Here is a 57953-nt window from a genome sequence, read left to right as displayed (position 1 = left end):
TAGCAATGGCTAATGCTTCACTAGCCTTTGCAGATGAATTGGCTGCAGAGGAGAAAGGTTGAGCTGGGCCAAAAGGAGGAGCTTAAACCTGTGTGTAAAATCTGGGAACCTGATTGAACATAGGCTGGGGGCCAGGATGAGGCGGGAAAAGAGACGGGAAAGACTTCCCCCACCTCCCGGTAAGAAGATCCCGTGATCAGCTTCAGCCACTGGCAGGCAGTCCTGGTCATCCTCAGAGTTTACATAAAGGGACTGTTGAAGCCCTAGAGGCCACAGTGCTGATACAGGGCTCCCGGACATCATGCATTGGTCCTTGCACCCCCGGAGTTTAATTCTCTCCATCTACACTCTTTTATTCCTGTCTTCAACATGCCTAGCAGTAAGTATGCTTCTCCACAGACATATTTGTTTTACATGGAAAGCTGAAAAGTAAGAAAATATATGATAAACTAGTGAAATTTCTGTATTTTTCTCCTCTAGTTTGTTCCCCCCACAGACAACTGCTGCATCTCAGATAAAAGATTTGTAAGTAATTTTTATGGTTTGTTTGTTTGTTTGTTTCTGCTGTATGTAGATTGCAGAGAGGCAGAGGAATAAAAGGAATTCTCTTACAAACATTTGGCATTTTAAACTCTGTTGTTTTTGTTTTTTTTTAACATAGTCTAGCTTTTACCTATTTTTATTCATAGATTGTTAAGTGTGGCTTTCATCAAGATTTTAAATCACTCTGTTGTTGTATTTTCAGGGTCGTTACTGCCCGACTACATGTGGCATTGCAGATTTCTTGCTTAATTACCAAACCGAAGTAGACCAGGATCTACAGTCTGTGGAAGAAACCTTACGTAAAATCAAAAACAACACATCAGAAGCCAAAGAACTGATCAGACAAATCCAAACCATCTATAATCCTGATGGCCTACCGAAGTCAGGTGAGGAACTAAATACCACTGACTGAGAAGATAATTTGTAAAGTTCTTTTGCTGTTGTTTCACTGGTTCCATTTGCCTAAACATTTCTGTCTCTGATCTCATATTACAGATAAGATAGAAGCTGCTATTAAGGACTCTCAGAAAATGATGGAAGATATTATGAAATTTGAAGCATTGATTATATCACATGAATCAAGTATTCGGTAAGCATTTTTGTTGTTGTTGTTAATCCTCACCCAAGGATATTTTTTCAATTGTTCTTTAGAGAGAGTGGAAGGAAGGAAGGTGAGGGGAAGAAAGAGAGAAAGAGAGAGAGAGAGAGGAAGAGAGAGAGAGAGAGGGAAACATCAATGTGAGAGAGACACATTGATTAGTTGCCTCCTACACACACCCCAACTGGGACTGGGGATCAAACCTGCAACCCTTCCGTGCGCAGGCTGCCACTGTAACCACTGAGCTACACCAGCCAGGGTGCATTTTCGTTTTAACTTACTCTCCAAGAGTGATTTGGTTTTTACTTAATATTGCAAACTTCAGTGGAATTAACTTTTCCGCCACTTTTGATATTTAATTGTCATTATGCCTGGCCATCTGGAACTCAGTGGAGATAGCATCTTGAGTGCAATATGTGTTGCACTGGGTTATAATTGCTTTTTAATAATCATGTGGGAGAAAGGTGTTCTAGATGTCTTCAAATACTGCTATGGCCCCATTTATGAAAATGATCCCTCATCCCCGTTTGTCTTACACCACAAATTCAAATGGGGATTTGGGTGTGGAAACTAAGAATCTCTTTATAAGATTGTCAACAAATTGGTGGGAGGTGACAGCAAGCAGAGGCATAGGAAGGGTATAAGAAAAGTTAAGAGACTAAGTGTAACAAACATTACAAAGCTATGTGCTGATCACGGCACAGTGACTGTGCCATTATGTTCTCTCCTCCCTTCCCTTGAAGGTAAAATGTCTCTATTAATAACTTCCCAGGGACTCATTAACTTCCTGAACTCAGGATCTCATATACAGTTTTAGTTTTTTTCCTCAAAAAAAAATTTTTTTTAACTAAACTGTATTCAAAGTAGCATAAAAACTAGTGATAAATGGTGGCTAGGGAGAAGTGGGCAGGAGGGATTTCTCCTCTTTCTCTTACCAGAGGGCCATATTTACTGTTGTTGTATAATTTATAAGTTACACTAGTATTGCCCATCATTGAAGTTAAAGAGACTATTGTGCAGAAATTTTCTAAGGTGTAGTAAAGAAAAAGAGTGGTTGGGTACTTTTTCTATCTTTCTTCACCAAAAGATACACCGGGCTGTGCACTGTAGACCATGTTCTACCATTCCTGAATATGCACAGACAAGCCTGTGAACAACCACAAAAGCAGGATTTTTCACTTCCCCCAGCCATTTCCAAAGATCTGTAAATAGAAACATTGAGAAGGTCAGGAAGTGTCTGTTGTTCTATTTTATATATGTAAGATAACACCCCAAATACTTTCTCCATGTAAGTAATAGATTGTAGGCCTCAAATAGTCCTCAGTAGGTCCGCAGTGGAAAGCATAATTCATCACATGCGAGTCCCTGAACAGAGCCTTTTCTTCCCTAAGAATATCCAGTCCTAAGAATGATCCTCAGACAGTCCTCCCGTTAACCAGGCTCTTCACTCCATTAGGTCGTTATCTGCTGCCCTTTATACAGATGGTAAAAATCTGTATCAAGGACAAGAACTTTATTATTTTCTTTTCCAGAAAGCTTAGAATTTTAATTCGCCTCAATTAAGTAACAGAATTTTACAGTTTTCCCAAGAAATGGAGTCATTTATCAGGAAGTAATTCTCAAAAAGATAAGGTAGTATTTTTAAATGAAAATACAAAATTACACCTCTGAAGGGTATGCTCTATTATCTTATTCTTCCGCTTGTAGATTTTTGAAGGATATATATAATTCAAATAGTCAGAAGATCGCCACCTTAAAACAGAAAGTAGCCCAGCTTGAAGCAAAGTGTCAAGAGCCTTGCAAAGACACAGTCAAAATACACGATATAACAGGGAGAGGTAAGTGACACTTTGATGTGGGGATTAATATATTAAGCAAAAGAGATTTCATCTTTTAGAATGCATAGGAATAATTTTGAAGGTGCTTAGCCATGGAGTCTAATTGTACCCAATTGCTCGGACTTTGCTTGAGTAGCTAAAAATAGTTTGAAAGGAATGATGATGTGAGAAGTAAGACAATGCTTTGTGGGAAATGAATAGTTTACAACTTGCTAAACGCCCATGTTCAAGGCTGGCGCAGTCTTACTGGATTTCAGACCACGGTATAGGCTTCTTCGTCTTCTTCAGATTGTCAAGATATTGCCAATAAGGGAGGCAAAGAGAGTGGGCTTTACTTTATCAAACCTATTACAACTCAGCAGCAGTTCCTAGTCTACTGTGAAATGGAAAAAAATGGAAATGGATGGACTGTGCTTCAGAAGGTATGTCCCCCCTCACCCTGTGTGTTTAATAAACACTCAAATAAGCATCAGCCTTAGGCTGGATACTTTTCTAAGCACCTTGTGAACATCAACTCCATGAATCCGCACACCTTCCCTGTGGGATTGGTACAATTATTACCTCTATTTACAGAGGAGGAAACTTAGGCACCAGAGGTAAAGTCACTTACCCAAGATCACAAAACTAACTAGTAAGTAACAGAGTCAGGATTGGAACCCAGGCGGTCTTATTTCAGAGTCTGTGCTTTGACTGGATACTGTGCTGGCACTGCCATTGTCGATATGTGATAGCACGTAGTCACAGAATCATCGTAACAAAAAGCCCCACAGAGAGTAGGAAAAAGTTATTGAAGTTGAAATCTTAAATTGTAAAAACCACCACTGAGTGTCAAACTTATAAAAGCAGAACTCATTTTATGCAATCAACATAAGGAAAGACTACTGTATAGCTTTTTGTTTTGTTCAGTTTTGTTTCTTTTAAATGAATAAAAGCTTTGTTTAAGGGTTGCATACTTTACTGGAGTAAATCTGAATGATCCTACTCCTTTGGAACAAACAGTGCTTACTGGTTTCCAATTGTATTCAGCTTTGGGTTGGAATTTGAAAAAATGAAAACCTAAATAAAGTTGGTGAAGTTCCCTGACTATTCAGGTGAACACACACACACACACACACACACACACACACACGCACAGCCCCACAGGAAGCCGGAAAGGTCTTGTTTCATCAGTTAGATCAAGACCTACAGCTCCCAGTTAAACACAGATACAGTCCCACAGAGGATTCCGTTGGGCTGTTCCCAGGCAAGGGCCCTTTGTTTCCTCTCTGCCAGTCCCTGGCAGTTGCCGCAATCCTTCTCTCTGTTTACCTCTGACCACCTTTACGAGTAATCCTGCAGGGGGCGCTCAGAGGGTGTGTGTGGGGGGGGGGGGGGCGCGGGGGAGTGCTGGTTGGCAGACAAACTGAGCAATGAGTTGACCTTTCCACCATCAGTACAAGAATCAGCAGTGACCCGCTGGAGTTCTGAAGTCCTCGAGGTGTCTTTTAAAAACTACCACTAATCTAGAATTGTGCCCTGCGCTCTTTAAGTATTTCTCCAACATTCCCTCGTGTAATCCCTGCAATAACTCTAGAAGTAAGGATCATTATTCTTATTTGACAGATGAGGAATCTGAGGCAGCTTGACCAAGGTCATCTAGTTAGTCAATGATGAGATCAGACCCTCCGTATTTTCAACAAATGTTTATACCGTTTTCTTTATGTGCACTGATAATCTGTTCTCTCCTTTTGCCTGTGCATGTGTGTAATTAGAGGCTTGATGGCAGTGAGGATTTCAAGAAAAACTGGATCCAATACAAAGAAGGGTTTGGACATCTGTCTCCTACGGGCACCACAGAATTTTGGCTGGGGAATGAGAAGATGCATTTGATAACCAAACAGACTACCATCCCATATGTATTAAGAGTGGAGTTAGAGGACTGGACTGGCAGAATCGCGTACGTTTAAAAAAGACTTTGTGTTGTCCAGAATGTGCATTTTCCAACCATCAACAGACCAATGGCAGAGACAGCTTCACAAATGCAAAGAACACATCCAGCCATTTCCTCCACAAGTCATTTTGGTTCTTGGGCAGCCCAAAGAGATGGGTCCCCTCCAGGCTGGATCTGAGTATTTTGGCACAATCTACTTACCCCGGAGCCACACAGAACCATTGCTGATATTTACTGAGCATTTAATATTTAATAGAAATCGAGCATGAAATTATAATTTGATCTAGTCTTAATAACTCTTTCATGAGGCAGGTAATATTGTTAATTCCAGGTTAACTTTCCAAAGGTCACATTGCTGGTATACGGTAAAGATTGGATTTGAACTAAGGTAGTTTGACTCTACAGATCATCTTAAGACTATGCTGGTTGAAAAGCCAATCCAGCCTCTTCAGATTTCCTGGCTGAAATTAAATCAGCTAGCTCTTTCGGTGAGATAGACCCCCTCTATGCTCAGAGCTATCTGGGGGCTTTGAGCATTGTACACCTAATTAAAATTCAGAGAAATATCCAACCCTCTTTTTATGTCTAGGAAATATGTTTTATATCCAAACATGTATTTTTATTTATTTAATTTTCACCCAGAAAGTACCATAGACTTGCTCCTGTGAGAATATCTCCAGTTTCACAAGTACTGGAGATCAGTGATTTTCTGGAAATCTCTGTTCATATACTATGGCTCATTCTTCCATGCACTCCATAGAATTCTGGCCCTCATTCATATTTTTTTTTCCAGGGGAGAACTTCTCTCTGATCCCCCAGCTCATGTTTTGTGGGCCACACAGGGACCATTTCTTTTATGTGATGCTCTAGGAAGCCATCCTTATTGCCACGACCACATTGCCTTAGGACAGAAAAATCCCACAGGACCTCACCCTTCAGATTGAACAGCTAAAGGAGGTGTAATTCCTTTGGTGCACTGACGGTCATGCACTGTCAGCTAATTACTGTGGTTTCTGATGACTGTATGAACAATGCTAACCATTTAGATAAAAGTGAAAATATAAAATTAATCAGATTCATCCACACATCTGGATTTGATTTTAGGATCCTATAGGCTTCTAGACCCATCCTGGGTGGTGCTGATGAGCACTGAACTGGTTCATATAGTCATTGCCTCTTATCAAATTTGTAGAAGAGTTCATTCAATGAACACATTTGAGACTTAAGAAGCAAACAACTGTTCTATGGGAGAGGGACCTTTTGAGATCCCCATTGAGGCTCAAGATATGATATCTCTATTTCTTTATAGCACTGCAGACTATGCCATGTTCAGTGTGGGGAATGAAGCTGACAAATACCGCCTGAAGTATGCCTACTTCATGAGTGGAGATGCTGGAGATGCCTTTGATGGCTTTGATTTTGGCGATGATCCTAGTGACAAGTTTTTCACATCCCACAATGGCATGCAGTTCAGTACCTGGGACAATGACAATGATAAGTTTGATGGTAACTGTGCTGAACAGGATGGATCTGGCTGGTGGATGAACAAGTGTCATGCTGGCCACCTCAATGGAGTTTATTATCAAGGTATGGCTTTCTTCCTTACTTATATGACTTAGTGTGCAGTCTATATTTTAATAAAAGGTATAAATAGATTTAAGGACATGAGAAACAATTAGTAATTACATTAGGGGGCTTATTATATAGTTCTATTTTTAAATAATAAATTTATAATGTATTACAATACAAGTAAGTATTTTCAGTATAAAAATTGCATTTGCACAAAGAAGCTATACAGTAACAAATGCAATTACACTACACTGGAAGCATGTCAAAGGTGAGTGAGTGCCACATATACAGTGTCACAATTCACATGACACTTTACTAAGAATAAACTATCTCAAGGCCATGTCCTGGTCTGAAGCTGTCATAGGTCTTTCAATTGAACTTCCTGGTTCAGGAAAGTATTCAAAAGCTGCCAGAGGTTCATCAGACTTGATGACTCCACGTTCGGTTTTTCAAGATAAGCTATAATCCTCAAGAGGACCAAAACATAGGACTGAGGTAAAGAGATACTAAACAATGAACTTTTCTGTTGACACAAAATATTTACACGAATGCTTTCCAAAATGTTGTTATATTTAACAGGATGGGTCTATCACACATTTATAACACTGGCAGAAATAACACTTCAACACTGAAGTAAAGGACAAATAGTCATACATTAACAAGAGTATCAATCTCCTTTCTTTCTCTCACTTCATGCCAATTTAGTTCTTGATATTAAATCACAATTGAATAATACTATGATTATAACTCAAATTGGTCCCTCAACAAGAAATCCACCTGCTGTAAAATAGCCAGTGGTTTGTCATTGTGTCTGAAATTATCAGAGTTGACATTTTGGGTTATGGTATCCCCTCCAAATTTACATATATATGATTTGGATGGATCAACATTACCATATTTATGCTTGTTAACACATTAGCTTGTGTCAGCTGAGCGGTGTATCAGATATAACCAATGAGAAGTAAGCCAGTGTCTGGAGGAATGGAGTAAAGAGCTTGAAATTGTTTGAAAGGGTAGGGGTCCATGGAAATTTGAGAGAAGAGTCCAGCCTATGAGTCTAGACACTTACTTTAGGATGGGGGAAGGCAAGCTATAGTTTGTTCTAAGGCTGGGGTAGTTATGAACACTGATTCTACTTACTAACTATTGTCACTACCCAACAGTTTTGTGTGGGGAAGCTCTACTGATGCAAAAAGATCCATTAAGATGAGCAATCCTACCTTCTCATGGCATTGTCCTAGCCAATAGATGGCTTAAATTCCTCTTTAAAATGATTTACATTTACCTTTTGGTCTTCATAACATTTTGTAAAAATATTTTTTTTATTGATTTCAGAGAGGAAGGGAGAGGGAGAGAGAGATAGAAACATCAATGATGAGAGAGCATCATTGATTGGCTGCCTCCTGCATGCCCCACACTGGGGGATCAAGCTGGCAACCCTGGCATGGGCCCTGACTAGGAATTGAACTGTGATCTCCTGCTTCATAAGTCAACACTCAGTCACTGAGCCATGCCAGCCAGGTTTCACAACATTAAAAACAAAACAAAACACCTAATTATCAGCTTGGGTCCAATACTCCCTTAGGAAATTACATGAGAACTGGTGCTTATGGACAAGGAGAAGGCAAATCAACCTAATCTCCACTTTCTAATGGAGATGTGAAGTACCAGTCCAGACTATTTTCTAAAGTCCCTCATACTTTCCAGTACAATTGTGTTTTCAGATAACTTGCGATCATCTGATCAGGAACTGTGATTCTTGCCGTTCTAACCTCCTTGAAGAAAGATGGTCCATAATAGCTGAGTCCAGGATGACTAAGCTCAGGGAGAGACACCAATTGGGGATCCTGGGATTCTAGCCCTGTTAATAGTAAATATATTTAAAGTGTGAATGTGACCAGAAAGTACAACACAGATGTAAGGGATCCTATATAATAAAAGGCTTATATGCAAATCAACGGAACGGGGAACGACGGGTTGCTATGACGCACCAAGGGGCAGACACTCAATGCAGGAGCTGCCCCCTGATGGTCAGTGTGCTCCCACAGGGGGAGGGCCTCTCAGCCAGAAGGCGGGGTCATGGCTGGTGAGTGCAGTGGTGGTGGTGAGAACCTCTCCCACCTCCGTGGTAGCGCTAAGGATGTCTGATTGATGGCTTAGGTCCACTCCCCTTGGCTGTCAGTTGGACATCCCCCATGGGCTCCTGGACTATGTGAGGGTGCAGGCCAAGCTGAGGGACCCCCCCCCCCCCCAAGTTCTCGAATTTCACACACAGGGCCTCTAGTTGTTTAATAATTCATTTATTATAAATATAAATTGAGATTTTAGTGATCTTTAGGGATATTTTCAGTTTGTTGATAACACTATAAATTTGATATGACAATGGTCATTATAAATGGCAGTTCTTTATAGACTCTCTGAGGTAAGGAAATCCAAGAGCAATGATATGTCCAATTTGTCTTAGGTGGCACTTACTCAAAGACATCTACGCCGAATGGCTATGATAATGGCATTATTTGGGCCACTTGGAAATCTCGTTGGTATTCCATGAAGAAAACCACCATGAAGATAATTCCATTCAACAGAATCCACATAGATAATGGGCAGCAGCACAACATTGGGGGATCCAAACAGGTCAGACCAGAGCACCATGTTGAAATAGAAACTAAATAAATCATTTTACTCTGAGAATGAATTTTTCATTTCTATTAACCCACAATGTTTCAGAAACTTTTCTGAAAGTTCCTTCTCAAAATTTACCAATTTTGTCTGATATTAAGGATAGTTAGCCTTAAATGGAAATTATAACTTAGTTTGGATTGTATTCCCAAATTACTGGCTTTGAATTATTTAAAATTTATTTATTTGATGAGATAACATTTTAGCGTACGTCCTAGGTATATATGAAATAATTGCCACATTTTTTTTTACATCTTAATGACCACATGTTGTTTTATCTTGGTAATTTTTAAAAATTATGCCTTAAATATTTTAGTACATACTAGTAAAATTAGTAAATTTTAGTAAAATTAGGAGTAAATTCTAGCATTTCAAATGCCTAAGTATTTTTCCAAATGTATCACCCCTAATTATTCGTATTTAATTCTTTTTAAATGGAGACAATTATATGTTTTTAATATATTTTTGTTTTGGTCATAGGCTGGAGACGTTTAAAAGACCATTTCAAAAGTGAATTTACTTTTTTAAAGGACTTTATCTGAATGACAAATATAATATTTTTCATAAGGGACAATGGACTTGTAAAGCCATACTTCATTTTAAGAGAAAAAAGAACCCATGTTGAAAACTCCACTAACTGTTTTATGTTGGTGATAATTTATCTACATGCCATTTCAATAAACATTGTGTTTCCTAAGACTAAATACATGGTGCCGTTTATTTCTTTCAATTTAGTAATCATAGTTTGGCAATCATCAGTACTTGCTGAGTCCTCACTTTACACCAAACCTTAAACCTGCCTCTTCGGGAAGTATATGAAAAAAATAGAAATCATGGCTTTTGCCCTCCAGGCGATATAAGATAAAGATAGAAAAATACAGTAACTCAATGTGACAAAATTTGTATAAAAATATAAACCCAAGTTACAATCACATAACTAAGTTTCAGAATCCCCAAAGCATAGCTGGAGACATAAGGCTGTTTGGGAATTCTCCCACTAGAACCTTTGGTTCCAGACTCCTGTGGGCTTTCTGAAAGGACTTGAAATCAGAGCAGAGAAGTTTAAGGAACAATCTAAATCAGTCTCTCACTGAGAATCAGCGGATTAGAGCCATTACTTCATTCTGAATCTAGGAATATTGAGTTAGCAGCCAGAGATCGGGGAGGACCAGCTTTCCGAAAGGAGTAGTTAAGTCCACATCAGATTGACCTTGTAAAGTAATTGATTAATTCTAGGAGGGGAGGATCAGGTTGTTCTGAAATCCTGAGCTTTAGCTTTGGATTCTCTTCTTTTCCACAATTTCTTTCCTAATCCTCTTACTCCCTTGTTCTCGTGAGTCCTGATTTTAAATATCCTATTGAAATAAAAACAGGAAAGAGACAACCAGGTACTTGTGGGGCTTTGGGTAATAGGAATGCTTATTCACTATTTGCAGCACTCATTAATTCATGTATCCATGAAGCATCCATGCAACTAACATTTATTGAATGCTACTGTTGTACTAGGCACGGTGCTGGATATTGGGGATATAGCGCACCATAGTATTTTCCTCTCTTCCAAAACTGCTCTATTCTATCCAGTTTTCACGTTTCAAAAAAACCATAACTCATCCTCCTGTCTTCCTTATTCTTCCCTCCCCTGGTCATTAAGCCTGTTAAATCTACCTCCTAAAGGTTTACTATATTCATTTCCTTTTATATACACACACACTACCACAGTGATTCTCAACCTTCCTAATGCCGAGACCCTTTAATACAGTTCCTCATGTTGTGGTGACCCCCAATTTCATTGTTACAAATTGAACATAATTAAAGCATAGTGATTAATCACAAAAACAATATGCAATTATGTATGTGTTTTCTGATGGTCTTAGGCGACCCCTGTGAAAGGGTCATTCGACCCCCAAAGGGGTCACAACCCACATCTTGAGAACCGCTGCTCTACCACATTCTAAATGGGATATACAACATCTCTTGCCAGGTTAGGGCAGTCACCTTCTTCCTGCCCCCCACAGTGCCTCTAACCTTGCCTGCCCCAACCTTGTCATGCTTCAAACTACTTTTAAACTCAGAGTGCATAGTCTACCCTGCAAACTCCTGTAGGTGAGAAATTTGATCGTAGATAGGCAGAGTTATATAAATAAGTTTTGATGCAACAATACCATGCCAGTGAATTAGGCCAAGAAAATTATTTTTGAAAAAGAAAAGACCATTGACAAGATCTCAGCAATATGAATATAGCCCTACACTTAACAGTGGGAAATTTATAAATTATTTAGCTGTGGAAGAATGCACAAGCAAATTAGTTTATTAGTACAATGGAATAGAAAACAGTGATTACATAATAAGCATTAAATCTCAGCATGAACATGGAAACATTTACAAAATAAGTGAAATTTTAAGGTGAAAAATAATTCTACAATGGTAATACAAAAAGTGTATGTGCATATACATTTTAAACAAAACATAATTTTGACACCTATGCATTATTTGTACATATTTGTTCTCCCCCAACCAATATATAATGTAAAATTTAATAAAAGTACTTAATACAAAATAAATATAAAGGAGTCTAAAAGTTTCTCTTTTTACCCCCCATGGGGTCACTTGTCCAATGCTCCTTCTAAAATATCAGTTATAACACTTTTCAAAAACATTTTGGAATCCCCTGTTCTTGGTGTCCTGAGTACATATTTGGTTTGCATGTTTCTAACTTTTTCTTTATACACCCTACTCTGCTCGACTTGGTATAATGAATACATATTAATTTTGTAGTTATTTTAAAAACCCAATGAGGTAGAGAAAAACAGATGAACTTCAGAATTCTACTTGTTTAGTTATTAATGTACAGTGCTAAACATTGAAGGGCTACCGTTTAAGAATTAAAGCATGGGGTATACGTCCAAATGCAAATGGATCATGTCTCCATTATTTTGATAAACCAACTTTTAGAAATCAACTTTTAAGTGAAACAGTTTGGGATCTCAGAGACATAAATTATTTTTCTTCAGAGTGCAAATCACAAATAACTCTTATTCAACCCTTCCTTTTACTTTCTTGACATAAAAAAAAAAAAAAAAAAAAAAAAACCAAACAAAAAAAACACCTCCAGTTACTACTGAGCGCAAATAGGCAAGCTGAGTACAAAGCAATGTGTGCAGTTATATACTTTAAAAAACATACAAAGGGAAGCTTCCAAAAAGGAGGGGACTGGCACAGATGTACGGATACCATGACTTCGGGTCATGCAGCTACAGGGCAGAGTCCCTTAATCACCAGACAGGAGTAATCATTCATTGGACAAATGTCAAGATTTTCAAATATACCTCCGAAGTGTTATACCTTTTTTTCAATCCTCCTTCTGTTTAGTAGTTACAATATAAAGACACTATTTCGGATTGTGGGTGGGTTGAAAATGAGTGGGAAATGAAGAAATGTAAATATAGACAACATATTTGAGATCTCTACAAGATCTAAAATTCATAGACTCTGACTCTAACCAGTGTAAACTAGCCAAGGCATTTACAGCAGGTATCTTTGGTGTATTAAGATGATAAGAGTGAAAAACAAAGTACACATTTAATCCCGAGGAAAATATATCTACCTGCTGATTTCTTATTGGTTTGCTGTAGCCCAAAAAAGGAGGGGAGAAAAAATTAATGATAATCAGATGAATTAAAGAAGATGGAAAATAATGAGTTAATGACAAAGAGACCAAGAGTATAGGAAAGACTTTCATATAACTTTTTGTGCTCTCTCTCTCTCTCTCTCTCTCTCTCTCTCTGTGTGTGTGTGTGTGTCCTTCCCTCAGACGTAAATGTTGAGTTAGCCATACTCCTAATTCACCATTCTCATTCATTTGTGCTCAGTTATTCTCTTGATTGATTCTTTTTCATTCAAACTTTCATTTCTTCCCTTCTTCCCACAATAAATAATCAGTCCAATGGATTTGATGTGTTTCATTATTTGTATGCATTTTTATAAATTGTAAATTTTTCTTTTGAGCTATGTATTTTTAAATTATATAAATAGCATTGTGTAATAAATCAGTGTTACTCAGAATGCTTGTCCTCAAATTCTTTGTTACTGGTCTATATTAAAATAAAAAAATAATAGAAAATAACCATGTAGGAAGATTTTTCCTAAATTATCTTTGCTCTAATTATATTTAAACTACATAAAATGTAATTTTATGTCTTTGGAACCTAGTAATAAAAATGTGGGCTTATATTTTTATATAATTTTTAAATTTATTTTTCTAGTAATTAACTTAATTTTATAATCTAATAGTACTTTGATTGGTTAGAAATTTAACAAAACTAGTCCTTTACCACAAATACTTTGAGAAGCACTGTTAAGGTCTTCATTGTACTTACTCTTGCACTCAGCATTATCCACAATCTGAGTACTTTATAATTTTTCTTGATTTCTTTTTAAACCAAGGATTTTAAAGTGAATATCATTTGGTTCTAAAGCTTGTAGCTCGTAAAACTCTATTTTTAATTAATATCTAAATTTATTGCATTATGGTCAGAGAGCATAAACTGGATTATATTAATTCTTGATAGAGACATTTCCCAACTTATTTTGGGACAGAGAAATTATCAGAATTAATTGACTCCATAAAAGTGTATATAATCATAATCAGTTTCCAATAATTATCTACATAACAGAAGACTATCAATATTTTTCCTTTTATAAGGAAAACGAGCAAACTACAGATGGACAGGTACTTATTGGCCTCCTTGTAAACATGATCTTTGGCCCAAATGTCCGGTAGGCATGGTCAATTACGAACATTAAAAATAGGTTTGATTGCCTGGCCAGGTTGGCCCAGTGGTTGAGTGTCAATCTATGAACCAGGAGGTCCCTGGTTCAATTCCTGTTCAGGACACATGCCCAGGGAAGGGCTCAGTCTCCAGTATGGGGAGTATAGAAGCCAGTCAATCAATGATTCTCTCTCATCAATGTTTGTATCCCTCTATACTTTCTCCCCATCTCTCAAAATCAGTGAAAACATATTTTAAAAATAGGTTTGATCATTGGCCTATAGAACACGCCTTCGTATCAGGTTTAAAAGCCTTCCGGGAAGGCTGGCTAGCACAATTTCAAGCTCTTGCTCATCTCAGTTCATGGGGAAATATTTGAGTGACAGAAGAATTCAGGATCATGGCATATAATCAAGTCTTCAATTGGATCAAAAATGTGTTTCCCAAATGAAAATCCATTATCCTTGTCCATCACTCTCATCTCCCAGTTCCTCATCTAGGTTTTCATCTACTGGTAACTTAAAAAACACAGTGACCCAAGGTAAATGGGAACCCTCACTAGATAACTTTGAATGTTGACTCTCCCTAAATAAACAGAGTAGGCAGATTGCACTCTGTGTTGAAAGTGGCCTCTTTTAAATCCTCAGGGGCAAATAGTTAAAGTGTGATTTTAAAAAAAAATTTAAGAAACCTTGGACTAGAAATGTTTTTCTTCTGAATTTGCTTTCCTTTTACATCACAAAGCTATGTCATGGTCAAATGACATAACACATGAAATTGCTCCAGACACACCACAAAAAAACAAAAACAAAATTGAATTGATTTTTGCTGTTAAGATTGCCATTTTTATATGGGATTTGAATCCAATGTTGGTTAAGTTTGGAAATATAGTTTTAAAACATTAATATTTTCTGTGTTTGTTTTTTAATAAACTTTCCATTTTGGAATAATTTTTTAAAATCTACAGCAAAATTTTAAAGATACTACAGAGAGTTTCCTATACCCACCACCTAGTTTCCTCTAATTGTTAGCATCTTACAGCACCACGGTTCTTTTGTCAAGACTAAGAAACCAACTCTAATAATTACTATTTTCTAAGTTCCACACTTTATTCAGATTTCACCAGTCTTTATACTAATGTCTTTTCTCTATTCCAGGATCTCATCCAGGATATGTTACATTTAGTTGTCACATCTCCTTAGTTTTGGTAACAGTTTCTTAGTCTTCCTTGTTCTGCATGACCTGTTTAGAGGAGTATATTCTGGTACACGGGTAGAGTATTTTGTAAAATGACCCTCATTTTGGGTTTTTCTGCTATTATTCTCCATAACTTTTTATTGCATTTCATCTAAGCAGAATTTTACCCAAATGCCTTCTGTAAGTTGCCCTGGTTTTACTATAGAGCAGTACATTAAAAATAGGTTCCAGTAAGAATCACAGAGAATGATATGGATATTAGTAATTAAAATACCCCATACTTTTCATATAATTCCTTGCTGTGGGAAGGCTAAGTACCTTACAGATGCTATTTCCCAGATCTCAATACATCACGATTAATTTAGTAGCAACTGATAGGCTTTGTTCTCTAATCTTTAATAGAAGAACCACATGAAACCAGCAGAGAAGTGTACCGAATTTAATGCATTTAGAATATATGGTGTTAGAATGAATCCACATTGTAGATATTAATACATCAATTGGTTATTCAACTATATAATGATTTTATTTTTCAAAAATAGCATTTATATTTTAATAAATGTTCAATGCAAAAAAGTTGATAAATCTAGTTAAATTTAGTATAAATTTAAAAGTTTCTTAAATTACTTAAAGCACAGTATAAGTAAAATTAATTTATCTTGAAACTGAATTATTTAAATGATAATACAGTTAAAATAAAAATAAATAAAGGAGTGGGTGGGACCTGTCACCTCTCTCTCTCTCTCTCTCTCTCTCTCTCCCTCTCATACATACATCACACATTCACACATACACTCATGATTACTTAGTGGAAGCTTGATAAACATGAAAATTATGCACAGAGACAGCAAAAGATAATGATTATAACTTATTCAATTAAATGACCATTAGTCTGGGCACAGCTCAATTATAAGGAATAAAGTAGATTTATTTCCTGAATAAAGACTTAAAAGAGAAATGCATGTGACAGAATCAAAGAAGATCAAGAAAAATTCATGCATTAGTTCAGTTCAGAATCATTTCTGTGTATTTTAGGAAACTCTCATCTTCTCTCCACACTATAACTTCCAGGACAACCATCTGGAATCAGGGTAGTGATGAGGTCTGAAAATAAAGGTAGCTCTTGCACAGATCATCACACGAGCTGATTCATCTTTCACAGGAAGCAGCTTGGTTAATAACAAACTTTTACAACACCCCTGAAATGCAGGACACCAGTAGAGAAAATAAGACAAAGCTCAGTAGCCTTGCCAATGTGTTCCAGTTAGTCCTTCAGAGGCCAGTGACTGCTGTACAAACCTGAGGCAAAGGCCCTGAGAGAGTATTTTGGGTGCCAGAATCACCTAAATTTTTATAGTTCATGCATGTCAAACTTTAATTAATTTTAGTACTTTCCAATTGTGCATTTAATACATCTTAACAAAGTATTTCCTATCAAAGCACCATTATCTTCTTGTTATTAGGGCAATAATAAATGAACATATTCATGTCAATTTTTATGCTAGAAGACACAAGAAGTACTTTTCAAGAGACTCTTGCATTTTGGGGGCCAGAATTAAATCTGATATTTTAAGGAACATTTTACACAAAATGTAACAGAAAACAATGCAGAACTGATATGTCATGCCCTGCTCTGTGTTCTAACAGTACTTTGAATAGACCTCACATAAGTTTCCTCCTATTTTGGATTAGTTTAAAACTTATGAGATTGTAGATATTCGTCATTTTGATCTACTAAAATGATAAATTTCCTGTGGTTTAATTTAGTTGCATATGCACTTGATGTGTTCACCAATTGTAAGCAACTTGAAGGTACAAGACCATACATTATTTCTTTCTATCTCAAGAACATAGCATGCAAGACTGACAATTAGTGAACACAATAAATAGTTGTTACATTTAAATGAATGGATAAGGACGTAAGCTCTCAGAATCCAATACATGTAAAATCCATCGGTAAAGAAAAGGATGTTCCTTTACTGCCCTGGCATGTATGTCCCAGGAAAGGATGAATACCCCATTCAAAAGAAAGCTGAGGGGCTTTGTTTGTTTTTTATTTGTCTGTATTTTTAAGTTATGTTTACACAATGGCAGATATTTAGATGACTCACACATATTTTACTTTTCATGTGTAAGCTTTCATAGGTAGATACAGGTTAAAACTGAAACCTATTGACAGCTATAGAATTTCTAGTCTTTTTACACACATTATACACCATACAAATGAAAATGATTCCAGTCCTGCCAGCTGTGATGGCCTAATAGATGCAGGAATCCCTGCATCTAAATATTTACAATGTGTGGGACGTTATATTAATTTCAAAAGGATGAATAAATCAAACATCCTTTTCATTAGAACAAAGGAAATAAGATATAGGCCCCTCTGAGAAAAATGCAGAGATTGTGATTTCAGAAACTGGAAATTGCTCAAATTATTTTGCCATTTGTAAAAAAATATCCTTATTGTCACATGCTTTTAAAAATGGTACTCCTGGTATTATTTGTTGCCTGTTCATCTGCATGGCTTTCTGTCTAAACAAAACCTGCCTTTCCATAGCTGGTAACATGGCTTGTTCAGGGGGTGGAGAAACCAATCTGGAGCTCAGGGCAGTGCCAGCCAAGAGAATGCCCAACCCCAGTGCCCAGTAAGGGAATTCCGGCCCCGTAGCACTAACATGGGAACTTTCTATTTTGGGGCTTTGGGACACATTCCAGGAACAATAAACGCTACCGTTTCTGGGGCTCCTAATGTGTATATCCTACATGTAATGCCTTGCAACAACCCTGCAAAATAAATATTGTCATATTTATTAGTACATGCTTGCCTAGCATTGGACTAGAGAGTGTGCTGTGGTTTCATTAAGCTTAGTGTGGGGGAGACATGAAATAAACAAGTAACTTCCCAAATCGCTATTGTCCAGCAGTGACAAAGTACCCGGCTAATGGAAGAGCAGCTGAGGGTGGCTGCTCTTCGGATAGAGTGGTCAAGGATGGCCTATCTGAGGAGATGCCATCTGAACAGAACCCTGGAGGAAGTGAGATATGCTGATACTGGAGAGAACCATGGAACAGCAAGGATGATGCCCTCAGGTGGTACCTTGGAAATGCCCTGACAATGGCACCAGAGTGAAGGGATTTAATCAGAATGTTTTCTGTTAACTTACTTGCAATCAGATTATGTCCAACAAAATCACCTGAAGTCTCCCAGGTTAGACTCCGGGGACTTCTTCCATATACATGTTCACCTCCCACGGAGGGCACTTCCTGCGGGCAGAGGAAAACATGAGGAAGTGAAGCCTGAAATTCCTGCCCTTGCCTGACAGGTTGCCGGTTCAGCCACTGTAGACAAGTGTGACTCAACTTCCCATGGCGTCATTGCCCTGCTGCACCTGGATGGGGCTCTCGTTCTCCCACTGAGCTCTGCAGCGGCCTCTGGAAATCCAAGAAAACCACCGAAGGGCTGACCTGGATCAGACAAAGAGCCTTCCACATATCAAGCAGTGAAGGAGAGCTCTGCCTTGAACTTGGGTTTTCATCCATTTGTACAAGATTCACATGCCCACAGAGCCTGAGGCAGTGGGTCAGCTTCACAGCTGTGGAACCCACCTATGCTTTTTTGCTCAAATGAGGACCCACACCTTTCATATGAAGACCAATAAAATACATCAATTCTCAGTCCGGTCAATTCTCACACCTGGTTCAGTCCAGTCCCCACAGGCCAGGCCGAGGGACCCCACTGGTGCACGAATTCATGCATCAGGCCTCTAGTAAAGAAACGAATGTGTCCAGAAGCTCAGAACTGGGAAATGCTGTAGCTGGGACAATGAACCTAGAATGATTGGAGTCAGAGGCTGCTGTCCTAACCATTTTGGATAGAGAAAAATTATCTGTTCAAGGTAAGTTTTTAGGAGGCCTTTAGTCATTTTTTAAAAGTCAGATCATCCAACCATAATTCCTACATAAAGTGAAATATCATTTGTCAAATCTCTGTTTCACAGTGGGCTACAGCTAGCATGCCTCCATATTCCTTCAAGTACTCAAGTTTGGTGTGTTCTCCTATGTTCCCCTCTGGATTTCCAAAGCCACCTTGTTCCTGGAATGTGGGATCTGCCCCTCTCTGCTGCTGCTTTTGCAACAGCTTATGGGAAGCAAACAAGCATGGGGGAATTGAGCAAGAACTGCTGGGACACCAACCTTGGAGAAGAAGCAAGGAATGTAAAATACATGTTGACCATCCAAACAGGACAAAGATAATGATTAATCGAATCTCCTGCAGGTTTAAATGAGATGGGAACTGGGAGGGAAGGCAGTCCTCTTTTCTTGCAGCTGGAGTGCTGCTCCTCAAGAGCCAACCCCCATCCCCCTCGGAAATGATGTGTTCCATGTGGATTTTCGGCCTGGTCCTGAGCGTGGCGGGCACAGTTTGGGTATGGTGCCTTTGTTTTCTCTTCTTGCCTTCTCTCTGGCGGTTATTTCACAGAGCTCAAAGGTCTGAGTCAGTGTTATGCATGTCCTCCCACACTGTTGGCTCCCCCAGCTCTAGGCCATGAAGGCAAGTTCGCAGATGGGCCAAACATCTCAAGAGTACAGGGTAATATGGCCCTAAGAGGAAGGCTTAGGGGGATCAACGTGTATAAATTCACAGGGGAAGCTTTAACATTTGTAACTTAGGCTTACAACATATTTTTTAAAGGAAAGATATCTTTGCCAGCTTAGTTCCTACAAAGCCTTGAGATAGTTAATGCCAGTTAACATAAAAAAAAATTCACATAAGTTTTTAAAACCTAACTATTATTATTATTATTATTATGCTATTTGTCCAGAATAAGCAGAACAGTGGTTTAATATGGTTTTTCTGAAAGGTAGTTTTTGTGTTTCTTTTCAGACAAATACAAAACAAGTAAGCTATTTTTGCAAATATATTACAAAGCAAAGCCAGGAGAGATTAATTAATAAGGCAATTTGGTTTTTGGGAAGCAATTATATTCTTTTAAGGTAATTACTAAATACTGTAATAACTTCTAAAGTTTGACTACAGAAACCTATAGAAAAGAAGAGAAACTTTATTCAACAAGGCTTTTGAAACACTTTAATCTTATAAAAACATGATAAATATAGGCTGTGGATTATTCCAATTTATTTATTTTCTTCATCACTCATAAACCTGAATACCAGAGCAGAAAAAAACTAAAAAGGGTTTCTAACTTAATTTTCTCCCCTATAGTAAAATAATAAGTAAACATTTTTATGGGAAATAAAACTAATATCATTTGCTGTGATGATGTTTTGGATAATGTATAACTTTCAGTTATTTCTCCCTGTTATTGGCATAAATATTTAACTTTTACCTGCTTGCATTGTTGTGCCATTTTATTCTGAAGTATATTTGAATTTATAATTTTATTTCTTAGACAAAAAAATTGTACTTGTTACTTTAAATAAGTTGTTCTTGATTACCTGAATTAGTATTACTATTATTGGGGTATTTTTTAATGAGATGACAAATGTTAACTAATTATAAAAATAAACTGAGGTTAAAATAGCAAAGTCCTTGTAAGTTGGTGGCAAAAATAGCTAAAATCTAAAACCTGCATTGATTTGTTGGGATATAAAGTCTTATTGGAAGAATACTTTTTATATCTTATTTTATCTCATAGATCACAATAGAAAAATTTTTAAACCTGTGTTTCTATTATAAGGTGTTCAAAAGTGTTGTCAGTCATGGACCATTATTTTTACTTTCACTCTACTTTTCCTCATTTCAAACACAAAGAAGCTATTACATGAGTGAGCAACCTAAAAAGCATGTCTGAGTTTAGTTGAACTGACCACATTTGTATCCTTGGAATAAATTTGCTCAAATTATGGACCCATAAGCTCATAGTAGAAACTTAAAGGCGAGACAGGCATTAAGCCAAGACAGTGCAGGCTTTTTCCTACTGGAACAGAAATTATAGGAGGAAGAACCCGTTGAATTTTCCAATTATCTATCTCCAGATCTTAATGAAAAGGTAAATTTTAACCAATTTTGTTGCTTCAAACAATTTCCCTTTCATAATAGAGCTTTGAAGAGGACTACCATTTAATAAATGCTTTAGTATCAAACACAGTTAAGAAATTTGTACAACTTATCTCCTTTAATTCTCACAACTTCATAAAATGGGTATTAGGATTCTCATTAGAAAGATCAGAAATCTGAAGCTCGTAGAGGCCCTGACGCTGGCACTCCTAACCTCTGGGAGCCCCCCTCCTCTTCTTGGGGTTGACAGGCATGCCAGTGTCTTTCCTTATCTTCTCACTGTTCCTTTCTTTTGTGTCTGTAAATGAATCCTTAAAGACTACAGAGACCGATAAAGGTGAATTTATACGTGAAGGAGGAGGTGTGCGTGGCCCCAGACCTGACCCCAGACCTGCATCTTCCTGTACAGAGAAAGAATGGCCCTTTTGTGCTGATGAAGACTGGGTGAGCAGTGGGCATGGGGAACGGGAGACTCCTTCCTTGTGCTGTTAGAAACATACACAGGCTGACCCATTAGGTCACAGAAAACTTTTCCAATGGAAGTAATCTAACAGTTTCTTATATGTCAAATGAAAAGAGACAAATGAAAAGGAACCTAGTCCTGAGAGCACTATTTAAATTACCTCCCATATTCTGGTCATTAGTGGATTAGGAGAATGGATTTTAGTTGTCTATTCAGATAGATACTAGGAATCTGAATATTATGGCCTCGGGATTTCATGAGGCCTAATTTATGATTGAGGGGCTTCTCATTTCAGAATTTCTCTATGATCTCTGCCTAGTCCTTCTAAATTACTTTTAAATTAAAGGATGATCTGATGAGATTGAGTAGGGGAGCAATGGGAGCTGCATGGAAACCTTCAAAATTGTACTGAATCCAAGAGATAGGCCCTTAATGTAATGTTTTTCTTTTCACTTTCAGAACCAAAAGTGCCCTTCCGGCTGCAGGGTACAAGGGTTGATTAATGAAGTCAATCAAGATTTTACAAACAGAATAAACAAGCTCACAAATGAACTCTTTGATTATCAGAAGAACAATAAGGACTCTAGTTCACTCATCAGGAATATGATAGAACAGTACAGAAGGCATTTTTCCGACTCTCACCGTAAGTATTACATATTTAGTGCTTTGATTTTATAACACACAGCAAAACAACAACATCAAAAATTCTAAACATGGTGTCTCCTTATAGCAACTGAGATTTCATTCCAAAATATTTCGTGTAGAAACTCATACCCTTAAGATATAGCTGAATTTTTAAGGAGGAGCTTGTAATTTTGTTGTTGTTATAATGTCAAGAAGAGTTGCTTAATGTAAGTCAGAATTTTGGATTGAAGACTAGAATTCAAGTGCTTTCTTTTCAAAGGTACATACTGAAAATAAGTTGGGCCCAACCTGCTGAGTAGACATATTTGTTTCTATCTAACAGACGAGGAAGCAGAGAGGTCAAGGAATTTGCTTAAATATCCAAATCTGTCATGTGATGGAGTTGGGAGTTCTACCCATAGACTCCACTAAGCAGATTACGCAGCATTGTTGTTTATTTTTAATTAAAATTATATAGCCATGTTCTAGCTTTCTTATAGAACAAGGGCTCAGCCACATTAGGACCAGGAAGCAGTGGGATTGTTCTGGGCCTGGGCAGCAAGCTTAGTAAGACCCCGGGTCCTAAAGCCTTGCTTGACTCTTTATATCTTAGGAGACACTGGACTAATTTAAAGTCAATGGTGCAACATAATTGGCAAGAGAGTGATCCTGCTGAACTAAAACAACATAAAAAAAGTTTAGGAAAAATTTCAAATCCACAGATAGGAAGAAAACCCTAGTAATAAAATCCAGAAACATAATTCCCAGTACATCATGTCCGGTTTTCAATAAAAAAAAAAAAAATTACAAGGAAAAAAGCATACATTAAAGAGGCAGAGCAAGCATCAAAACCAGACATGATTGGGGTGTTGTAATTATCAGACTGGGAATTTAAATCAAATATGATGGATATGCTAAGGATTCTAATGAATAAAGTAGACAGCATGCCCATGCAAGAACATGGGCAGTGTAAGCAGAGAAATGGAAATCCTAAAAAAGAACTAAAAAGCAGTGCTAGAGATAAAAAAAAACAACAGACAGCCCTGACCGGTTTGGCTCAGTGGATAGAGCGTCGGCCTGCAGACTGAAGGGTCCTGGGTTCGATTCCAGTCAAAGGCATGTACGTTGGTTGGGGGCGCATCCCCAGCAGGGGGCATGCAGGAGGCAGCTGATGGATGTTTCTCTCTCATCGATGTTTCTAACTCTCTATCCCTCTCCCTTCCTCTCTGTAAAAAATCAATAAAACATACTTAAAAAAAAAACCAGAGTGAAGAATGCCTGTGATAGGTTCATTAGAAGACTGGACATGGTTGAGAGGATATATCAATAGAATCCTCAAAAACCTATACATTCAATTTATACATTAGTCCAAATCTATACAACACCAAGAGTGAACCCTAAGGTAAACTATGGCCTTTGGGTGATTTTGATGTATCAATGTAGGTTCATACTTGGTTAAAAAAAAAAAGACCATTATGATGAATGATGTTGATAATGAGAGGCACTATGAATGTTTGAGGGCAGTGGGTAGACGGGAAATCTCTATACCTTCTTAATTTTCTTGGAAACCTAAAACTGCTCTAAAAAATGAACAATTGATAACAATACATACAAAAAGAAATAAAAATAGAAAGTTGTGTGGAAAAAAAAAAGAAAATCCAGGAACATGTTCAAGCCCTGTGAGTAAGGATATGATAAAATAATTGGAATGTGATCAAACCAATTATTTTATCTCCTAATTATCTTTAAAATTCCAAAGAGATTTTCTTCTGCAATTATTTGGAATTCTAATTGCTGGCAGGGCACCTTAACTGACACCCATGGATGACTACAGGACATAACATTGTCTAAAAATCAAACGCCTAATAGATTTGCAACTCACAAATTAAATACCAAGAGAACAACCTATTATCAAAGTAACATGGGGAATATTTCTAAGTAAATTTCCTTCTTTTACTGGCTATTTCAAGCAAATCACTCAGTAGCTGCTTCAATATTCATATTTTCTATTTCAGACAATGATAATGCATATTACCGAGTGTCAGAAGATCTGAGAAACAGACTTGAGACCCTGAATCGCAAAGTCACAGAACAAGTACAGCAGATCCAACTTCTGCAGAAAAATGTCAAGGCTCAGCTGGTAGATATGAAGCGACTGGAGGTAAGACAGTATGTGGCTCTGTCACCAGATTTCCTTATTTTGAACAGTAGAAAAATGGGAGGCAATAGTCATTCACTGAATGCCTACTGTACATAGAGCAATGTGTTCTATATCCATTATCTAACTATAAAGTAAGAATTATTCCCCTACTCTACAGGTGAGGAAAAAAAAGCTCAGTGATATTAAGTAAAATTTCCCCAGGCACACAGATAGTAAATTTCAAAATCAAATATTCAGTCCCTGCTTATCTTATTCAAATTCCTGATACTGCCAAGTTTCCAAGTCCTTGGCCTTCCTGAAGATCACTTCGTCAGTGTTTCCTTTCACAGGAAATAGTAAATTGCTCTTGATCTGTTCTAAGATAAACCCAAATAGTTCCTGTTGCTTCTCTTGGCTAGCCTAAGAACACCCAGCATCTCTTCCACTGAGGTTACTACATAAATGGAGAATAAAATATGGGTTGGTAGGTCTCCAAGTCAAAGAAATGAAAACCATTTCCAAGAAATAAACTACTAAGAACTCAATAAACATCTTTTATTTATTTAGTTCTACCTTTCTTTCCTTATCTTTCTCCTCCTTTCTCTAGGTGGACATTGATATTAAGATCCGATCTTGCCAAGGGTCATGCAGCAGGGCTGTAGCACGTAAGATAGATCTACAGGACTATGAGGGCCAGCAGAAGCAAGTTGAAGATCTCATTGCCAAAGACCTATTTCCGCCTACATACACACAACACTTACCACTGTTAAAGATGAAACCATCTTTAGATTTCATTCCCAGAGTGGACAAGGATAAGCTTCAGGGATCCTTTTCAGAGTTAAAGCCTGTCCTGGAAATGCAGCAGATGGCAATGGTGATAGAGAGGTCTGGGACAGCTGGGACTCACCGCGGAGACTCTGCTGTTCATGGAGCAGGATCAGCACCTGAAACCCCCAGGAAGCCTGGACCTGGCAGTAGTGGGAATCCGAAACCTGGGAGCTCTGGACCTGGTGGTGCTGGTACTCGGAACCATGAAAGGCCAGATAGCACAGGGCATGGGAGCGTCAGGCCTGACAACCCAGACTGGGGCACATTTTCAGAATCTTCAGAAAGTCTAAGTCCAGGGACAAAGAAAGAGTACCACCACACCGGTAAACTGGTCACTTCTGAAGGAGGGAAAGAGCTTCTGATCGGTAAAGAGAAGGTTATCTCTGGTGGCCTAACCTCCAGTCGCAGTTCATGCTCTAAAACCATTACTAAGACTGTTATAGGTGCTGATGGCCGCAAACAAGTGACGAAAGAAGTGGTCACCTCTGAGGATGGCTCGGACTGTGGGGACGCCACTGATTTAGACTCGTTCCATACTTCGTCCACGGGTAGCCTAGACGAATTCCGTCATAGGTTCCCTGAGGAGTCTGCTTTCTTGGACTTGTCACCTGGGTTGAAAGAGTTTCGCTCTAAGGGCTCAACATCTGTCCCTTTTGGGAACTTAGAGGAAACCAGTTCTCACCACGTCAGCGAAACTCATACCACCAAGAAAGGCCGAGCTAGAGCTCGCACTACCAGAGGTATCCGCACTTCTCTAGACTAAGTTATTCTTGCGATGTGCTCCCACAGCACCTTGCGCTTCTTTCCTAGCCCTCTTTCACGCGCTGTTAAAATTACAGCTTTTTGGTTTGTTTTTCATGCTCGACTGTAAATTCCACGGGGGCAGGGACTTGGTCTATCATACTCATCTCTGTATCCCAAATGCCTAACAGTGCAGAAGGTCGCCATTCAATAAATTCATGTTCAATGAATCCCTCTGAAACTCGATTTTGAGTTTGTCTAACCAAATTATTTTACCATTCAAAATATGCGTTGCTGGAATTGTTACCCAATTTACTGACCGTATTGTTTGGAATAGCTCTCAGTTGAAGTTGAGATCAAGTTATAGTAGTGCTAAATGTTGCTTAGATATCTTTGCTGGTTACTTGCTCTTAATCAGTACATGCAAGTAAAATTCCAAATTCATTGAGGAAATCCCCTTTGCAATTTGTAGGTATAAATGCCTCTTGTTTGCTTATGATTCATTCCAGTGTAAATGCATGTTTTCTCTATGGAGGGAAGGAAGGAAGGAAGGAAGGAAGGAAGGAAGGAAGGAAGGAAGGAAGGAGGGAAGAAGGGAGGGAGGGAGGGAGGGAGGGAGGGAGGGAGGAAGGAAGGAAGGAAGGAAGGAAGGAAGGAAGGAAGGAAGGAAGGAAGAAAGGAGGGAAGAAAGGAAGGACGGACGGAAGGAAGGGAGAAGGGAGGGAGGAAGGGAGGGAGGAAAGAAGGAAGGAAAGAAGGAAGGGAGGGAGGAAAGAAGGAAGGAAGGAAGGAAGGAAGGAAGGAAGGAAGGAAGGAAGGAAGGAAGGAAGAGAGAAGGGAAAGGAAGCCAGTATCTACCTTCATTTAATCTGGGCCATTCCTATCTTTGTAAAGTTAAATGAGAGTAACTTCTTCCAACCAGCTTAATTTTTTTTTTAGACTGTGATGATGTCCTCCAAACACATCCTTCAGGTGCCCAAAGTGGCCTTTTCAATATCAAGCTACCGGGATCCAGTAAGATTTTTTCAGTTTATTGCGATCAAGAGACCAGTTTGGGAGGATGGCTTTTGATCCAGCAAAGAATGGATGGATCACTGAATTTTAACCGGACGTGGCAAGACTACAAGAGAGGTTTCGGCAACGTGAATGACAAGGGGGAAGGAGAATTCTGGCTAGGCAATGAATACCTCCACTCGCTAACCCTGAGGGGCTCTGTGCTTCGGGTTGAATTAGAGGACTGGGCCGGGAACCTGGCTTATGCAGAATATCACTTGAGGGTAGGCTCCGAGGCAGAAGGCTATGCCCTGCAGGTCTCTTCCTACAAGGGCACGGCGGGCAATGCTCTGATTGAGGGTTCCGTGGAGGAAGGCACAGAGTACACTTCTCACAATGGCATGCAGTTCAGCACCTTTGACAGGGATGCAGACCAGTGGGAAGAGAACTGTGCAGAAGTCTATGGAGGAGGCTGGTGGTACAACAACTGCCAGGCAGCCAATCTCAATGGCATCTATTACCCTGGGGGCTTCTATGACCCCAGGAACAACAGTCCTTATGAGATTGAGAATGGAGTGGTCTGGGTCCCCTTCCGAGGGGCCGATTATTCCCTCCGGGCTGTCCGCATGAAAATCAGGCCCCTGGTGACCCAATAAGCAGAAAGCGTGGAAGTGAGAGCACTCCGTTTTGTTTAGTGAAGTGGAGGAAAAATAAGGAAGATGAAGGAGTCAAGATTCCTGACTACCTAAAAAATTCCCTGGTGCTGTTTTATTATTCTCTGTACTGTAGCTAAATGTAACTGAGTCATATTAGTGCTTCAAAAAATAAAGTTATGTGATTTTTTGTAAATCTTTCAACTAGCTCTGTGAGTTTTAAAATTTCTATAAGGATACACCAAGGGACATCTGATCTCAGTGCATCAGAAAGGGACTCAAAAGCTCCTCTTCCTCTCCGCAGCGGTGTTGTTTGGAGAGCTTCTCTTCCCATACCAAAGTCATAGGGCTGTTGCACAGTAAAGAAGTTATTTCATCCAGGCCATTTGAATGACTTTAAACTAATATTTTTAACTTGCAAAGCACTCAGTTTAACAATGGCTGGCTTGTGTAGAGGAATTGACTAAGTTCTTTTATCTTTTCTGTTAGTAAGCAAATCCATGCAGGCAGGAGAGCCATTCTTTCCAAATAGAAATAGAAATCTCTTCATTAAGGTTTCAATGAAGACCACAATGCACACTTATTTCCCCCAGAGTCTAATCAATTTCTTTAAATAAAAATACCTGGGAAAATGCATTTCGATTTTTAAAAAATATTTACAAGTCTTCCAAAAACAGACGGCATATACAATTGACAATTTCCACAGCATTCATCTCACTTTATTTTCCTACTGATTATAAAGTATAGTCCGTGATACATTCGTTGCTATGAAAGTAAAACAATTTGTTTGAAAACATCTCACTAAATATGATTTATACTCTTCATAAATTCAACATATTTACATTGGTGGATATTTTATTTTGATAAGTTGCTTCTTTGATCTTGGTGGCCTTGGCTCCTGCTCCACATTTTTAACTCATATTTTCTTTTAGTGAGAACTACTTGCTATTTATTCTTGAAAATATATTAAAAGATCCCAAACGCATTGGGATCCCAGTACATTGCCCTCAATTGCATAGTTTCTATCACAATGTAACTGCATCCTTTCTTCTTGTAAGGAAAGGAGGGAGGAAAGAAGAGAGGCAGGGAGGAAGGGAAGGAGGGAGGGAGGAAAACTAAGAAGGAAGGAAGGTGGCCAGGGCTAGGGACCAGAGCATGGGGAGCAGAGGGAATGTGAGCATAAGAACTTGCAAGTGAGTTACATATGAAGCCCCAGTATTCTTGCATTTCCTTATGTGAAATTAAAAATCCTTGCTACAAATAAGTGATATACCTCCAAATCTTTGGATACTTGGATAAGAACTTCTTCAGAATTAAAAGAAGCTTCATTTATTTCAGACAATGAAGTTGCCTGTTATCTCTATGCCCACATGTTGACACTCACACATTTGGAGCAGGAAGAATTTTATTTTCCAGCATATCACATGATTAGGGACAGAATCATGTCCTAAAATGAAAGTGACTCTGAATGTGGAGGACTATGCGTTTCTCATTCATTTTGAAGGCTTTGTGTTTATTAGCAAAGAATAGGTAACTTCTTTTAATTTAATAAACAATAGCCAATATTAGCACAATCATGAAATTAGAGATACAATTTGGTTGTGAGAGGACAATGAATATCTCTTTTCCATTTTACCTTATCTTTAACCTATTGCCTTATTTCATTTGTTTCTGAAATTAAATATCAATTCAACTTCTCTGATTCACATTCACGTGGAAGCCCACTTTAACTTGATTTTCGCTTGGTTACCACTCTCTTGAAATTCTTCTCCTTAAAGTCAACAATAACATTGCAGTACTAAATTTAATTTCCTACATTCAAGCCTCTTCCTGCCCGACCTCCTTGAAACATCTGCTACTCTGGTCCCCATCCTTCTCTTCAACCTGTAATTTCTCTTGTTTCTGGTATACCACTCCCACCGGTGTCCTTCCCCAGTCTTTTTAACTGGCCAATTCTTTCTTAGACGACTCCTTAAATGGAGGAGTTTCTCATTACAATAACATTAAGACTCATGTTTAACAGTTGGAAGTAGGTTTGACCCATGTGGCTTCAATAAAACAAAAACTTATTTCCTGTTCACAGAAATGTCTACAGAAATATGTCCCCATAGTGTCTTTAGGAAGCCATCATCCTGATAAATGGCTTCCATCCTCAAGTTTACCTCATGGTCCAAACATCATGTCCTGTGGAAATCTGGAAGGAAGAGGAAAGGCAGAAGAGAACACGAGTGCCTTCTCTCTTTGAAGGAACTTTCCTGGATGCTCCATACAGCACTTCCACTTAAATGTCATTAGCCACAGGTCAGTCACATGGACACACCTCACCACAGAAGAGGCTGAGACACCTGTCACCCTGTTATACAGGCTCTCCTAAGATTAGGATTCTGTTCCTAAGGAGGACACAGAAAATACATGTGGAGTAGGCAATTAGCAGGTTAACCAGACCATCTTTTCTCACCCTGCGTATATATTTTCTCCTTGGTTGATTTGACAGTCACCACAGTTTTAATGGGGTGGTGATAGCCAAATCTAAAACTTCAGCCCTGTAATTCAGATCCATGATTTCAACTAACACTGAACACATCCAGTTAGAGATTTCTTATTAATTTGTCTAAGATCGAACCAATTACCTTTTCATCAAAACCTGTTGCAACTTTATTTCTTATCCTAGTCAGGGGCATCATTAAACCTCTAGTTTCCTAATTTAGAAAATTTGGGCTCCTTCTCAGCTTCTTTATTAAAATTCTTATATCCAATCTATTCCCTAACCATCTTCTAATCTAGAATTGGCCATTCCTATAGCACTTTGTGGTCTGATGTTTATCTTGTGTTAATCTTCTCTCATTTAGGCTGCTTACAGTCTCTTAATCTTTTGCTTTACCACCCTTCTTTTTTGTTCATTCAATTCTCAACAAAGATACTCTCAAAAATAAACCCAACCATGTCTTTCTCCTGCTTAATGCCTTATGTTAAGGTTGAGTTAAAACAAAACAAAATGAAACCAGACAACCAATGGGTCCGGGCTGCCTGTCACTACTTGAGCCCATTAATGAGAGCCAGGGTTGAATCATATATGAGCGTTTATTCCAATAATGCCAGCAGTATGGGAGAGCAGCAGGTCACCCCGGAAAGTCTGCTCTGCCTCCCCCCAATAGGCCACTGCTTATATTTGGTACAAGGACAAAGATGGGGAAGTAGGCAAAAGGAATGAGCATGGGTATCCAAAATGGATATAATGGTTATAGTTTATAGGCAATGGGGGCTTGGGGTTTGCAAAGGGCTGGGGCCTCCAGTTTCTGCAACAACGTTGTTAATCTTTCCATGATAATAGGCAGCTCCCAGATGAAGAGGGGCCATATTTCTAGGTCCCTGGTACAACTCACAGCCACGTTAGTATGTGAACATGATTAATATTCTTATAATTAATAGCTAGTCCCCAATATCGTATTTCTGTCCCCAACAAAAAGAACAAACACACACAAAAAACAGATACATAGATACAGAGAACAAAATGATGGTTGCCAGAAGTGAGGGGTTGGGAGGATGAGTGAAATAACAAGTACACGTTTCCAGTTATAAAATAAATAAATCATGGGGATACAATGCACAGAGTAGAGAAACTAGTCAATAATATCTTAATATGTTTTGTGACAGATGGTTACTAATCATGGTGATCATGTTATCTATATACATAAAAAGCCAGCGACCTGAATGCCATAACAACCAGAATGAGCAGTCACTATGACTCCTACTGCAGCCAGCAAACAAAGCCCGATCTGGGGGTGGGGCCCGCCAGCCAACCTCAAACGGCCCCTCCCCCCAGCCAGCCACACCCGAGATTGCTCCCCCAATAGAGGGTGCAGCTGGCTGGCCAACCTCTTGCAGCCCCTCCCCTGGCCAGCCCCACCCCAGATCGGCCCCCCACCCTGATCAGGGGCAGGGCCTGCCAGCCAACTGCCTGTAGCCCCTTCCCCTGGTTGGCCATGCCCCTGATGTGCCCCCACCACCCTATTCAGGGGTGTAGACAGCTGGCCCACCACCCACAGATCCTCCCCCATCTGGCCCCAAGCTCCTCCCCCCCAGACAACTCTGCCTCCAATCCCCCCACACACACACACACACCAATTGGGGATGGGGCTGGCCAGTCCACCACCCACAGCCCCTCCCCATTGCTGGCCCTGCCCCCAATAGCCTCCCCACTTCAATTGGGAGTGGGGCTCACCAGCCAATTGCCCCAGCCCCTGCCCCTAGCTGGCCTGACCCTTATCAGGCCCTGATTGGGGCCGGCCATCCTGCCAACCTACCACCATCTCCTCCTCCTGACAGGCCCGGGCCCCGATTCACCCCAATTGAGGCCAGGTCGGCCAGACCCCATCCATGCACGAATTCGTGCACTGGGCCTCTAGTAAGGTATATAAATGTGTAATTACTATGTTGTAAACTCTAAACAAATGCAATATTGTGTATCAACTATAATAAAAAATAAAAAAACTTAACTCTTTCACAAATTGGTCTGTTTTTAACTTCTACAGTCATTCACTATATACTTTAGTGCCGGGAGCCGGTCCATCCTTGCTGCTTGACACAGTCGCTGCAGGAAAGAAACATCTGCACAGCATATGTTTCAAGGGACCTGGCATATATAGCATATTGTTCTTAATATGTTTGCTCTCTTTAGCGCCATGTGTTTTAACCAAGGTCACCTCTCCGAGAAAGGTTGTTTCCCCAGGTGGGGATCTTTCCCTGAGGTTAGGGAGGGGATACAACCCCTTAATTAAGTGCCAGGCGGGTAGTTAAGCTACATAATCTTTACTCCCTGGAATGGAGATAAGAAACGCCCTAACTTTTGTAATAGAAATTGACAGGATTAAAATCGGCTGGTATAAATATGGATGTAACAAGACAATAATCATCAGAACCTCATCAGTTCCTAACCAGAGCTCCGACCAGAACTTTGGCTGGAAATCCTGGCTATAGGTCCTGACTAGGCTGCTGATCAACTGAAGGCTGTCTTCGTGTCATTCCTTCTTCGCCGACTCCGTCCACACCTTTGGGGACCCCTGGACCTGCTGGGATTGGACCCCAGCACTTTAGTCATTGAATTTCTCACTGGTATTAGAATACCAGGTTCTTTAATGATTCTGTGCCTTTCCTGTCATACTGCCTAGAAGCCTCCCATTCAGCCCTTAAAATACAGCTCAATAACATTCCTTCTGTGAACCCTTCCTTAATGCCTACTATTAAACACAGAACCAGGAATTATTCTCTAGGCCCTCATTTTTCTTGTTCATATCTCAAAAATATCAGTCAATCCCAAACTCTAATGTGTTTGTTATTATGACACTAGATTGTGAATTCATTTAGGCATTTATGTAATGTTTCCTGCCCTACATGAGAATGTCTCACATCTTTCAATGTTATACAGATAAGTTTTAAAAGTTTCTTTAAATATTTTTATTTTATTTTACATGTAAGATTTAATTAACCTAGAATTTATTTTCATATGTCAGGAAGGTTTACTTATGTGTTACTGGGGATGCATAGCCAGTGATGCTAAGGTCATTTATTAAGGGGTTCTTTGCCAGTGGAATTGAAATCCAATTTTGTTGAATGAAACTTTCCTTGGATCCATCTGTAGACTCTCTCATGTGCTTATATCGCCTTGCTCATCTTTAAAGTATAGCTTTTGTATGAAATACTCTCGCTCATACTCTCCACTTTTTCTCTCTCTCTTTTCAGTCTTAGAACAGTTTGACTTTCATTTTCTACTTTTTTTGTTTGTTCTATGGGCTACTTAGAGCAGTCTTTAATTTCCAATTAATTATTTTTAGGGGGTTAGAGTGAGTCATCTTTTTTATTTTTAGTAACCCTGACCTCATTTGAAATTGATGAGTCATCTTTTAATTATTAATTTCCAAGTATTTCATAAACTATTTAGTTTAGAATTTTAAGGTAATCTATGTGACACAAACATGATTAATTTTTGTAAATGCTCCATAGACAAAAAAAGAATGCATATTTTTTACATTTATAGGTTACAAGATTTTATGGTACCAAGCTTATTGGTGGTATTATTTAAATATTCTCTATATTTACCTATTCTATGTAATTGATGTATCATATTTTGAAATCTGTGCATGTATGTTGGTATATATATTTGTATACACATACTTATATACATGTTTGTGTGTGTATGTGGGTATAAAAAGATTTCACTCTGTTTTTGTGTATGTGTGTGATCTCTGTGTTCTAGGAATTTTGTTTTATGTGATTGGCTTTTATGAAAGTTTATGACTGTTATATCTTTTCCATTAATTAAACTTTTTACTATTGCATAATGTCTCTCTTTTACATGTTTCATCCCTTAGAATTGAATTTCCTCTTGTCAAATATTAATATTGTCATGACTCCCTCTTTCTTGTTCTTTACATTTAATTAGATATCTTTGTCATTTTATTTTTACCATTACTTTTTCACTTTGTTTTAGAAGACTTTCCTATAACAGATAACTTTAAAAAATATTTTTATTGATTTCAGATAGGAAGGGAGAGGAAGAGATAGAAACATCAATGATGAGAGAGAATCATTGATTGGCTGACTCCTGCACGCCCCTACTGGGGATTGAGCCAATAACTCAGGTATGTGCCCTGACTGGAAATAGAACAGTAACCTTCTGGTTCATACTTCGACACTCAACCACTGAGCCACACCAGCCAGGCAATAATAGATTAATTTTTAAACACAATTTTATTTTAAGTTTACTTTTAATTTTATTGTTATTTTTCCTTTCCTTAACTCTTACATATTGTTTCTTTTTTTCATATTGTTTCTTCATTTCCAAACTTTTTTCTCACTTACTTCATATTTCTTATAAATGATTGATAAAAATTTTAAAACTCACTTATATTTTACATTTACTTAAACATGAGAATATTCTATATAGCATTTAATGTTAATTATTTTCCCCAGTGGTATTTCTGATATAATTATACTCTGTATGGGTTCCTTTTATAATTAACAACATACATTTTCAATTTAGTAAGCCTACATGAGGGGTGCAGTTAGTGAATCAGAGCAAGACCCATCCAACCAAGTTCACTAATCTCCAGTCATGTCTAGAAAAGCCTGAAGGAAAATGCTGCCATACTAATATAAGTACATGCAGGTTACAAAATCATAAACTAAATATTAGTTATATTTGAATGAAGTAATACAAGATTTACAATTTGCTGAAACAACTAGAGAAGAAGCAACATTTAGATTTTGGTAGTCATGAATATTATGCAAGTTGTTTGCGGGTAATGAAATTTATACAGAAACAATTTTGGCAAATCATATTTTATGTATTTATGCATTTCAACCTACATCCTATTTTTAATTGAATCCCAAGTACATTATAAAGCTCCTTTATAATCTTAATATAGGGGGGATGGTGTCCAAGGGCCTTAAACTTGGGAGTAGTATGGTAAGGGATTTGCACCTGGGGAAGAGATTCAAATTAATTCTTATAGAAGAGCTAGACATTATGCTTCCATTTCCAGTTGTAAAAGCAATACTTCGCAACCACAGAGGCAAGAAAAGGTAAGGTTTGACTGATTAAACAGTAGTCAGCTATTCAATAGTGCTCTTCCTGTCCATCAGCTCATGGGGGAAGGTGGCTCCCTGGTGATTGCACCAGAGCATTCTACAAAATATTTGCTAGAAAATATTTGCTTTGACTCTATCTACAATAGGTCAGGGACCTCAAGGTTGCACACCTACATAAACTGTTGCAAAACTGCTTTGAAAGTCTATCCTTTTGAGAGATAAAGCAAATGTAGCAAACAATTGGTAAAGCTAGGTGAAGGACATCAAGGTATTCATTAAACCATTCCTGTTATTTCTCTGTAAGACTGAAACTTCTTAAAATAAAAAGTTATCGGAGAACTATAATTCAGTCGGTATACAAAATGAAAAACATACTGCTTATTGGTCACATATTGGTTGGCAAGAGAAAGGGCATAGTGGTTAATATTGGTGCCAGTTAACACTTGTTGCATAAGCATATGACTATCCCAGTCTAATCACTTAGGAAATAAAATACTTGAATAAGCAGAGGGTAATATCATGTTACTGATTGCTATCTTATATACAGAAAGAATGGTTAAGAATTCATATAAAAGATGATTATGCCAATATAAAGTTGAGGAAAGGACATAAAAGATAATTCTCAAAAGAAGATAGACAAATGATCATTAAACATATTAAAATCTCTTACTTGCACTAGTAATTAAAATATGAAAATTGAAGCAATTGTCAATATTTTAATCATAACATTTAGCAGTAGTGATGGAGAAAAAAAATTCTCTGAGTGCCAAAGATAAATTGATATTATTTTTCTGGAGAGTTATTTGAATAGCCAAAACCCATTATTTTCTTCAGAAATTCTGCTTCCAGAAGGAAATAGATAATAATATTTATTATATATTATACTTATTTTTTTAATGGTTCTTTTTTTTATTATTCTTTTTTAAAAAATATTATAATAAGTATTACAAAGGGTATTACATATGTGTCCCTCCCCGCACCCCCCAGTGTCCCATGTCCATTAGTTATGCTTATATGCATGCATACAAGTCCTTCGGTTGATCTCTTACTCCCCTCCTTCCTGCCCCCCAACCCTCTCTGGCCTTCCCACTGCAGTTTGACAATCAGTTTGAGGCAGCTCTGCCTCTGTATCTATTATTGTTCAAAAGTTTGTAATGGTCTTTATTATCCATGAATGAGTGAGATCATGTGGCATTTTTCCTTCATTGACTGGCTTATTTCACTTAGCATAATGCTCTCCAGTTCCATCCATGCCGTTGCAAATGGTAAGAGTTCCTTCTTTTTTACAGCAGCATAGTATTCCATCGTGTAGATGTACCACAGTTTTCTAATCCATTCATCTACTGATGGGCAATTAGGCTGTTTCCAGATCTTAGCTATGGTGAATTGTGCTGCTATGAACATATGGGTGCACATATCCTTTCTGATTGGTGTTTCTGGTTTCTTGGGATATATTCCTACAAGTGGGATCACAGGGTCAAATGGGAGTTCCATTTCCAGCTTTTTGAGGAAACTCCATACTGTCTTCCATAGTGGCTGCACCAGTCTGCATTCCCACCAGCAGTGCACAAGTGTTCCTTTTTTTCCACTTCCTCTCCAGCACTTGTCCTTTGTTGATTTGTTGATGATAGCCATTCTGACAGGTGTGAGATGGTACCTCATTGTTGTTTTGATTTGCATCTCTCGGATGATTAGTGACTTTGAGCATGTTTTCATATGTCTCTTGGCTTTCTGAATGTCCTCTTTTGAAAAGTGTCTATTTAGATCCTTTGCCCATTTTTTGATTGGATTGTTTATCTTCTTTTTGTTAAGTTGTATGAGTTCCTATGAATTTGGGAGATTAGGCCCTTATCAGATATGACGTTGGCAAATATGTTTTCCCACGCAGTGGGTTTTCTTGTTGTTTTGTTGATGGTTTCTTTTGCTGTGCAGAAGCTTCTTATTTTGATGTAGTCCCATTTGTTCATTTTCTCTTTAGTTTCAACTGCCCTAGGAGCTGTATCAGTGAAGAAATTGCTTTGGCATATGTCTGAGATTTTGTTGCCTTTGGATTCTTCTAGAATTTTTATGGTTTCCTGTCGTACATTTAAGTCCTTTATCCATTTTGAGTTTATTCTTGTGTATCGTGTAAGTTGGTGGTCTAGTTTCATTTTCTTGCATATATCTTTCCAATTTTCCCAACACTATTTATTGAAGAGACTATCTTGGCTCCATTGTATGTTCTTGCCTCCTTTGTCAAATATTAATTGAGCATATTGGGTTGGGCTAATTTCTGGACTCTCTATTCTATTCCACTGATCTATATGTCTGTTCTTGTGCCAGTACCAGGCAGTTTTGAGAACAGTGGCTTTGTAATACAGCTTGATATCTGGCATTGAGATCCCACCTATTTGTTCTTTCTCAGGATTGCCACAGCTATTCGGGGTCTTTTTTTATTCCAGATGAATTTTTGGAGAGTTCGTTCTAGATCTTTGAAGTAGGCCATTGGTATTTTAATGGGAAGTGCGTTGAATGTATAGATTGCTTTGGGTAGTATGGACATTTTGATGATGTTGATTCTACCAATCCAAGAACATGGTATGTTCTTCCATCTCTTTATGTCTTCCTCTATCTCTTTTTTCAACGTCCTGTAGTTTTCTGAGTAGAGGTCTTTTACCTCTTTAGTTAAGTTTATTCCTAGGTATATTAATTTTTTTGGTGCGATGGTAAATGGGATTGTTTTTATAATCTCTCTTTCTGAAAGTTCACTATTGGTGTATAGAAATGCCTCAGATTTCTTGGGGTTAATTTTGTATCCTGCTACATTGCCAAATTCATGTATTAAGTCTAGTAGTTTTTTGATGGAGTCTCTAGGGTTTTGTATGTATAATATCATGTCGTCTACAAATAAGGACAGTTTTACTTCCTCTTTTCCAATTTGTTTGCCTTTTATTTCTTCTTCTTGTCTAATTGCAATGGCTAATACTTCCAGGACTATATTGAACAGGAGTGGTGAGAGTGGGCATCCCTGTCTTGTTCCTGTTCTTAGGGGAAATGGTGTTAGTTTTTGTCCATTGAGTATGATGTTGGCTGTGGGCCTATCATATATGGCTTTTATTATGTTGAGGTATGATCCTTCTATTCCCACCTTTCTGAGAGTTTTTATCAAAAATGGGTGTTGGATTTTGTCGAATGCTTTTTCTGCATCAATTGATATGACCATGTGGTTTTTTTCTTTCAATTTGTTTATGTGATGTATTACGTTTATTGATTTACGGATGTTGTACCATCCTTGCATTCCTGGGATAAATCCTACTTGGTCATGGTGTATGATCCTTCTGATGTACTGTTGGATCCGATTTGCTAAGATTTTGTTGAGGATTTTGGCATCTATGTTCATGAGGGATATTGGCCTATAATTCTCTTTCATTGTGTTGTCTTTACCTGGTTTTGGTATTAGGGTGATGCTGGCTTCATAGAATGAGCTTGGAAGTGTTCCTTCCTCTTGAATTTTTTGTAGTAGTCTGAGGAGGATAGGTTTTAGTTCTTCCTTGAAAGTTTGGTAAAACTCCCCTGAGAAGCCATCTGGTCCTGGGCTTTTGTTTGCTGGGAGCTTTTTGATGACTGCTTCAATTTCTTCCATAGTTATTGGCCTATTGAGGTTTTTAGATTCTTCCTGATTGAGTTTTGGAATGTTGTATTTTTCTAGGAATTTGTCCATTTCCTCCAGGTTGTCTAGTTTGTTGGAGTAGAGTTGTCCGTAGTATTGTTTAACAATCATTTGTATTTCTGTGGGGTCTGTTGTTATTTCGCCTCTATCGTTTCTGATTTGGTTTATTTGGGACCTCTCTCTTTGCTTCTTGGTGAGCCTGGCTAGAGGTTTGTCAATCTTGTTTATCCTTTAAAAGAACCAGCTCTTGGTTTCATTGATTTTCTGTATTGTTTTTTTGGTCTCTATGTCATTGATTTCTGCTCTAATCTTTATTATCTCCTTCCTTCTGCTCACTCTGGGGTTTTCTTGTTGCTCTCTTTCTAATTCTTTGAGTTGAAGAGTTAGATGATTTACTACCATTTTTTCTTGTTTTTTGAGATAGGCCTGCAGAGCTATAAACTTCCCTCTCAGGACTGCTTTCATTGTGTCCCAGAGGTTTTGGATTGTTGTGTTTTCATTGTCATTAGTGTCCAGGATGTTTTTAATTTCTTCTTTGATGTCATCGGTAACCCAATCAATATTTAATAAGATGCTATTCAGCTTCCAAGTGTTTGAGTATTTTGGGTTGTTTTTATTGTAGTTTATTTCTAACATTATGCCATCGTGGTCTGAGAAGAAGCTTTTTATGATTTCAATCTTCTTGAATTTGTGGAGACTTTGCTTGTGACCCAATATGTGGTCTATTTTTGAATATGTCCCATGAGCACCTGAGAGGAATGTATATTCTGCAGCTGTGGGGTGAAGTGTTCTGAAGATGTCAATTAAGTCCATCTGATCTAGTGAGTCATTTAGGATTGCTGTTTCTTTGTTGATTGTTTGTCTAGCGGACTTATCCAGTGATGTCAGTGGTGTATTAAAGTCCCCTACTATGATTATATTGTTGTCGATCTCTCCTTTGATATCTTCCAGGAGTTTTTTTATGAATTTGGGTGCTCCTGCATTGGGTGCATATATGTTTACCGGGGTTATATCTTCTTGTTGTATTGATCCCTTTAGTATTATGAAGTGGCCTTCCTTATTTCTGGTTATGGCCTTCACTTTGAGGTCTATTTTGTCCGATATAAGTATTGCTACCCCAGCTTTCTTTTCCTTTCCATTTGCGTGAAAGATATTTTTCCATCCCTTCACTTTCAGTCTGTGTGAGTCCCTTCTAATGAGGTGGGTCTCTTATAGACAGCAGATGTATGGGTCATGTTTTTTTATCCATTCAGCCACTCGATGTCTTTTGGTTGGAGCATTTAGTCCGTTTACATTTAAAGTTATTATTGAAAGGTACTTGTTTGTAGCCATTTCTTTTTTTGTGTGTGGCTGTTTTCTTTCTGAGCTTGTTATTTCTTCTTTTTACACCAGTCCCTTTAGCATTTCTTGCATGGCTGGCTTGGTGGTGATAAACTCCCTTAGCCTTTTTTTTGTCTGTGAAGCTTCTTTTTTTTTTTTTTTTTTTTTTTTTTTTTTTTTTATTTTTCGCTTAAAGTATTACAAAGGGTATTACATAAGTGTCCTTTTTTCCCCCCCCCGCCCCCCGCCCTTGACAAACCCCTACCTTCCCTTACCCCCCAGTGTCTTATGTCCATTAGTTATGCTTATATGCATGCATACAAGTCCTTCGGTTGATCTCTTACTCCCCTCCCTCCTGCCCCCCAACTCTCTCTGGCCTTCCCACTGCAGTTTGACAATCAGTTTGAGGCAGCTCTGCCTCTGTATCTATTATTGTTCAAAAGTTTGTAATGGTGTTTATTATCCATGAATGAGTGAGATCATGTGGTATTTTTCCTTCATTGACTGGCTTGTTTCACTTAGCATTATGCTCTCCAGTTCCATCCATGATGTTGCAAATGGTAGGAGTTCCTTCTTTTTAACAGCAGCATAGTATTCCATCGTGTAGATGTACCACAGTTTTCTAATCCATTCATCTACTGATGGGCACTTAGGCTGTTTCCAGATCTTAGCTATGGTGAATTGTGCTGCTATGAACATCTGGTTACATATATCCTTTCTGATAGGTGTTTCTGGTTTCTTGGGATATATTCCTAGTAGTGGGATCACAGGGTCAAATGGGAGTTCCATTTCCAATTTTTTGAGGAACCTCCATACTGCCTTCCATAGTGGCTGCACCAGTCTGCATTCCCACCAGCAGTGCACAAGTGTTCCTTTTTCTCCACATCCTCTCCAGCACTTGTCGTTTGTTGATTTGTTGATGATGGCCATTCTGACAGGTGTGAGATGGTACCTCATTGTTGTTTTGATTTGCATCTCTCGGATGATTAGTGACTTTGAGCATGTTTTCATATGCCTCTTGGCTTTCTGAATGTCCTCTTTTGAAAGGTGTCTATTTAGATCCTTTGCCCATTTTTTGATTGGATTGTTTATCTTCTTTTTGTTAAGTTGTATGAGTTCCCTATAAATTTTGGAGATTAAGCCCTTATCAGATATGACGTTGGCAAATATGTTTTCCCAAGAGGTGGGTTTTCTTGTTGTTTTGTTGATGGTTTCTTTTGCTGTGCAGAAGCTTTTTATTTTGATGTAGTCCCATTTGTTCAGTTTCTCTTTAGTTTCAACTGCCCTAGGAGCTGTATCAGTGAAGAAATTGTTTTGGCATAAGTCTGAGATTTTGTTGCCTTTGTATTCTTCTAGAATTTTTATGGTTTCCTGTCGTACATTTAAGTCCTTTATCCATTTTGAGTTTATTCTTGTGTATGGTGTAAGTTGGTGGTCTAGTTTCATTTTCTTGCATATATCTATCCAATTTTCCCAACACCATTTATTGAAGAGACTATCTTGGCTCCATTGTATGTTCATGCCTCCTTTGTCAAAAATTAATTGAGCATATTGGTTCGGGCTAATTTCTGGACTCTCTATTCTATTCCACTGGTCTATATGTCTGTTCTTGTGCCAGTACCAGGCAGTTTTGAGAACAGTGGCTTTGTAATACAGTTTGATATCTGGCATTGAGATCCCACCTACTTTGTTCTTTCTCAGGATCGCTGCAGCTATTCGGGGTCTTTTTTTATTCCAGATGAATTTTTGGAGAGTTCGTTCTAGATCTTTGAAGAAGGCCATTGGTATTTTAATGGGAAGTGCGTTGAATGTATAGATTGCTTTGGGTAGTATGGACATTTTAATGATGTTGATTCTACCAATCCAAGAACATGGTATGTTCTTCCATCTGTTTATGTCTTCCTCTATCTCTTTTTTCAACGTCCTGTAGTTTTCTGAGTAGAGGTCTTTAACCTCTTTAGTTAAGTTTATTCCTAGGTATCTTAATTTTTTTGGTGCGATGGTAAATGGGATTGTTTTTCTAATCTCTCTTTCTGAAAGTTCACTATTGGTGTATAGAAATGCCTCAGATTTCTTGGGGTTAATTTTGTATCCTGCTACATTGCCAAATTCATGTATTAAGTCTAGTAGCTTTTTGATGGAGTCTCTAGGGTTTTGTATGTATAATATCATGTCATCTGCAAATAAGGACAGTTTTACTTCCTCTTTTCCAATTTGGATGCCTTTTATTTCTTCTTCTTGCCTAATTGCAATGGCTAATACTTCCAGTACTATGTTGAACAGGAGTGGTGAGAGTGGGCATCCCTGTCTTGTTCCTGTTCTTAGGGGAAATGGTGTTAGTTTTTGTCCATTGAGTATGATGTTGGCTGTGGGCTTGTCATATATGGCTTTTATTATGTTGAGGTATGATCCTTCTATTCCCACCTTTCTGAGAGTTTTTATCAAAAATGGGTGTTGGATTTTGTCGAATGCTTTTTCTGCATCAATTGATATGACCATGTGGTTTTTTTCTTTCAATTTGTTTATGTGATGTATCACATTTATTGATTTACGGATGTTGTACCATCCTTGCATCTCTGGGATAAATCCTACTTGGTCATGGTGTATGATCCTTCTGATGTACTGCTGGATCCGATTTGCTAAGATTTTGTTGAGGATTTTGGCATCTATGTTCATGAGGGATATTGGCCTGTAATTCTCTTTCATTGTGATGTCTTTACCTGGTTTTGGTATTAGGGTGATGCTGGCTTCATAGAATGAGCTTGGAAGTGTTCCTTCCTCTTGAATTTTTTGTAGTAGTCTGAGGAGGGTAGGTTTTAGTTCTTCCTTGAATGTTTGGTAGAACTCCCCTGTGAAGCCGTCTGGCCCTGGGCTTTTGTTTGCTGGGAGCTTTCTGATGACTGCTTCAATTTCTTCCATAGTTATTGGCCTATTGAGGTTTTTAGATTCTTCCTGATTGAGTTTTGGAATGTTGTATTTTTCTAGGAATTTGTCCATTTCCTCCAGGTTGTCTAGTTTGTTGGAGTAGAGTTGCCCGTAGTATTGTTTAACAATCATTTGTATTTCTGTGGGGTCTGTTGTTATTTCGCCTCTATCATTTCTGATTTGGTTTATTTGGGACCTTTCTCTTTGCTTCTTGGTGAGCCTGGCGAGGGGTTTGTCAATCTTGTTTATCCTTTCAAAGAACCAGCTCTTGGTTTCATTGATTTTCTGTATTGTTTTTTTGGTCTCTATGTCATTGATTTCTGCTCTAATCTTTATTATCTCCTTCCTTCTGCTCACTCTGGGGTTTTCTTGTTGCTCTCTTTCTAATTCTTTGAGTTGTAGAGTTAGATGATTAACTACCATTTTTTCTTGTTTTTTGAGATAGGCCTGTAGAGCTATAAACTTCCCTCTCAGGACTGCTTTCATTGTGTCCCAGAGGTTTTGGATTGTTGTGTTTTCATTGTCATTAGTGTCCAGGATGTTTTTAATTTCTTCTTTGATGTCATCGGTAACCCAATCAATATTTAATAACATGCTATTCAGCTTCCAAGTGTTTGAGTATTTTGGGTTGTTTTTATTGTAGTTTATTTCTAACATTATGCCATCGTGGTCTGAGAAGATGCTTTTTATGATCTCAATCTTCTTGAATTTGTGGAGACTTTGCTTGTGACCCAATATGTGGTCTATTTTTGAATATGTCCCATGAGCACCTGAGAGGAATGTATATTCCGCAGCTGTGGGGTGTAGAGTTCTGAAGATGTCAATTAAGTCCATCTGATCTAGTGAGTCATTTAGGATTGCTGTTTCTTTGCTGATTGTTTGTCTAGCGGATTTATCCAGTGATGTCAGTGGTGTATTAAAGTCCCCTACTATGATTGTGTTATTGTCGATATCTCCCCTGATATCTTCCAGAAGTTTTCTTATGTATGTGGGTGCTCCTGCATTGGGTGCATATATGTTTACCAGGGTTATATCTTCTTGTTGTATTGATCCCTTTAGTATTATGAAGTGGCCTTCCTTATCTCTGGTTATGGCCTTCACTTTGAGATGTATTTTGTCAGATATAAGTATTGCTACCCCAGCTTTCTTTTCCTTTCCATTTGCGTGAAAGATATTTTTCCATCCCTTCACTTTCAGTCTGTGTGAGTCCTTTCCAATGAGGTGGGTCTCTTGTAGACAGCAGATGTATGGGTCATGTTTTTTTATCCATTCAGCCACTCGATGTCTTTTGGTTGGAGCATTTAGTCCGTTTACATTTAAAGTTATTATTGAAAGGTACTTGTTTGTAGCCATTTCTTTTTTTGTGTGTGGCTGTTTTCTTTCTGAGCTTGTTATTTCTTCTTTTTACACCAGTCCCTTTAGCATTTCTTGCATGGCTGGCTTGGTGGTGATAAACTCCCTTAGCCTTTTTTTTGTCTGTGAAGCTTCTTATTTCCCCTTCAATTTTGAATGATAGCCTTGCTGGATAGAGTATTCTTGGATTCAGTCCTTTGCTTTGCATCACTTTGTAGATTTCCGTCTATTCTTTTCTGGCCTGATGTGTTTCTGTTGAGAAATCATTTGATAATCTAATGGGAGATCCCTTGTATGTTACTTTCCGTCTCTCTCTTGCAGCCTGTAAGATTCTCTCTTTATCCTGAACATTTGCCATGGTAATTATGATGTGTCTTGGTGTGGGTCTTTTCGGGTTCACCTTGTTTGGGACTCTCTGGGCTTGTGTGACTTTTTTCTTCCCCACCTCAGGGAAGTTTTCTGATATTATTTCTTCGAATAGGTTTTCTAATCCATGTTTATCTTTCTGTTGTTCTGGCACCCCTATTATTCGTATGTTGTTTCGTTTCATGTTGTCCCAAAGCTCCCTTAGGCTCTCCTCTTGTCTTTTAATTTTTTTCTCCATTTGCAGTACAGTTTGAGTGTGTTTTGCTTCCTTGTCTTCTAATTCACTAATTCAGTCCTCCGCTTCTCCCAGTCTACTGTTGATACTTTCAATGGTGTTTTTTATTGCAGCTATGTCGCTCTTCATTTCTTCTTGGGACTTACTTAAGTTGTTGATTTTTTTATCTGTTTCTTCTAGCTTCTTGCATAAGTAGTTGATTTTTTCATCTGTTTCTTCTTGCTTCTTGCACATCCGGTGCATGTACTCTAGGACCCTTATTCTGAATTCTTTTTCCATCATGTTGCATATCTCTGTCTCACTTAGCTGCTTTTCTGGCGAGTCCTCCTTTTCTTTGGGGGTTTCTTTGTCTACCCATGTTTGATCTCACTGACATATCTAGTTGTTGAGTCGTTCAGTGGCTGCTCCCTGGGTGGCAGTGGCTGCTCCCTGGGTGGCAGTGGCTCCTCGGGCTGTGGTTGCTCCTTGGGCGGTTGTGGTAGCAGCGGCTCCTCCATTGATAGCAGGGCCTCTGGTGGGTGCTGTTCACAGCTGTGGTGGCTCTTCTCGCTGGTGGAGGGAGGCTTCACACACAGCAACTTTCCGTGGAGGGAAGCAGGTCTCCTCTGAGTTCATGTAGTCGCGCTGCTTGAGAGCTGTTGCCTCCGGGTTAGTAGCCGATCTCTGGATTCCTATTATATATTATACTTATATGTGTGAATGTGTGTGTGTGTGTGTGTGTGTGTGTGTATGTGTATGTGTATGTATAAAGGTCAAAATAGAAAGATGCTAACTTCAATATTATCTTTATTAGAAAAAGTTCAAAAAATCTAAATGTCAAATGATAAAGATTTTTTCAAAAAATTAGAGTGCATTCACATGATGGAATATTATATGGTCATTAAAAGCATATTATAGAAAATAATAGGAAATATGAAATAACATGGAAAAATGTTCATGACACAATGTGATAAATTCAGGTACTAAAATATGTACAGGAAAACAAGACAAACATAAACCAAAATATTAGCTGCTTCTCTATTAGTGTTGAAATTATAAGCATATGTCTCTCCCATTCTAATCACTTAGGAAATGAAATACGTGAATAAACAGAGGGTAATATCGTGTTACTGATTGTTCTATTTTTTTCTATATTTCCTAAATTTTTGCAAATAATATGTACTGCTTTCATGATCTAAAACCATATTTGTGTTGTTGAAATAAACATAAATAATTACATTTGATAGGGTTAGCCATAATTATGCACCAATACACTGCGACTTGGTGCAGAGTTGAGCTCCAGGAATCTCAAGAGGGACCATGAAATCACTAGCCTCAGTGGGTAGAGGGATGGAATTCAGACATTAATTTCAGCTCTATGTAAAAATGGTAGATAGCATCTATGCCTTAAAAAAATCTAATAGTCCAACCTGGAGAATCATCTGAGGCTGAGGGGGCACCGGAGTAGAAATAGTGGTTCCAGCATTTGGAGATCATGTGGTTAAATGCCAGTCAAATCTTCAACATAGACAGTGGTCACCAGTGAAGTCACAGTAATTTCAAAGATGATCACTTGCTCTACATACTGCCTCAAGACCACCATATGAGTGAAAAAAAGTGCTAGATAAGAAAAACGGGAGTCTCAGGTAAATGCAAATGTACCCTGGATCAGTTGTTCCAAAATTCAGCCAGAGATCAGAATCTCTTGGGGACATTAATTTTAAAACACAGACTCTTAGGTTCTTCCCATGTAAAGACTGATGCGTATACAAGGTTTATACAAGGAAAATTGTATTTTAAATAAGCTCTGCAGGTTTTCTCCATCAGCGTACATAATATTTGGTGTTAATGCTTAAACGGAAATGCCAGTTGACTGGGGTCACATCACATCATCAACACTTCTGCCCCATGTGGGGCAATTCCTTTGGTACATTGGTGAGCTGTTTTTCTTGATTCCTGAATGCAGAGGAACTAGAAGTCTACATCCCAAGCACAGATATTTTTTATAGTTTGTTACATACTTTCAGTCTTAATTACGTAATAAAATACATTATGCTTCTCATACCATAGTGTGGGATTAGTGATTTTCAATTCATCTTTTTTCATTATCTTCAAAAAAGGCAGGTTCATCTTTTTAGAAACTGATATATATTCTAAGTAGGGGACACTCCCTTTTTATTATATTCAAAATTGTGATGCTTGAAAGGGCAATTATCACATATGTGGCATTTCTTAGCAAATGATATCTTTTTAAAAATATATATATATTTTATTGATTTTTTACAGAAAGGAAGGAAGAGGGTTAGAGAGTTAGAGAGTTAGAAAGTGAGAGAGTTAGAAACATCAATGAGAGAGAAACATGAATCAGCTGCCTCCTGCACACCCCGCACTGGGGATGTGCCCGCAACCAAGGTACATGCCCTTGACCGGAATCGAACCTGGGACCCTTGAGTCCACAGGCCGACGCTCTATCCACTGAGCCAAACCGGTTACGGCAGCAAATGATATCTTAAGAAGGCTTATTCTTTCTAGAGATCTAGATAGTACATATTACCCAAAAGTGGTCTCTGTGCTCCTGCAACTTGTACGTTAACTGAGAATTGACCATCAGATTACCTACTACAAAATCTGTGGCTTTGCCCTAGATGGTTTGGTTCAGTGGATAAAACATTGGCCTATGGACTGAAGGGTCCCGGTTCAATTCCAGTCAAGGGCAGATGCCTGGATTGCGGGCTCGATCCCCAGTAGGGGGCATGCAGGAGGCAGCAGATCAATGATTCTCATCATTGATGTTTTTAACTCTCTCTCCCCCTCCCTTCCTCTCTGAAATCAATAAAAATATATTTTTAGAATTTTTATGGCTTCACTTTAAGTTCTAGGAATTCTTTAGATCCTCTGTGAGTGTGTATGGGGCTTGAGGGACACTGCCCTTTTATTGGGCTCTTGCCATCTGCCATCCAGGATTCAGTAGGCTTTTGCTACAGTTAGCCCTCATACAACAGGTCTACTTTCAATATTTTGCATATTGAATTTCTGTCTGAGCCTTTATTGGAAAACTAGAGGCCTGGTGCACAAAATTCGTGCACTGTGGGGTGTGGTTCCCTCAGCCCAGCCTGCCCCTCTCACAGTCTGGGATCCCTCAGTGGATGTCCTACTAATGGCCACAGTCTGGCAGCAGAGGATTGGAGCAGGCATCCCGTGTGTGTGTGTGTCCCTACTGGGGGTCTTCCCCCAGCCACATTGAGGCTCAGAGCAGGCACTGTGTGTGTGTGTGTGTGTGTGTGTGTGTGTGTGTGTCTGCTGGGGGCCTGCCCCCAGCCACACCATGGAGGCTTGGAGCAGGAGCCCCTCTGTGTTGATCTCTCAGGCTCCTGGCCTCCACTGCATGTTGTACTCTCCCTTGAGCTATGGCCAGGATGGGGGTGCTGCTTGCAAGCTGGGCTTTCCTGCTCCTGGATCGCCATGGCAACTGGGGAGCAGTCAAAGTTTGGGGCTGCCTGCAAACCAGGCTTGCTTTCCTGCTCCTGGATCCTCATGGTGACCGGGGAGAAGGCACAGCTGGGCTTGCTTTCCTGCTCCCAGATCAGGCCCAGCTGGGGGCTGCCCTCAGGCCAAGCTTGCTTTCCTGCTCCCGGATCAGGCGCAACTGGGGGCTGCCTACAGGCCACACTTTTCTACTTACCGATGGCCGGATCAACCCAGGGCCCAGCGGCACTTTTCAGCTCTCCAATAGTCATAGGGTCCCAGCTGGGGGCTGGGCTTAGCAGTGCGGGGTTAGGCAGCACGGGGGTCCGGGCTGGGGGCTCAGGTGGCACACAGGGGTCCTGGCTGGGGGTGGGGCTTATGCCCCGCTGCCCAGGGCTGCACATGGGGCCCGGATGGCAGCTCACGCTGTCCCGCCCTGCCTGTAGTATAGGATAGAGGCCTGGTACACGGGTAGGGGCCGGCTGGTTTGCCCTGAAAGTGTCCCGGATCAGGGTGGGGGTCCTGCTTGAGTGCCTGGCCAGCCTGGATGACGGGCTGAAGGCTGTTTGCAGCTGGTCACACGCCCTTCAGGGTGGGGTTCCCCATTAGGGTGCCTGGCCATTCTGGGAGAGGGCCTGAGAGCCGTTTTCAGGCTGGAGGGCAACTTAAGCTCCCAGACTCTCCTTTTTTTCTTTTTTTTTTATTCTGGGATTTATTTACCTTTTATAGCTGTCACTGGAGCTGAGAGCCGGCTCTAGCTCTGAGGGCTGAAAGCAGGTTTCTGGGTCTGTTTGGCTTCTATAATTGAAACTCTGTTGCCATCACAGCAGCTTTAAACTCTGAGGTGGAAGCTGGCTGAAAGCAGGTCTCTGGAGCTTGTTTAGCTTCTATAATTGCAACATAGTTGCTTAGAGTGCAGCTCAGAGGCTGGCAGCGGCAGGCTGGGAACATTGGTCTCCTCCATCACTGGAGCAAGCAAGCCTCCTGTTCGCTTCAGCTGCGTGGCTGCCGGTCACCATCTTGGTTGGCAGTTAATTTGCATATCCTGCTGATTAGCCAATGGGAAGGGTATCGGGGTTATGGTCAAATTGCATGTTTCTCTTTTATTAGATAGGATGGATTCTGTATATTTTAATAAGGGTTACCCAAGATTGTTTTCAAATCCAAATTTATGAAAATCAGCCTTTCTGAGAGACTGATGATTCTGGAATCACAGATGAGTAAGAGCTCATTACCAGTAGAGGAGGAAGGTATGTGCCACAGATAAATTGCAGTTAAAGTGAGGCTTGAAAACAAAGAGCAATTTGCCAGAGGAATTGGGGGAAAGACACTGTTATCAATGAGGGCATCATGTAAAAGGGCCTGACCTTTCCTGGAATGGTGAAAAATTCACTATGACAAGAATGTAGATGGATAGGGAAAGGGGTGGGGTGGGGGTGGAGGACAGTGCTGGGACTATTTTCACTCCCAGTTATGGAATTTGGACTTAAAATTTAGATAATAAGGAAATAACATTAAGCAGGAAAGTAACTTGGTCAGAATTTTTTGTTATTAAGACAATATATGTGGTAACGGAGTAATAGACAATTATAGCAAGGGGTAGAACAGAACTATGGCAGGGAAGCCAGGTTAAAAGTTGAAGTTGGATTTGGTGAGGAATTCAGAGTGTGACAACATTCCCATGATTTAACAACCTTTGCTGAGATGTAACGGTCAAGAGGATGAACTTCAGGACCATAAGTTTCCATGAGAATCAATGGCAGTTATGCTAAGCTAAGGAAAAGAGGGCCTACGGTCATAGGGTTGCCAAGGACAGTTGGAGTAAAGTGATGGGAGAATTGAAGGGGGAAAAAAAGTTGAGTTCATACATTCATTTCTTATGGAGACATAGAAAAACCAAAAATCCACTTCTACTTTCGTTCTGGTGTAGCTATGTAAAAAACCCAAACCAAGTTGAGGCCAGTAAGCCTAATTTTCCCTAATTAGGGACAATAATCAACTACTGCTTCCTACCTTACTATTTTCCCCCCAAAAGAAGCCAAATGGTGAAGGCTTGATCCTAATTGTCCTCTTGGGAACTCTGATCCCAAAGTCCAGTTAGCTGACAGAGTAGTGGTTTTCCATGGGACAGTGAGATTTTGAATCTTCAAATGTTCAGTGCCAGTTTATGAGCTATTTGAGATTGTGAATGCTTCTCTTCTCCTAAAAGTTCAAAGCCTAAGTCATTGGCCACGTGGATTACAAAATAAGAAAACAGTACTTTATTGCAACAGGGACTAGCTTAGTTGATAATTTCTTTTGAAAGTTTTCTGTGGCAGACCTTACATAAATAAACAGAGTTTTCCAAATGGACTTTTAAACATAAGCTTTTAGGTTGCCTCATAGTTTTTCTACAACAAGGATAGAAAATTCCTCTTCCTAACTTGAAACTTTTCATGATCAACTGGAATTGAAATTCTGAGCACCCACTATCCACAACTGTCCTTTTAGTTTCTTCTTGGTGAGCAATATAAATGAAGAGCACAAAAGAAAATGGTGTCCTAATTTTAATGCCACTTATCCCAAATACTTTTTTCCAAAAAGTCACACTCACAGCCTTTTGACAGTTTTAAAGGGATATAATGTATGAAATAACATTTCAATGACATAGTATACAAAAATGTTGTTACACACGGAAGAATAAAAATCTATGTTTTGGGGACTATTACTGTGGGAAAAAGGGCCTGATCTTCATAGACATCTTCTTCATTGAATACCAGGATCCCTTCCAGTTCATCCAGACTACTCCATCATCTGTGCCGTGTTTTGCCATGTCCCAGCTGTACTGTCCACCCCAGTAGTATCTGCCATTTGGATTGGCTGCATGACATCTATTATACCACCATCCACCACCATCCTCTTTAGAGCACTGTTTCGTGGGATCTGCATTTGCCCTGGAAAGAAATGTGTTTGGGATTATTACAACTACAGAGTCGTCCAGTTAATTCCATCCAAAACACCCACAAAGGATGCTGTGTGCTGTGCTTCTTTCCTTTAGTTCTATAAATAAAGTTACCCCAATACACCAAAGACCTTCTCTGCCCTATGGCAAAAAAGAGAGAGAGAGAGAACTGGGCCTCTGTGACAAATTCATCTGCATTTGTTACTTTATACTGAAATGAGAGATTTCAGATCCCTTAATATTAGAGAACCCTGAAGAACAAAATGAGGGTTTCAATATACACATTCAAATATAGAGACATAAAAATGGATTTAAATAGTCAGTATTCAGAAGGCACACGTGTTCTAACCCCAGCTCTATCTTTCATAGTTGTGTGACTTAATCTCTCTAAACTTCATTTGTCAAATGAGAATCAAACTGGCAACCGTATCAGGATGGTACAGAAAGAGCTTACTTCAGTGGCTGATACATGTGGTAACCACCCAAGCAATGAGAGTTATTAACATTAGCTATCATTAATGATCCCAAGTAAAAAATATCAGTGGTGGCTTTTACAGCAGGAGGGAAGAACCCAACACGTACCAGCCATCATTGTCTCTGTCGTACGTGCTGAAGAACATGCTGTTGTGAATGGTCATGGTTTTGTTTTCTCCCACCAGTTGAGAAGCTCCATCCATGAGGGCATTGCCAGCTGTACCCTTATATTTGTCCACTGAGATCTGATACTTCCTGGCTTCGTTCTGTATAGTGAATCCTCCGTAGCGTGCCTTTACCTTAGCGCCTTTCCAGTCCTCCATTTCAATCAGAAGTTCTGTGGGTCCCATGTTGGTAAGCTGGCTAATTCTATCATTGCCAAGCCAATACTCACCTAAAGGAAAAATAAAACAGAATCTCACCAAAAACACAACCTTTAGGAACTAAAAACTGCCTTTCTTCCCTTATCTTTCACACTCTTTTCATAAATTCTTCTTAACCTCCTCAAATGCCTAAACACAGATTCCCAACACTGTGTTTTTATAAATGAAAGAAAAACCATTGTAAGTAGAATGATATTATTTTGTACTCTCAGTTTTTTACCTGGTAGGCCACAATATTTTTTCCCTTCGTCATTGGTTGCAATATTACCAAATCCTTCTTTATATGGATTCCATTTCCTGCCAAAGTCAACACTACCATCTTGACGATTCTGAATTACTGTCCACCCTTTGGGGCAAAGAAAGGAAGAAAAAACAACACATATTAAACAGTAATAAATAATGCCACTTTGAGGGAAATGTCTGAATACTTTGGCTTTTTAATTTATTTTATCCCCACTTATATTTACTGTATATATATATATATATATATATATATATATTAAGGATATATATATATATATATATATATAATAAGGAAATAAATATAAGAAGAAAACTCTTAAAATCTTTAAAAACTACAAGTGCTTTATATTACTCCGAATTGTGAATCATAGATTTTTTTTATACCTTTTAAAATGTCAGATTGAATTCCAAATCAAATGGCCTAGTGTTGGTTATGCTAAAACTAGGTTTTATTTGCTAGTATTTTGTGGTATCAAAATACTTACAGAATAATAGATCAATAACTACCCTATACTTACCTCCACCTTCAGTGTTCATGTCACAGTACACTCGATATGGTTTGATAGAAGTGTGAGGCTGAATGAGATACAGCTCAGATGTTTCACCTCCATTCCTGACAATTTCCTCACATTCTGCAACCATAAAGAAACATCATATTCAGGGAACTACAACATAGTTACTTGGTCTTTAGTCACTAACTTTATAATTACAAAGGTTCCTGAGAAATATTTTAGTTTAGACTTTTGAGGATGTATTATAGAAATTGAATCTTCCTTTTACTGAAAATCAAACTCAGTTTTGAGTTCTATCTTCTAAAGAGATGAAAAAGCCCTTCTCTACCTTTTGTGTCCTGGGATATCTGCCAGATATAAACTGCCAGAACACCTGGGAGGAAGAAACTCCTGCATCTATTCACTGTTCTGCCATCTCTTCAAGCAAGGTTCATATACATGTGGAGCTAGTACCATCATGCACTACATCCAGCTCATCAAAACCTTGCAAATATGTTAGGCTACATCAGACCACAGCATACTAGGGATGTGGATCTGTGGGGCAAATCCACTGGGCTTTTATCAGTTTCCTTATTTTTAGAGAGTGTGAGTTCTTCTGGAACTCTCCAGAAATATGTTTATTAACCAGTTACCTTTTCCAGACACCACAGGAATATTGCAACTGACAGTGCAGGGGACGCGGCAGTATTCCATCTGAGCTGACACATCAGATTCTAATTTTTGTATTTTGCTTCTCAAGTTTTCCAGGATTGAACGGAGTACACGAAGGTTGGTCGGGATATTACTATTCATGGACTCATCTATAAATACTCGGCGTGTTTCCATCTCTGAGGTGTACTCCTGTATTACATTTTCATTTTCTGGAAAAATGAAATTATGTAGGAATGATTCACATTGTCTCCCGAGAAACTGAAAGTATTCAGGCATACAATTGTGGTTTGAGTTTTCTGAGAATAAATGAATGGACACTGAATGACCATCAGGCAATGATGATGTGCAGTTGTACTTGGGGAAAATTATTTGGCTCATGGCATATGCAAATTAACAAATATTCTAGCTACTATCGCAGTAACTTAGCTCAGCTGTAAGCTAAAAATATGCTTAAAATAAATACAATACGTGGTTTATTTCTTTGGTGAGGCAACATAGGAGAAAGTAGTATTTAGAACTTCAGACAGCAAATGTTAAATAAATAAATGCTAAATTTTTACTCTGTGAATATTGTTTTCTGAGCCACGAGTTTCTTATGGCTAAAAATGAGGATGCACAGAAAAATTTTTCATAGAAAGTCATCCTTGCTGAATGAAAATTGTGCTTGTCTGACAAGTTGCACATGAAGGTGACTACGTGAGAACCTCAGGGTAATCAGACCCACACTGAAAGATGGTGTATGCTGCGTCAGCTAATCCAGAAATGTTCATCTTCTCACAATCGTGCATTCCCATGGCAATCTAACAGTCCCAAACGTTCAACAGAATCGAACAGAAAACACAAGTATATATACCTTGTACTTGCCTCTGCTTCCTTTCCCATATCTCTCTGAGCACAGTCACAGAGTTAAAGGTGGTAGAAGAGGTGCTGGATATAGACTCCACATTGTTATTTAACTCATTTACTTGGTTTCTCACTGGTCTTTCTTGTCTTACCAAAGTTTCTTGCAACTGACATCCTGTAGGACACAACACTCCCTGCAAACAGTGAAAATATCAGGCATTATATGAAGAATTTGAGTTACAGATACTTGTGAAAATAGCACATAGTGAAAAGTCAATGGTATCATTAGCCAATATAAAAACTTGTCATTTGATTTTTCTTAACATAAGACCAGAAATTCAAGAGTTGTCATCCTATTATGATGAAGATTAAAAATAGTCCTTACCACAAAATACATGTAAATATAAATGTAATAAATAACTGAAAATGTTCTCACCCAAACAAATGAAATGGGCAAAATTCAAAGTTAAAGGCAACACCCATGTGTCCTCATTTGTAATCTTGGGCCCAGACAAAAAAAACAAAAACAAAACAACAACAACAAAAACCCCTAGAAAGAAATCCTCAACCAAAGGCTCAATTTGTTTATGTTTTATATTTATTTCCAAAATAAACAAAATAACAACAGTGGCGACATGGATCAATGAAACATTAGGAAGCCAACATGAACATGGAGGCTTTTCATGCGCAGAGAGCTCAGGGCACTCACCATGTCTGGGTCACCATGAAGACAGCCCCCAGCATCAGGGGGTCTTCTTTCCACTTGCGCTTGTGAGGCAGGTGTTTTGGCCGGACGAGCACGATACCCACCTCCATCGATGGGAGGTTGGACAGGTCTCAGGCTGGGAGCCTCTTCTCTCCGGCGATCACGGGGTCGGTGACCACGGGCATCAACATCGCTCTGTAGAGAAACAGGGTGGAATAAAATGTAGAGTGTTATAGAAGATTTGAGATGTAATGATTCCAACATCCTCATTTTATAATTTAGGTTATCACACAACTGATGACTTGCTTAAGGTCCATCAGCTGCATTAGTTGGTAAATCAATAGGTGGCTTAGGTCTCTTCAGTAACAGCAGAAAGAAAAACTGTGCAAAAAGCTGTTGTATCTCAGGTAGTTTTTAAAGAGGCTGTAGAATAAAGCTGCATCATATTATGAATAGTAATTATCTTAGATCCATGATATCTATACATGGGAAGACACAAAATATTGAGAAATCTATATTTTCAGGAAGAATAAATATTCTCAAGCTACTTGGATTACTAAATTCCTATAATTATCATTAATCATTTCCCCAAGTTTAGTTTTTATGAATTGATGATTAATTTGGATAACCCCTATCTAAAAATACCCTGAAGCAATATGGATTTATTCCTTATAAGTCAACCCTTATTTAACTCATTTACTTGGTTTCTCACTGGTCTTTCTTGTCTTACCAAAGACAAGACTTGACTCCAATATGTTTGAAGAGGAAAAAGTTCACTCTGAAGCCAGACTGCTTGGCTTGACCCTACTAACTCCTAGCTATAAGATCTTGGGCAAGTTACTTTATTGGTGCCCATTTTCTTATCTGTAAAATAGGTATAATAGTAGTTAGATCTGTAAGATTTAAATGATTCATTTCATAGGATACCCTCAGAAGAATACCTGGCATAAAGTAAGTATTCATTATTATTTTTATTGCAATCACACATAATAGGTGTTATAGTTTAAGTGGCTTGTCCACTACTAATCCCAATCTTCTTCCTATCTCCTATCAACAAAAGTATTTGATAAGCCATTCTAATGAAATTTCTTACATGATTTCTTTATCAAACAACAAGACTTTTTTCATATTTAAAATGATTCTTAAGGTTTGTGCATTGTGATTAAAATTATTTGTTAACTTAAAAAATATTACATTAAAAGATAATGAAGTGGAAAGTATGCATTGCAATATAAAAAGGGTTGACTTGAATTAACTATATTATCATACACTCTTGGTCAGTTATTGTACCCTTTCAGGCTTAATTACTAATTAGCAAAAGATTTGAAACAGAGACTAAGCTTTTTAGTTAGTTTGTGAGTCTGGAAGTCATTCACTGACTCTATTTGGAATTTTACTGTCATTTACTCATTAAGTTATTATATTTAACATTTAGTTGGAGAGTGCTAGGCTTTCAATCCAGACAGGTTTCAATCCAGACAGGGGAATCCTGATTCCCCTGCTTAATTTCTGGACTTAAATTATAATATCTGTTATGTGTGATGGCAATAAAAATAATAATGTCATCGAACTGGTTTGGCTCAGTGGATAGAGCGTCGGCCTGCAGACTGAAGGGTCCCAGGTTCGATTCCGGTCAAGGGCATGTATCTTGGTTGTGGGCACATCCCCACTGGGGGGCGTGCAAGAGGCAGCTGATCAATCTCTCTCATCGATGTTTCTAACTCTCTATCCCTCTCCCTTCTTCACTGTAAAAAATCAATAAAATATATATTTTTTTTTAAAAATAATAATGTGTGAAGGTATGGGGAAATATACATATTGCATTTCAAAGATGTGGTCTCTCTGTCAGAGCTGGTCTGTTCTAACAGGAATTTTATAAAATGTAATTCATTTATATATTACAAATCAATTTATAACAGAAGGAAAAATACTTTCTTTTCATTTCATAGTGCTATTAGAGAGGTAGCATTGATGATAGCTTTATAGAGAAAAAGAAATAAAAATATTTTTAAAATTTATATGGGTGTTTAGGTTTATGAAGACCACTTATTGAAATAACTAACAGTAGAAAATCCATTTTGAAAACCTAAACTAGCCCTGACTGGTTTGGCTCAGTGAATAGGTCAGCCTGCGGACCAAAGGGTGCCGGGTTCAATTCCGGTCAAGGGCATGTACCTTGCTTGCAGGCATATCCCCAGTGGGGGGTGTGCAGGAGGCAGCTGATCAATGTTCCACTCTCATTGATGTTTCTGACTCTCTATCCCTCTCCCTTCCTCGCTGTAAAAAATCAATAAAATATATTTTTTTAAAATACCAATATGGTGATATAAAAAAAAAAAAAAGAAAAGAAAACCTAAACTAGTAACCTGTCTCTGTAGGGATCAGTTTGTGAGCAAGAAAGTCAAAATGCTTAGCCAAGTACTCTACAAATTCTTGACATTTTTCTTATGTAATGCAATTAACCAGACAAGAATATTTTTGTATGTACAGTTTGATAATTAGATCACAGTTTGAATATTATATCACCATGTTTTTATTAATAGACATCAATTCAACAAATGATTCAAAATTAATCATGTCGTTTAAACATTATTGTGTACTTTTCTTTCTAGTGTGACGATGCTGTTATATACGAGAAATTTGATCCATTTTGATATTAAAATTAAAATTCTTTAAGTATTCATTTGCCTAAATGCATTTCTGTATTTTTGATATCTTCAAACCTACAGGAATAAAT

The 57953-nt window shown here is 38.6% G+C and overlaps 3 protein-coding genes across 3 annotated transcripts in view; 2 read left to right on the top strand and 1 right to left on the bottom strand.

Moving 5' to 3' along the window:
* The first annotated feature begins 288 nt into the window (after positions 1-288).
* FGG (fibrinogen gamma chain) lies at positions 289-9861 on the top strand. Its single transcript, XM_070415355.1, has 10 exons — positions 289-379; positions 481-525; positions 746-929; positions 1039-1132; positions 2849-2979; positions 3268-3401; positions 4731-4915; positions 6219-6496; positions 8943-9112; positions 9638-9861. Exons 1-10 carry the CDS (start codon positions 302-304, stop codon positions 9650-9652), a joined length of 1314 nt encoding a protein of 437 aa, XP_070271456.1. The 5' UTR covers positions 289-301; the 3' UTR covers positions 9653-9861.
* A 9607-nt stretch (positions 9862-19468) lies between these two features.
* On the top strand, positions 19469-27780 carry FGA (fibrinogen alpha chain). The gene is made up of 6 exons (XM_070415354.1): positions 19469-19550; positions 21461-21586; positions 22065-22248; positions 24245-24390; positions 24977-25937; positions 26878-27780. Exons 1-6 carry the CDS (start codon positions 19494-19496, stop codon positions 27585-27587), a joined length of 2184 nt encoding a protein of 727 aa, XP_070271455.1. The 5' UTR covers positions 19469-19493; the 3' UTR covers positions 27588-27780.
* Positions 27781-50993: 23213 nt separating this feature from the next.
* FGB (fibrinogen beta chain) overlaps positions 50994-57953 on the bottom strand; it is a 7758-nt gene continuing 798 nt past the window's right edge. The window contains exons 3-9 of the mRNA XM_070415353.1: positions 55220-55411; positions 54521-54704; positions 53649-53876; positions 53023-53136; positions 52482-52607; positions 51987-52272; positions 50994-51396 (exon numbers count right to left, since the gene is read on the bottom strand). Of these exons, the coding sequence (XP_070271454.1) occupies positions 51168-51396; positions 51987-52272; positions 52482-52607; positions 53023-53136; positions 53649-53876; positions 54521-54704; positions 55220-55411 (1359 nt within the window). The 3' untranslated portion in view covers positions 50994-51167. The remainder of the gene's footprint in view (positions 51397-51986; positions 52273-52481; positions 52608-53022; positions 53137-53648; positions 53877-54520; positions 54705-55219; positions 55412-57953) is intronic.

Source organism: Myotis yumanensis, unplaced genomic scaffold (genome assembly GCF_028538775.1).
Source record: "Myotis yumanensis isolate MYYU_CA2020_CCGP unplaced genomic scaffold, mMyoYum1.0.hap1 SCAF_5, whole genome shotgun sequence".
In the NCBI taxonomy this organism is placed as follows: domain Eukaryota; kingdom Metazoa; phylum Chordata; class Mammalia; order Chiroptera; family Vespertilionidae; genus Myotis; species Myotis yumanensis.
The sequence above is the reverse complement of the archived record's forward strand: the minus strand, read 5'-3'. Positions and strand labels throughout refer to the sequence as shown.

Coding starts and splice junctions, on each gene's coding strand:
- FGG (XM_070415355.1), top strand. CDS start 302: ATGCATTGGTCCTTGCACCCCCGGAGTTTAATTCTCTCCATCTACACT. Junction 380..480: donor TGTCTTCAACATGCCTAGCA/GTAAGTATGCTT, acceptor TTTCTCCTCTAG/TTTGTTCCCCCCACAGACAA. Junction 2,980..3,267: donor ACACGATATAACAGGGAGAG/GTAAGTGACACT, acceptor CGTCTTCTTCAG/ATTGTCAAGATATTGCCAAT.
- FGA (XM_070415354.1), top strand. CDS start 19,494: ATGATGTGTTCCATGTGGATTTTCGGCCTGGTCCTGAGCGTGGCGGGC. Junction 21,587..22,064: donor TTTGTGCTGATGAAGACTGG/GTGAGCAGTGGG, acceptor TTTCACTTTCAG/AACCAAAAGTGCCCTTCCGG. Junction 25,938..26,877: donor TAGAGCTCGCACTACCAGAG/GTATCCGCACTT, acceptor TTTTTTTTTTAG/ACTGTGATGATGTCCTCCAA.